We start from the raw sequence: 72089 nt of genomic DNA on the forward strand, positions 1-72089 counted from the left end.
TCCACGAGCATGCATCAACACCTCCTCCTTGGTTCAGCCCTTGACTCTAAGCCAACCCTAACCTTTCTTTCTCTGTTCTCACAACTCTCTGTAGGACTTTGTTACGTGAATAGGGTTAACCAAAACCCTTGGCAGACCTATACTTATATATTTATAGGTTTTAATTGAAACCATAATTTAAATCCTACACCAACCCTAAGTCGGCTACGTTCAAACATAAAACCTTAGAATCCATCCACTACCTAAGTCGGTTAGCGTTTTTAAATTTATACGTGCATGTACAAGAGAAATACAATTTAATAGTTAATGCAAGAAAATAACTTTAGACAATCAATTAAAGAAAAACAAATACACAATTAATTGAATTAAAATAAAATAAATCAAATAAGCAAATAAATGAAATTTAAACACCCAACTAACACATTTAAATCAAATAATTTAACAATTAATGCAAATACACACTTAATCGATTTAAAAATGCTAAATAAACAGTTAATTAAATACCAAACCTATCCTTTTAAATTTAGGGGTATTACAATTGTTCCCCTCAACGTGTTCTATCATTCCCCCTTATTAGAATTCATTTCTGACCATTTCTTGAGTTTAGGTTTGAAGTCAAGTTGTGATTTTCATGGGGCTTCCTTCGGATTCATGTAGATCGTGTTGTCCCCGACAAAATCCTTCGATTTCTGCGGATTCGGAACACTTTTCTTCCGGTGGGGATTTGGGGTTTTCATCTCAAATTGAGGTGGGGGTGTTATAATTTAAATTATGGCTATATTACATGCTTGTGATGCTTATACAATGTGATTACATGCTTGGATGTAAAATCTAGAAATTTTATTATTTATTTTTCTTGTGAAGGATTTAATTTTCCCGGTTATCCATAACTTTGTTTAATCATGTGGCATGATAGAATATTACCCCTTGATATGTAGATTGACATATATTAAATCTAGATTATTTGGATGAGTAATGAAGATTTTATTTAATATTTATCTTGAATAAAATATTAAATCATGTGGCCTTATCTAGCTTTAAATCAACATGTGATAGCATATTATATTAGGCCTTAGCATGCTCTCCAACATAGATTAATTTGAGAGTAATCGGAGAAGTTTTAAAATCTAGTAATATTTAATTAATTAGATTAATTAAATTGCTCCGAGTGTACTATTCACTCCATTGGAATTCCAACTTGATATTCGTGATGTGCATGCCCTATAGTTTCACATATATTAAATCTAGAATATTTGATTAAGTTTTGAAACCTTTTATTAAAGTTTAATACTCAAGGCCGTAACTTGCATGAAATGTACTTGTAATGTATTCTTAAATCAAGTTATGACATATTGTATAACATATATTAAATTGAGGTCATTTGGATGACTTTCAAAATCTAGAGATTTTAATTAAATGAAATAATTAAAATCCATTCAATGGTTCTATGCAGTTGATTAAGTTTCTAACCTTGTATTCATGATTGTCTTGATAAGTTCCTTCACGTGTATTACATTGAGCCTAATCGGATAAGTTTGAGACTTACACTTACTTGTTTTACTTGTATAGAACTTAGTTCACTTAGTTGTAACTTATATTCCATGGAACTTTTAGCCTTTCACATATAACTAGACCACGTGTATCTTGGTTTCATTAATGTACTTAATGAACTTGCATCATTGTCTTGGAATGATTTAATTATCCATGTATTGCTTAGTAAATAATTAAATCTTATACTTGTGGTATTTTTGCATCGATGGATTTTATGTGATATATATCCTACTTTGTAGTCTATGTAGATGCATACTATGATTTCTTGACATTTCACATGCCATGTTAGTTGAGAACTTAGGGTATGACTTGTATGTTTCCAAATTCTTGATTGTGCATGAAACGTGTTTAATGCATTACTTGTGTCTTAATGCTATCTTGACTTGCACAACTTGTTGATTTTGGAAACTTGGTGATATCAATCAAGATTGACATGGCTAGGACTTGGTTCTAGTACGGGGGAATGTCCCTCTACACTATAGTGCGTACTTGGGGAAGGAACCCATGGGTTAGTAGCCCTAAAGTGATCCCAATATTCCGGTTTTCTATAGTACGCACTAGGGGAAAGGTACCCATGGGTTAGTAGCCCTAAAATGATCTCAAGAGTACGGTTTTAATCCGGGCGATATCCAAGTTTCCACATTGGTTGATTTCACTTTTTAAATTTCAAGTTTCTATTCCTTGAAGATTTAAACTTGTCGTGTATGTGAAATGCACCAATCTTATCTCATTGCATAGATTTTATGCTTCATTCGTGATTTAAATCCCTAAATTTTAAGTGTTGTATTCCTTAAAGATTTAAGACTATTTTTGTGTTATGTGGTAGATTCTACCCATGTTTAAATACATAGATATTATGCCTTACTCCTAACTCCATGTATCTTCCTTTTCGTGTTTTATGGAATATCCTATCTTTGTTTAATTGCGTAGATATTATGCATTATCCTTGATGTCATGTGTAACTCTTTTCGTGTTATGTGAATGGTTCCAAGTTTGTCTAATAGCATAGATATTATGCCATGTTCTTAATTTCGTGTATTAACCCTTTCGTGTTAATTGGGATGCTCCAATCATGTTAATTGTATTGATAATGCAATTCATGTTAATCTATATTCAAGTATCTTTCTTATCGTGTTCTTGGATTATTCCAACCTTGATTTGTTTCATATGTGTATATATATCATGATTCTTGTTGCTTATACTCCATGATAGCTTAGGATGATCCCTGAGTCTAATCTTTCACATAGACATTAGGTAGCATGATCCCTTTTGAAATATATCATGTTAGTCCTAAAAATCTCTAAAGAAATCGAGTCGATGCATGCTCATCCCCTACGAATAAACTTGTTAGTCTTATTTATTCACCCTGAAGTTACTGGGTGTTGTGCAGGTAAAGAAGCTTTGTTGTGGGATACATAACACTCTTAGACATGCTAGAAGTCTTGAAGTATTTTTGATGACATTGAATATGCACATGTTAGCATATCATGTTTGCTTTTGTTTATTTTGACAAAGCTTGTATCTTTTGATTCCATATATGTAATGTGCACCTAAGTACACTCTTTACAATGTATTTAATATGTATGAGAAGAGGCCGAAGGCCAATGAGATGTATATTGTATCCTATGTACTTTTTAACTTCATGAAATATTATGAAAATATTGAAAAATGTCAAGTATTTGTCTCACCATGGTTGCATCGGGTATGGGAATTCCATTTTCATTCTTTCATAGGGTCTCATTAATCATGTATGAAGTGTGGCCAAGGGCCAAATGGTCATTTGAAACCATTTCCTAATTTTGGTTTTCATTTTTCCCATTTCAAGTCCATTTTTGCCTTTTTGGCAGTTGGGGGGTCGGATTTTGCATCGGTGGTATTTTTAAGTCATGGACCATTGTAGCACGTCCTAATAGGTAAGTTACACTTGCATGCACATTCGTTTCAACCTAGAAATGCATTTAGGGCCAAATGCATTTAGGGCCAAATGCATACTTGGTGCAAAGTTGCATTTTCTGAGTTTTTGACCCTTTACTGATCTAGAGGTATTTTGGGCATCTTACAGTGTATTTTTTTCATTTTCTCTAGCGATTCTGGGTAGAAAACTTGATTTCAGGAAGGGTTTCTTTTTTGTGTTTTTCCAGAAAAATTCGTTTGGCAGCCCCTTTTTGCTCTCAGTTGTGGGTAGATTCTGAAAAATTTCTTATAGCAGCTTTTTGAGTCCATCTTGACCTACGCTGTTCAAGGGACATTTTAGGGACTTTACATCATGTTTTTTTTTTGTTTCTTCTTGATGTCGGGTAGAAAACGTGATTTTAAGGGGGGTTTCTTCTTTGTGTTTTTTCAGAAAAACTCGTTTAAGGGTCCGTTCTTAGCCTCATTTCTGGAAAAAAAATCAAATGTTGCTTGCTGTAAAAACATTATTCCTGCCCAGATTTCTTACCCGGAAAATAAGTTGATTTTTTTTAAACTTTGAGCCTTCATATCTTCATCATCCGAACTCCAAATCAAATGATTTTTGAGTCTAAATTTATTAACCTTTGCTTGTCTATCCAATGGTATGTATGGTTACATTCATTTCTCTCTGAAAGGACCATTTTACCCCTCATCAAGTACCCTTGCCGCATTGATTTGAAACCCAAAAGTCTAGTTTTTTGTAACTTTGACGTTTTATATCTTCTTCATCTGGACTCCGAATCAAGAGATTCTTGAGTCTAGATTGATTAATTTTTCCTTGTCTATCTAATGGTATTCTCAGTTGCATCTGGTTTTGTCTAAAAAGACCAATTTACCCCTTATTAAGTACCATTGCCGCACTAGTTTTAAAAAACCAAAAGTTTGATTTTATGAAACTTTGGAGTTTCATATCTTCTTCAACCAGACCCTGAATCATGTGATTCTTGAGTCCATCTTGGTTAGTTTTTTGTTGTCTTTCCAGTGGTATACTCAGTGGCACCGGAATCCATACTTTTAAAACTAACTATTTTGCCCCTAGGGGCTTATTTGTCATATTTTTGATCTTTTACTTCCGCGTCAGTTTTCTTTGAGTTCCGTGACCTCATGAAAGGTCATCTTTGGGTCTTAGAGGTGTGTTGTGCCTTGGAAGACCATTTTCTTATTTCTTGCTTCCGCATCTGGATCCGTTACCGGATCAACTTTCGAGTCACCATTGACACATCGGGTTGAATAAAACCTGGGTCGTTACAATATAGGGGAGAAAAGAAGATAAATGATAACAACCACATTACTACATATCCTTTTAAATAGAAGGGATATGAGTGGAATAATATTTTTCTTTTTTTAATTGCTAAGGGCACTTTCGGGATTATGAAAATACTACTTAAATACTATCATTTCTCTCCATATCTTCTCATTTTTTGAGATATAAGAAATGAGGGATAGGGAAGGATATCCCTCCCTATCCCTCATTTTAAACTACCCAAACACACTTAAGCCCTATCATTTCTTTTCTTTTCTTTTTTCTATACATCCAAATCATCCCATCCAAATGCACTCTAAGGGAAAGTATTCATCTCAAAACTCGATCCTTAATAGCGTAAGTGATTGCATTACCTCAATTCTCAAATTGAGTACTATGAAGAACTCTACTGTTGCTTATCAAATCCTTAATGAGTGGAATCTATCTCTTTCTTGTTGTTATCCTACACCAGATAAAAGGAGGAATGCCTAGTGCAATGTCAGCCTAGGGCGAGTCCCAAGCTTATGCCCAGCGATCATCTAAGGCCATCAATTTGCGCCCAAAAATTTGTATTACTAGGATTCAAATTTGTGTACTATGAGGACCTTTTAAAATGTTATACCTCACATTAGACTAGGGTCTTAGAAAATATTGGGCCTCTCAGGCCGCCCTGTGTCAGCCATCAATGGCAAGATCACCGAAATTGCTTCATATAGCCACCACTAACAACAATTATCCGTTATTTTTTACTCTTTGTTTGGATTAGGTGTTGTATAAGTCATTCCTTGTTGGGCTTGGCCTTGTACTGTGCTTTCAATTGCTTTGGGCTTATTTCAAGCTTTGTTACCCAAACATGTTTAGATTTGTGTCCAAGGCCCTTTTTTGTAAATACCTCTTTATCAATATATTTGCTTCATTTTTTAAATAAAAAAAAAAAAAAAAAACAAACTATGAAGCATACGTTTTTTACATGCTTTAGAGCAACGCTTGCATAGAAACTTTGCGGTTTACGTTTAAATGTTAAATTATTGCAATTTTCTTCTGGGTAAACTACAATGACCTCCCCTAAGGTTTGGACTAATTGCAAATAAACCTGAGGTTTGACCTTTTTTTGCAACTTATCCCCTTGTGGTTTGTCATTTTTTACAAAGACCTCCCCACCGTACAAAATTCAATCATTTTTGTCAGAAAATTTAATTGAAGTGACTAAAATGCCCATCAACTAAGTGTAAAAGTCCTTATCACCCTTGTAATCCTATGAAATAACAAAAAAAAATGCATGTAGACCAAACTACCCTTAGGTTTGTTACACAATACTAAGTTAATACAAAGGGTCACCACCACTCCACGATAGGGGTGTACAAAAAAACTGTCAACCCAAAAAATCAAACCAGACCGGACCAAATCGGGCGGTCTGGGCCGGTTCCATAGTGGTTCGGTCTGGTCACAATTTTAAAATAATAGAACCGTGAATTTTTAGTTTGGTTCCGGATTAGGGTCCTACAGGACCGGACCGGCCAGATTGAACCGTTATATTATGTATACATATATATGTTATATTATATATATTTATATATATATATAGCTATACCTGTGTACTACTCTTAACATTGGAAGGGATTTCGGCACAACAATCAAACGGGAGCCAACATTCATCATTATCTAATTTTTTTTCTTTGCTTTTTTTTCTCCCAATGTTTTGATTTTTGGGTTCGTGCCAACATTCTTCCACTATCTCATTGTTTTTCTTTACTCACGCTGCCTTATTCACTTCTTAGTTCTCATCGCCGCGGGATCCAGTTGTTGATCAATCTCTCTCAAGCAACCTTTAAAGTTCGGTCATCGTCGCCATCGACCTTTTATCATTTCCATCGGTGACATCCTCTTTCTCACACTCTTTCCCTTTCTCTCTCAATTTCAGTTAACAGATCTCTAAGTCTCACGGCATGTTTGCGTCTCAAGCACAACCAACAACCACAACGAATCAAGTTTCTTAGTTTTCAACCACAAATTTTTCATCCTTTTTCAGTTGTAGTAAGATTCAACCTCATTTTAATTTATAGGGTTTCGCTTTTGGGTCTATTTCACCCACTTTCCCCTCCCTTTTTCTCTCTTTATTTTAGTCTTGGATTCGGGAATGTTAATGCTTTTATTGATATTTTTGTTGTATATACAATTCAAGGGAAAAAAAAAAAAAAAAAAAAAAAAAGGAAATAAAATTCAACTAGAATCGTGGAACCGAACCGAACCAAACTGTTTTTTCGCGGTTTGGGCTGGTTTGATTCCATGATTCAAACAATCTGGTTCGATTTCAGATTTTCTGTAACCGTAGGGAGCAATTTGGTTCCAAAAATCCTCAAAACCGAACCAAACCAGACCGTATGCACCCTTACTCCACGGCAGCCACTACCACCACTACCACTACCACTACTACTACCACATCTCTCTTCTCTCTCTTCCCCTTTTTTTCCATTTTCTCTCGGCCTCCTACTGCCCCACCCTGATCCATGCCTTCAACAAACCCCCTATCTGAAACTTAAATCTCAAAACCAATCGTAAATCACTTGCAATTCCTCTAGTCATTGCAAATCATTTGTAATTCTCTCCATTCTAAAGGTTGAGCTCCATAAATTACATATGTCGCTCAAATCAAACTAATCAGCAAATTAGGGTTCGGGAGGGGTGAGAAGTACGGGCCGGTAGGAAAGGGAACCGGAGTCGCCACCGAGCTGAATGACGACTATCCAAAGGAGGAATGACAGGGATTTGGGGCGACGCATGTGGCATGACCAAAGGAGGCTGCGGCACATAGTGTGGACCAAGCGGAGCATAGTGGGAATCATATGGGATGAGAAGTGGTTGTCGAAGTCAGACTGGTTGGTATGGCCCTAGTCGTGTTGACCAACAAGTTACAATGAAGTGTAGCCAAGTTTGAATTTATAAAATGCCACTACTACCTCTAACTACTAATATAGCTAGGGTGAGTAGGGATCGTCCCAAGCGATTGGGGGCAATGTTAATATGGAAACAAGGTCAGACTAGTAGGTCAAGTGATCAAAAGATGGTTTGATTGGTTAATTAAACAATAATGTAAATAAATTCAATGCAAAGCAATTAAAGTAAGTAAAGGGTAGATAACAAGAAAGAGTGATCTTGAGATTTAGAGGTCACCACTAAACATCACCATTCTAGATACTCAATATGTAATGAATGGGGGGAAATATGTGTTGCAATACAAAGAGGTATAATTGATTGAATCAACAAGTATGGATGACTAATTAAGCATATAATGTCTAGAAAACCTAATGAATAGCACAATAGATCAAACTAAGCCATTATTCCTTCCTTTAAGCTCATAATCAACACACTAACAAGTTAGAGAATTACACTACTTTCATTCATAAGCATGGAACATCAAACAACAAGCATAGATTGTCCTCACATCTAAGAAAGTAAAGCAACTACACTACATCTAAGCTAAAGACATGTAAATTAAACTAATTAAACTAAGGTAGAGGCACAATCCATCAAGAAATGAGTATGAACCATCAAACAAATCACAAGAGTATTTTATTTAAGCACTATGCCATGACAATCTCTAAATTCATAGTATCAACACACATAGACATGCATCAATAGCACAAAACCAAGAGATAAACACATGAACATCTATCCTAGCATACATAGACATATGAATAGAATGAAATGATCAATTGGAAGTATTAAACAAGACAAATCATTATAAAAACAAGATTCATATATAAATCAAATGCCAAGACAAGATTACAACACAAATCCCCTCAAAATACAAAACATCAAGATCTAGAAGGCATGCTTAGGACTAACTCTAGCCCCAAGAAGATGTTTAGCCACTCATTGAAGTAGTCAGCCAATCCTTAAGGGCCATCTCCATGGTAGGACTGATCTTCTTCTCCTTGATGGAAACCCTAAATGAATGGAAGAACTCCCAAATAGTGTGTATCTCTCTAATCTCTAACCTCCTCTCCAAGATTGTATATGATGGTATATATGATGTAAAAATGGCTCAAAATCCTTATATAAGTAGGTCAAGTGTCACACCCAATGGTCAGGTCTCGTGCACTAGGGTCCTCTCAATGATTGCACCACGAGCCATCTTTTAATGAGCTGGACTATGTTTTATTTCGGACTTGAGGAGGTTTAATCGATCGAATTCAGATGAGATCGATCGAACTATGGCCAGATCAATCGAAGTAAGGCCAAATCAATCAAACCTTGGCGGCGTCTTTTTGGAAAGAGACAAATCTGAGATATTGTTGGAATATTTTGGGGAAAAAACAAAAGTGGTAGGTGGGGATAAGATCAAGAAAGTTCGATTGATCAGAAAAAAGTTGGATCGATCAAAGATGAAAATTCTTAAGGATAAAGACAAGGGGTTTGATCCATTTTGGCAAGACTGGATCAATCATTGTGAGATCGATCAGGGATAGGTCTGATCGATCGAAACTTGCTATTTTCCACCACTTTGATTCCACTTTGATCCATTCTTCCATTTAGCTTGAGATTACTTCTTTTATGCTCTAATTTGGATGAATTGACTTATTTTAGGAATAACATGAAATCATTCTAAAACGGGAAAATAAGATAGACAAAGGTTCTAGAATACTCGAGCTTAAGGGGTTTAAATGCGCACTTTTCAGCGCTCATCACACTCCCAAACTTAAATATTGCTAGTCCCTAGCAATGAACTACAAAGTAAAGGAATGAAATGAACATCTATATAACTATAATCTAGAAAGCAATAAACGGATAACGCCACTTTCGTAGGGAACATGATTACATTTAGCGCATGCAACAAGCCTTTTAAACCCCTAGGTTACACCCAATGGACGAGTGAAGTCTTGTGAGGGTTTCCAGAAATGCCACCCACAAACATTAAGCTCATTCTCACAAAAGAGGCATCAATATTGCAAACAAGCATTGGGAGAAAACTACCTCAAGTATGTAATTTTTCAACCATTTCCAAGCAATTTCCCAAAATTTCAACATCAAACAAGCAAGAATGGTCCTCCACACATCAAGAAAATGATCATACAAATCAAAACAACTCTAGAATTCTTTTTGAGTGGACCGACATCAAATATGTTGCTATCTAAGCCAACTAAAGAAATGATCACATCTTTACCCTCAAACTAGCACACAAATCTAATACCGATCATCAAGACAAATAGTGAACCTTTTATTAAAGCTTTATTGATCTAGGTGCGCTTATTCTTTTCACTAGTTTTTTATTTTTATTTTTTATTAACCTAAGGATCAAAGATGGAAGCGTAGTGCAATGTGTTGATCTATTAAGCTTTCTCGCGATCCATGAGGTCGAGCGTTAGGTCAATGACTCCCAAACTAGATGGTTTTAGGGCATTAGGTGTTAAAACACCCCTAAGGACTTACAAGCTCAAATCAACTAGGTTACAAATCAAAACAACCTCCATCTAATAATTTTCCACTTCTCACCTTTGGGGAGAAATCCTCACTTTTTTATTACTTTTGCAACTTTTTTTTTTTTCTTTTTTTTTTTTTTGTAAATTCAATTATTAACCTAGAGTTTGGGCCCTCCACCTTTCGGCGCAAAAAATTTAGTGCTTGATGAGGCTAGAATACCGACTACTTAGTGAAAAGGGTTTGTTATCCACCTTTATCAAGAATGAAAGCTTTCAATGCACTACTAGCCCCATTGGGATATAACCAATTCAATAATCAACAAAGCATGTACCCCACAAATGAATGCTAGTGTGCGCCTTTGCTAGTGTAGAATCCTAGATTAAATCTCAAAACAATCACAAAATTAAGATGATGTGGACCACAAATGCAAGCAAGACATTAATCTTTTGAAAAATTTACTCCTAAATGACATTCACAAGGCATACAAGTAGTATTGGACTCTCAAGTCAAACAATTTTTAAATTTTAAGCAATATAGTGCTCAAAAGATCAAAATCATAGCTAGAATGGATTTCACATCTCAATTATGCATTTAAAACTCAACTTTAAGTAGAATGCAACAAAGTCACCTTACCCCCAAACCTAAACCACACATTGTCCTCAATGTGTAATGAGAACAATGGAAAAGATAGAAAGAGTATATCGTGGTGGATAGACATAAAGCCCGATAGTGATCCAATTCGAAAGACGCCTCCCCCATACTTGGAATCAACAACCTACTTGAATGACCACACTAGCAAACTCACATCAAATATCAAATGGGATAAGAATAACCAAGGCATGCAATTGAAAGCAATATAGCACAAGATGAAAGAGATATGAAATTAGGCCCAATAGAAAATAAGAAAGTAGCATGACTACACATAAGAGCATAATGGGAAAAGTTTTTATATTTTTCTTTTTATGAAAGTATGTACAATGAAACAAAATGGAAGAAAAATAAAAAAATAAAAAAGAAAATGAACATGCATGATACAAAAGATAAAAGACTCAATGTGTCGTATAGGTGCTAAGTTTAACGTCTCTAGCAAGACGGAATGATGCTTTGAAATTTTTTTTTTTATATTCTGATGGATCTGAGAATGATCGATCAAACTTCGATCGATCCAAACTATGAAATTCTATAGACAGTTTCAAACGATGCATAGAGAGAGAAAATATGCAGGAATCCAAAAAATTTCTAAGTATAGAACTTCGATCGATCCAAGGGAAACTGGATCGATCTAGGAATTTTCAAATCGATCAGGAAGACAATTCGCATGATACACAGAGAGCTAAAATGTGCAAGAATATTTTGCACGATGGAACAGAGAGATGATTGGATGCAGAGAAGATGATCGATCGATCGAACCACTTCTAAGATCGATCGAAAAGTTAAAAATATGCAAGAAATTGAACTTTTCATGAGAACATTGAATGCATCACTATACTCTTCATAAATCGGATCTACCAAAAAAGCAGCTTCCATATGTCTTTGAAAAACCTGTCCCTCAATGTAGGGTTTCAACCTTTGCCCATTCACCTTGAATGTGTTGCCATTCTTTAAACTTTGAATTTCAACCACCCCATGAGGCGTAACAGAAATGATTTCATACGGACCTTCCTATTTGGTTCGCAATTTTCTAGGAAAGAGTTTTAATCTAGAGTTGAAAGGCCAAGCTTTTTGACCAGGTTCAAAAGATTTCTTCATAATGTGTTTGTCATGAAAAGGTTTAGTTCTCTTTTTGTAGAGTTTGGCATTATCATAGGCATTGTATCTCAACTCTTCCAACTCACTCAATTGGAGTAACTGATTCTCTCCAGCATTGTTAAGGTCACGATTGAGCTTTCTAATCGCCGACATAGCTTTGTGTTCTAGCTCAACCGAAAGATGGCAAGGCTTTCCATAAACAAGTCTATAAGGAGACATGCCGATGGGAGTCTTATATGCCATTCGGTAAGCCCACAAAGTATCATTCAACTTGCATGACCAATCCTTCCGGATTGTGTTAACCGTTTTCTCAAGAATATGTTTAATTTCCCGGTTTGAAACTTCTACTTACCCACTTGTTTGAGGATGGTAAGGAGTGGCAACTTTATAAGTAACGGAGTACTTAAGAAATAATTGCCTTAAGAATTGATTGCAAAAATGCTTTCCTCCATCATTAATCATAGCTCTTGGCATACCAAAATGAGTGAATATGTTGGATTTAATTAATTGAACAACCACGGAATGGTCATTGGTTTTGGTAGCACAAGCCTCCACCCACTTAGAAACAAAATCAATGGCAAACAAAATGTATTGAAATCCATAAGACATAGGAAAGGGACCAATAAAATCAATGCCCCAAATATCAAAGATTTCAACAACAAGAATATTCATCAAGGGCATCATGTCTCTTCTCGACATTGATCCTATTTTTTGACATCTCTCACACTCCTAACAAAAATTATAGGCATCTCTATGGATGGTGGGCCAAATAGCCCACTTTGAAGCACCTTCAAAGTGGTCTTCTTTACACTAAAATGCCCACCGCATGTACGGATATAGCAAAACACAAGCACACTTGGAATTTCACTCTCCGGAATGTACATTCTCACAATTTAATCTGGACAATATCGAAACAAGACAAGATCTTCCCAATAGTAATTCCGGATGTTAGCAAAGAAACGCTTCTTTGCTTGCTTTGACCAATTAGTTGGAAGCTTCCCAATTGCAAGAAAATTCACGATGTCATCAGCCCAAGGCATTTGTCCATTAGAAACTTGGAAAAGTTGTTCATCCAGAAATGAATCATGAATTGGTGGGCTTGGGGAGGATTCTACTACCAATTTTAAGAGATGATCGGCAACCACATTTTCGGTGCCTTTCTTATCTTTGATTTCAAAATCAAATTCTTGAAGAAACAAAATCTATCTTATCAGACGAGGCTTTGTTTCCTTCTTAGTCAAAAGGTGCCTCAAAGCAGCATGATCAGAATACACAATGACTTTTAACCCTAAGAGATAGGACCGAATTTATCAAGAGCATACACTACGGCAAATAATTCTTTCTTGATTGTGGAGTAATTCAATTGAGCTCCCGAGATGGTCTTGCTTACATAGTATACGGCGCATGAAAGTTTTCCCACCCTTTACCCTAAAACTGCTCCCGTGGCATAATTAGAGGCATCACACAGGATTTCAAACGGTAATGACCAATTGGGAGGTTGCGTAATAGGAACAGATGACAATAAGTCACGCAATTTATGAAAAACATCAAGGCATGCTTGATCAAAGACAAATGGAGTTTCCTTGGCAAAAAGATTGCACAAGGGTCTAGCGATTTTGCTAAAGTCCTTGATAAAATGGCGATAGAAGCCATCATTACCTAAAAAGGAGCAAACCTCTCACACTGTAGAAAGTGGAGGTAATTCAGAAATGAGCCCAACTTTTGCTTTATCAACCTCAATTCCACTTTTTGAGATGACATGACCCAAAACAATACCTTCTTGAACCAAAAAATGGCTCTTTTCCCAACTAAGAACAAGGTTTGTTTCACGACATCTTTTAAGCACCAAATTTAGATTTTTTAGGCATGCATCAAATGAAGACCCAAAGACCAAAAAATCATCCATAAAGACCTCTAGATACTCTTCTACCATGTCTGAAAAAATTGACATCATACACCGTTGGAATGTGGCAAGGGCATTACACAAACCAAATGGCATCCGTCTATAAGCAAATGTGCCAAAAGGACAAGTAAAGGTGGTTTTCTCTTGGTCTAATGGGTTTAGGGATACTTGATTGTAACCCGAATAGCCATCAAGAAAGCAATAATATTGTTGCTCGACCAATCTCTCTAAAATTTGATCAATGAATGGCAAAAGGAAGTGATCTTTTCTAGTGGCGGCATTTAATTTGCGATAATCAATGCATACATGCCATGAAGTGGTGGTACGCTTAGAAATTGCCTCACTTTTTGAATTTTCAACCACCGTAATCCCCAATTTCTTGCGAACTACTTAAGTTGGACTCACCCATTTGCTATCAGAGATTGGATAGATGAGACCGGCATCTAAGATCTTAAAAACTTCTTTCTTAACCATTTTTTTCATGTTTAGATTTAATCTCCTTTGGGCATCTCTAAAAGGTTTTGCATCATCTTCCATAAGAATGCGATGCATGTAAATGGAAGGGTCAATTCCCTTTAGATCCGCCACACTCCATCCAATAGCTTCCTTATTTTCTTTAAGCACATTCAAAAGAGCATTCTCTTGATCTTTTTCAAGATTTGAAGAGATGATGACCAGAAGAGTCTCTTTTGGGCCTAGAAAGACGTACTTAAGATAGGGAGTAAGAGTTTTAAGCTCAAGAGTGGGTGGAGAGACTAAAGATAGGACCGGTGGAGTGCTAGAAAGTGGAGAAAGAGGTTCTTATGGAGCTTTTCAAGGTGGAAAATCCAAACTTGCAACGGATTCCATTAAGTCATTAACCTCGCTCATTGATCTTTCATTATCAAACCTGTAACTTTCATACATTTCAAGGAGACAAGATGCAAGAGGATCCTCGGATAGAAGAGAAGATCCTCGGTTAGTTTTTTTATAACCATGGAAGGAATGGACTCCTCCACAATCTCATCCAAGACATTTATGAGACAACATTCGTCTTCATCTATGAGATGTCGACTTGCATTGAATACATTAAATTTAACCATCATGTTACTAAAAGAAAGGTCCATAACCCCAGATCGACAATTGATAGTTACATTTGCGGTGGCAAAAAATGACCTTCCCAAGATGATTAGGATGTGATTAGTAGGATTAGCAACCGGTTCGGTATCAAGAACTATAAAATCAATCGGAAAATAGAACTTGTCAACCTTAATGAGAATGTCCTCAACGATGCCCCTAGGAGTTTTAATAGATTTATCGGCTAATTGAAGCACCACCGAGGTTGGCTTCAATTCATTCAATCCTAGTTGGACATACACGGAGCAAGGAATCAAATTAACACTCGCCCCTAAGTCAAGAAGAGTTCTACGAACTTCATGGTTTCTAATTACACATGAGATGGTCGAAGCACCGGGATCTTTGAACTTAGGTGGAGTGTTATGTTGAATGATGGAGCTCACTTGCTCCGTTAGGAACACTTTTTTAGGGCCTTGTCCCTTGCTCTTCCTCTTTTGCATGCAAAGATCTTTCAAAAATTTTGCATAAGGCGGAATTTGCCTAATTACATCCAAGAGAGGGAGATTTATGTTAACTTGTTTGAAGACTTCCATCATGTCATGGATTTTTCCTTCTTGCCTCCCAAAAGGCGAAGTCTCTTTTAAAGCATAAGGAAATGGAGCTTTTGGTTCATAAGACCTTGCAACTTGAGGGAATGATGGAGAGGGTTGAAAATTCCTATTTGGAATATTGTCCTCCAAGGAAGTAGGAGTAGGATTGGAAACGGGATGGGTGTCAACTTTTGATTGCACCGGTTCACTATCTTCACTTGGTTATTCAACCCTATTGTCAACTTGCCTACCACTTGTCAAAGTGGTAATTACTTGCACTTGCTCTTAGGATGGGCACCCTAATGTAGAGTTTGCTTCCACTTGATATTGGGCTTTTGGGTTCCTTTCGGGTTGGCTAGGCAATTTACCAATTTCTCTTGCATTTAATGCATTAGCTATTATCCCGATTTGAGACTCAAGCTTTGATATCAATTGAGAATGAGAATGCAACAAATTGGTGTTCATTTCCAAACTACCCAAAGCCACTAAGACCTTATCTTCAAATGTGGAGTTGCTAAAAAGTCCATGAGGATGATTAGAGCTACTTTGAGAATTATAAGCTTGAGGATGAGAGAAATGATTCATTCTTTGATGATAAGAAGATGATGAAACAAATCATTTTGAACCTTTATTTCTTTGATGAGGAGGAATTTATCGGTTTTGAAAATTTTTAGCTTGAAAAGGATTTGAATGTTCACTCTACACTGGAGCATAAGCATTTGGAAGAGGGTGAGCAAAGGCGGCATTGACTTGTTCATAGTGTTCATCAAGCACATGTTCATGGGGACAATTGGAAGTAGTGTGCAATACACTTGAACAAGTCATGCATGGCTCACAAGAATGATGAAGATGATGGTTAAGAAAAGGAGATTATTGAGTTACCGGTTTTTGACTCAATAAAAATTGATCGAGTTTTTGAGTGAGAGTTTTGACCTCGGCAACAATCTCCATTGGACTTTCAATTTGACATACTTTCAAAGTTCTTTTTTTGTTAATTGAATCATGACTCAACCGAGAAGTGTGAGGCTTATGCAATGAATTTTCACTCATTTTTTCAAAAAGGTGCCAAATATCGTCATCATGTTTTCCAAAATATGAACCTCCACGTGATGTATCAACAATGTCCTTATAAGCGTCAGATAGACTTTCATAGAAATATTGAACCACTTGCCTTTTAGGAATGCCATGGTGTGGGCATTTCCCTAGCAAATCATTCAATCTTTCCCAAGCCTCATGTTAAAGTTCTCCCTCCCCATAAGAAAATTCTCTAATGGCGGTTCTCATTGAATTGGTCAAACTCATGGGGTAAAATTTTTTTAAAAATTTATTTTGCATTTGTATCCAAGAAGTTATTGAATTTGCTCCCAAATTGTTGAACCAATATTTTGCCTTATTTTTAAGAGTGAAAGGGAAAAGAAGTAGTTTAAGAATTTCTTTCGGGACATTCATGTACTTCACGGTAGAGCATATTTCAAAAAATTCATCAAGATGTTTATATAGTTCCTCATCATCTAAACCATAGAAAAGTGGACACATTTGAATGGTTTTGGGCTTAATTTCATATTGATCGGCCCTAAAATTAGGAAGTATGATATAAGTTGGTGCATGGTATTCATAAGATTGTAATGATCTCGAAGAATCATTAGAGGAATTGGAGCTTGAACTCCGTGGGGATGTTGGTTAAAAGGGGGATGTCCCATAAAATGTGGGTCTAAATAGCCAAGATTACCCTCTAGATTTTCCATTAGAATGCCTAGGATGAAGGGTAGGGAAAGAACCACACAAAACTTCAAGTAACACACCAACAAAGCAATAAAATCAAAGACTTCGCCCCTACAACAAATCAATAATCAGCAATCCTCCACATACATTGATCCCATACTCCCATGCTTTGAACAATATGCAAAGAAAAGTAAATTGCCTCCACGCGGGCTCATGATCTATCCAAGAATTTAAGAACTTGCCACCACGCGGACCGACAATTTAACTAGAGATTGAGTTAAAAGAGCTCACAAAGGGTCCTTAAGCAACTTTAATTCATTTTTTCAATTTTCGCTTAGCTTTGTAAAAAAATTTAGATTTTAGCCTTTTCAATTCTCCTTTGCTTCACTTGCTTGCTCAATTCACCTAGCTAATCAAGAACAAACACAATAGGTAACTAAAAATAAAGTAAAGTAAAAACACGATCAAAAGAGTACTAATTCCTAATTGTTTCCAAAACACGGCGTTGCCAAATCAATCCCCGGCAACGGCGCCAAAACTTGGTGTGGCCTTAGTCGTGTCGACCAACAAGTTACAATGAAGTGTGGCCAAGTTTGAATTTATAAAATGCCACTACTACCTCTAGTTACTAATATAGCTAGGGTGAGTAGGGATCGTCCCAAAGGATTGGAGGCAATATTAATATGGAAACAAGGTCGGACTAGTAGATCAAAAGATGGTTTGATTGGTTAATTAAACTACAATGTAAATAAATTCAATGCAAAGCAATTAAAGTAAGTAAAGGGTAGAGAACAAGAGAGAGGGATCTTAGGATTTAGAGATTACCACTAAACATCACCATTCTAGATACTCAATGTGTAATAATGACCCCTTTCCTATGTGTTTAGAAAGTGAACTTTTTAATGCGAGAGGTCGCTTCGTAAGGTCAAAATATGAATGTGGTTACGGAAGCATTTCAAGTCAAATTTACATTTATAAAAACCACTACTACAACTAATGAAGTATAGCGAGTAGGGATCGTCCGCAGGAATTATAAGTGTTGGAATTTAACTTCGACTCCAGCGTATCAAAAGATTGCAAAGAAGAGTTGATTGGTTGATTACTCTAGAAAACAATTAAATTAAAATGCAAGTAAAGTAAACTAGTGAGAGATAGGGATTTAAGAGATATGAAGAGAGGTCTTAGGGTGTTGGAATCACCACTAAACTCATGTAGTTAACCACTTGCTTCCATTAATGGGAAATACATTGTTGTAATCAATATGTGGCCAAAAATATAAACACAATTTGCATGTAAAAGTGTGAACTATCTAATGTAAGAGTGAATTGTCTACCTAACCAACAAGTAAACTAAGTGTAGAACAACCCACCAAGACAAAAGCATAATCCATCAATTAATTAACAAATGGGTCTAATGAGAGTACACATCAATCTAGAGAATCATGAAATTTGCAATAATAAGCCATGTCATGTCAAATCAAGTATAGATTGTCTACCTACCTACAAGCATGAATTAAATTGTAGAATAACCCATCAAGCATAAGTATAATCCATTAAATTAATTGACAAACCCATTCAATGAAAACCCATGCTTAGCCATCACTAAATCCTTAATTAATCACACATAGACATGCAACCAACATAGAGAATCTAGTGTAGAGATCAATTCCCAAATAATCACACATAAGATAACATATAATTAAAATAGAGAATTATAAGGAATAATTAAATCAACAATCACAAGGCTAAGCACTAATCACAATAATATATATATAAATCCCCAAAAATAGAAATACAAGGGTTTAGATTACACAAGACTTAGGGCTCATCCAAGCCCTAAGTGTAGATCTAGCCAATCATGAAGGAGGTAGATGTGGTCATGAAACCCTCAAGGGCAAGCTCCAAACATAGCTTCATCTTCTTCTTCTTCTTCTTTGAAGCTCTATAGAGAGAGAGTATGTGGATCTAGAGATGGGTTCTTGAGATGTGCCTCCACTTCCCTTTTTTCTTCTAACCCTAATCTCTAACTTTCTAGAGAGAGAAAGTTACAACAATATAGAAATTACAATGTAAAAATATGGATTTCTCCATAAAAATGGTTCAATCTCCCATATATACAAGGCTTTCCCAAAAATGTAAGAACTCGGCCCTAGGATCTTCTCTTTTAAGTACTGCCCGAGCTGGGTCGAAATGAGCTTTAGATCTGCTTTTTAATAACTTTCGCGAACAGTTCGATCGATCTCACTTTTCTTCGATCGATCTGTGTTCGATCGATCTCACTTTTCTGCGATCGATCTCATTTTTTTGTGACAGATCTCACTTGGCAGTTTTCAGCATCAGCCTCCTTTTTGCTCCAGATCAGCCTCCTTTTTGCTCCAAATCAGCCTCCTTTTTGCTCCAAATTCTCACCAAGACTTAGTTTGACTCCAAAAAGGCCTTAAGAAGCCATTTTTAGCTCGTTTTAACTTTATTGACCTAAAAAATGAAATAACACGAAATTAGTCTAAAACGGAAAAATATTGTTAGTCCCTAGTAATGAACTACAAGGTAAAGGAATGAAATGAACAACTAAACAACTATGAACTAGAAAACAATAAATGGATAATGCCACTTTCGTAGGGAATATGATTGCATTTAGCACATGCAACAAGCCTTTTAAACCCCTAAGTTACCCCTAGTGGACGAGTGAAGTCTCGTGAGGGTTTCCAGAAATGATACCCACAGACATTAAGCTCATTCTCACAAAAGAGGCACCAATATTGCAAGCAGGCATTGGAAGAAAACTACCTCAAGTATGCAATTTTTCCAACCCTTTTCAAGCAATCTCCCAAAATCTCAACATCAAATAAGTAAGTATGGTCCTCCACACATTAAGAAAATGATCATGTAAATCAAAACAACTTTAGAATCCTTTTTGAGTGGACCGGCATCAAGTATGTTGCTATCTAAGCCAACTAGAGAAATGATCACATCCTTACCCTCAAACTAGCACACAAATCTAGTACCGATCATCAAGACAAAGAGTGGACCTTTTATTAAAGCTTTATTCAACTAGGTGCGCTTATTTTTTTCACTTCATTTTTTTTTTTTTAAACTATCCTAAGGATCAAAGATGGAAGCATAATGCAATGTGTTGATCTATTAAGTATTCTAGCGATCCATGAGGTCGAGGGCTAGGTCAATGACTCCCAAACCAGACGGCTTTAGGGCATTAGGTGTTCAAACACCCCTAAGGACTTACAAGCTCAAATCAACTAGGCTATAAATCAAAACAACTCCATCTAATCATTTCCCACTTCTCACCTTTTGGGAGAAGTCCTCACTTTTTTTTATTACTTTTGCAACTTTTTTTTTTTTTTTTTTTTTTTGGATAGAAAGTTCAATTATTAACTTAGAGTTTGGGCCCTCCACCTTTCGGCGCGAGAAATTCCGTGCTTGATGAGGCTAGAATCCCGGCTACTTAGTGAAAGGGTTTGTTATCCACCTTTATCAAGAATGAAAGCTTTCAATGTACTACTAGCCCAATTGGGAGATAACCAATTCAATAATCAACAAAGCATGTACCCCACAAATGAATGCTAGTGTGCGCCTGTGCTAGTGTAGAATCCTAGAGTGAATCTCAAAACAATCACAAAATCAGGATGATATGGACCACAAGTGCAAGCAAGATATCAATTTCTGGAAAACGTTACTCCTAAATGGCATTCACAAGGCATACAAAGAGTACTGAACTCTCAAGTCAAGCAATTTGTAAATTCTAGGCAATAGAGTCCTCAAAAGATCAAAATCATAGCTAACATGGATCTCAAATCTCAATCATGCATTTAAAGTTCAACTTTAAGTAGAATGCAACAAAGCCACCTTACCCCCAAAGTTAAACCGCACATTGTCCTCAATGTGTAATGAGAACAATGGAAAAGATGGAAAGAGTATACCGTGGTGTCGAAAGCATGAAGCCTGACAATGATCCAATATGAAAAGGGTCTCCCCCAAACTTGGAATCAACAACCTATTTGAATAACCACACTAGTAAACTCACATCAAATATTAAATGGGATAAGAATAATCAAATCATGCATTCTAAGGCAATATAATACAAGATGAAAGATAGATATGAGATCAAGCCCTAACTAAAGTATGAAAGTAGCATGACTACACATAAAGGCACAACGGTGAAAAGTTTTTATATTTTTCTTTTTATAAAAGCAAGTATATACAAAATGCAAGAAAACTAAAGAATAAAATGCAAATACAAAATGCAAAAAGAAAAATAAAAAAGGCAAAATGTAATGAAAGAATATGTACAATGCAAGAAATGAAAAACAAAAAGTAAAAAGGATGCAAGAACAAAAAAAATGAAAATGAATATAAAAACTCTTTTTTTTTTCTTTTTTTTTTATGACATAACAAGTATGTTTACATACACAATAAAATGCAAAGAAATAAAAATGCAATAAATGAAAATGCCATGAAATAAAGAATGCAAATTTTATTATTATTATTATTATTATTATTATTTATATATTTTTTTTTATGAAATTATATACAATGAAACAAAATGCAAGAAAAATGCACAATAATTGCTAAGGTTAACGTCTCTAGCAAGATAGAATGCCACTTTGAAATATTATTTTTTTTTTAATTATTTTTTTAGACAAAACAAGTATGTACACAAATAAAAATAAAAAGGCAAGTAAATAAAAATGCAAAAAGTAAACATGCAATGAAATAAATAATGCAAAAAGAGGATTTTTTTTTAAAAAAATTTTTCACAAGAGAAAACTAAGTAAATAAAATAAAAGAAAATAACAACAATGAAAGAAAATGAAAAATAAAATAAAATAAAAATAGAAAAAAAAAAAGTCAAAGGGCAAAGCTGTAATCGATCTAAGGATGATCGAGTGAAACTCGATCGATCCAAGATGTGAAAACCTGTAGACAACTTCGAATGATACACAGAGATCTGAAATATGCAGAGATTCAAAAAATTTCTAAGTATAGAATTGAGATCGATCGAAGGGATAACTGGATCGATCAAGAAATAATTAGATCGATCTGGAAGAAAGTTTGCACGATACACAGAGACCTGAATTCTGCTAAGAATTGACTGCAAAGAGGTTCAATCGATCGAATAGACACTTGTGATCAATCGAACTGGCACCAAATGCCTAATTTTGAGATGACAGTGCAGAAAATCATATGCTAGGCCCCAATGATAGTAACAAGAATAGAGATTGAAAAATGGATGTAAGAATTTACACAAGAACAAAAAATAAATAAATAAATAAGGGAGGAATAGAGTTTTGAAACTCTACGAATACTAGTGTTTAACGTCTCTAACAAGACGTTGGTTCAACTCAGTAGTCGAAAGTATCAAAAACCATATATGAGACATCCTCAGTGACCCCTCTTGTCAATTTTCCCAAGTGGATCCTCTCTCACAACAATGTAAATACCTCCCAAAAGAATAACTTGAAAAGAAATTATGAAAGATGCAATTTGTTTCCTTTCATCCACGGTCTTGAAAATAAAATCAATAATGGGCGGCCTTACACTTGGCAAGGCAAAGTCTTTCAAGGACTCAATTGAATTAATAGGAATTACACTCTCTTCATCCCCTTTCTCTTCCTCAAAAATTACTATCTCCTCACTTTCCAAGTTAGCTAAAGAGTCTATTAGAGAGTTCACTTCATTTTTGGAGCTTTCAAGGTTAAAATCACAATTTTTATACATTCCAAAAAGGCATGTCTCAAGAGGGTCTTTAGAGATAATAAAAGGAAGGCCCTCTTCAACAAGTTCCTCCTCCTTTTCTCCTTCTTCTATAGTGATCAACGTCTCCTCACTCTCTAGAGAAGCAATGGTCGGGATAAAATCATGATCAAAACAAGGAAAGTCCTCATTAATCATGTTATGCTCTATTAGATTAGCCACTAACTCACTTGCCACTTCCTCCTCTATACAAGATAGAGTGCTAGGCATTAGCTCACTTGCTACTTCTTCCTCTTCACTCTCATCATCCTCATCTATATACATTAAAGTTCTTGCCATTTTTTCATTTGCCTCTTCCTCCTCCTCTTAACGAGAAAGAGTACTTGCAATTTGTTCAACTTGAGCTTTTAACTTGGCTAACATTTGAGAATGAGGATTAATAAGTGGAGTTTGTGAAATATGCACATCAAGTAAAGCTAACACTTTATCTTCAAATCCGGGTGAATAAGGTGATGGAGGTGGTTCTTCATAAAAAGGTGAGGAAGGGTAATAGTCACAAGGAGGATAATGAGAATAGTCAAGTCAATAACAAGATGATGCATGTTGAAATGAATTGGACTCAACCTCATAAGGATCAAAATATGGTGGAGGGACATAAGGTGAGGGGAAGTGATATTCCCCCAAACTTGGATCAAACAATGGCTCCATCCACATTCAAAATCCAAATGCAACAAATAATGGCCTCCACATGGGTCGATGCTTGGACAAAAATTTAAGCAATAAAATTAGCCTCAACAAGGCCTATCACAAGCATGCAAAGAAGTGAAACAATTAAACTATGAGATTTTCAAGAAATGCTCACAAATGTCTTTAACCAACTTCAAATTTTAATGTTAGCTTTAAACTCCAATGATTACTTGAAGTTCCAAAGTTTGCCTTCCTTGTAGTTAAGTACCTAATTGAACAAACAATATCAAGAATGAGAAAAGAATATACAATGGAAGATAAAATAAAAATTGAAGCAATCGAATGAACACTATTGTCTAGTCTAATTCCAACAAAACCGTTAATCCCCGGCAATGGTGCCAAAATTTGACAAATCCCTTCCTGTGTGTTTAGAAAGTGAACTTTTTAATGCGAGAGGTCGCTTCGCAAGGTCAAAATATGAATGTAGTTTCGGAAGCCTTTCTAGTCAAATTTACATTTATAAAAACCACTACTACAACTAATGAAGTATAGTGAGTAGGGATGATCCGCAGGGATTATACGTGTTGGAATTTAACTTCGACTCTAGCGTATTAAAAGATTGCAAAGAAGAATTGGATTTGTTGATTACTTTAGAAAACAATTAAATTAAAATGCAAGTAAAATAAACTAGTGAGAGATAGGGATTTAAGAGATATGAAGAGAGGTCTTAGGGTGTTGGAATCACCACTAAGCTCATGTAATTAACCACTTGCTTTCCATTAATGGGGAATACATTGTTGCAATCAAGATGTGGCCAAAAACATAAACACAATTTGCATGTAAAAGTGTGAACTATCTAATGCAAGAGTGAATTGTCTACCTAACCAATAAGTAAACTAAGTGTAGAACAACCCACCAAGACAAAAGTATAATCCATCAATTAATTAACAAATGGGTCTAATGAGAGCACACATCAATATAGAGAATCATGGTATTTGCAATAATAAGCCATGGAATATCAAATCAAGTATAGATTGTCTACCTACCTACAAGCATGAATTAAATTGTAGAACAACCCATCAAGTATAAGTATAATCCATCAAATTAATTGACAAATACATTCAATGAAAACCCATACTTAGCCATTACTAAATCCTTAATTAATCACACATAGACATGCAACCAACATAGAGAATCTAGTGTAGAGATTAATTCTCAAATAATCACACATAAGACAACATGTAATTAAAATAGAGAATCATAAGGAAGAATTAAATCAACAATCACAAGGCTAAACACTAATCACAACAATATATATATAAATCCCCAAAAATAGAAATACAAGGGTTTAGATTACACAAGACTTAGGGTTTATCCAAGCCCTAAGTGTAGATCTAGCCAATTATGGAGGAAGTGGATGTGGTCATGAAACCCTCAAGGGCAAGCTCCAAATATGGCTCCATCTTCTTCTTCTTCTTCTTTGAAGCTCTAGAGAGAGAGACTATGTGGATCTAGAGATGGGTTCTTGAGATGTGCCTCCACTTCCCTCTTTTCTTCTAACCCTAATCTCTAACTTTCTAGAGAGAGAAAGCTACAACAATATAGAAATTACAATGTAAAAATATGGATCTCTCCACAAAAATGGTTCAATCTCCCATATATACAAGGCTTTGAGAGCCCAAAATGTGAAAACTCGGCCCTAGGATCTTCTCTTTCAAGCACAGCCTGAGTTGGGTCGAAATGAGCTTTAGATCTGCTTTTTAATAACTTTCGCGAACAGTTCGATCGATCTCACTTTTCTTCGATCGATCTGGGTGCGATCGATCTCACTTTTCTTCGATCAATCTAGGTTCGATCGAACTCACTTTTCTGCTATCGATCTCACTTTTCTGCGATAGATCTCACTTGGCAATTTTCAGCATCAACCTCCTTTTTTGCTCCAAATCAGCCTCCTTTTTGCTCCAGATTCTCACCAAGACTTAGTTTGACTCCAAAAAAGCCTTAAGAAGCCATTTTTAGCTCGTTTTAACTTTATTGACCTAAAAAAGGAAATAACACGAAATTAGTCTAAAACGAAAAAATAAGATAGATACAAGTCCTAGAACACTCAAGTTTAAGGGGTTTAAAAGTGCACTTTTCAGCGCTCATCATGTAATGAATGAGGGGAAATATGTGTTGCAATACAAATAGGTGTGATTGATTGAATCAACAAGCATGGATGACTAATTAAGCATATAATGTCTAGACAACCTAGTGAATAGTATAATATATCAAACTAAACCATTTTTCCTTCCTTTAAGCTCACAATCAACACACTAACAAGTTAGAGAATTATACTACTTGTATTCATAAGCATAGAACATCAAACAACAAGTATGAATTGTCCTCAAATTTAAGAAAGTAAAGCAACTACACTACATCTAAGCTAAGGACATATAAATTAAACTAATTAAGCTAAAGTAGAGGCACAATCCATCAAGAAATGAGTATGAACCATCAAACAAATCACAAGAATATTTTATTTAAGCACTATGCCTTGACAATCTCTAGATTCATAGCGTCAACACATAAAGACATGCATCAATAGCACAAAACCAAGAGATAAACACATGAACATCTATTCTAGCATACATAGACATATGAATAGAATGAAATGATCAATTGGAAGTATTAAACAAGACAAATCATTATAAAAACAAGATTCATATATAAATCAAATATCAAGACAAGATTATAACACAAATTCCCTCAAAATACAAAACATCAAGATCGAGAAGGCATGCTTAGGGCTAACTCTAGCCCAAGAAGATGTTTAGCCACTCATTGATGTAGTCATCTAACCCTCAAGGGCCATCTCCATGGTAGGATTGATCTTCTTCTCCTTGATGGAAACCCTAGATGAATATAAGAACTCCCAAATGGTGTGTATCTCTCTAATCTCTAACCTCCTCTCCAAGATTGTATATGATGATATATATAATGTAAAAATGGCTCAAAATCCTTATATAGGTAGCTCAAGTGTCGCACCCAATGGTCAGGTCTCATGCACTAAGGTCCTCTTAATGATTGCACCACGAGCCATCTTTTAATGAGCTAGACTCTGTTTTATTTCGGACTTGAGGAGGTTCAATCGATCGAATTTAGATGAGATCGATCAAACTATGGCCAGATCAATCGAAGTAAGGCCAGATCAATCAAACCTTGGTGGCGCCTTTTTGGAAAGAGACAAATCTGAGATATTTTTGGGATATTTTGGGAAAAAGACAAAAGAGATAGGTGGGGATAAGATCAAGGAAGTTCGATCAATCTGAAGAAAGTTAGATCGATCGAAGATGGAAATTCTTAAGAATAAGGACAAGGAGTTTGATCCATCTTGGCAAGGTTGGATCGATCACTGTGAGATCGATCTAAAATATGTCTAATCGATCGAAACATACTATTTTCCACCACTTTGCTCCATTCTTCTATTTAGCTTGAGATTGCTTCTTTTATACTCTAATTTGGCTGAATTGACTTATTTTAGGGATAAGCGCTTTAAAAGGGCAATAACATGAAATTAGTCTAAAACAGAAAAATATGTTAGATAGAGGTCCTAGAATACTCGAGCTTAAGGGGTTTAAATGTACATTTTTCAACACTCATCACTGGTACTCCAAATCCACTAGGAAATGGGGATAATTGGTAGTCTAGTAGTCCACAATTAGCCTTCAAATGCTCTGATCGGACAATTGTTATCCATAATCAATCTTCAAATGCTCTTATCATAATCCACCAATAACATCATATTGCGGAGTGGCGATGATGGGGGTGGTGGTTGGTGATGGTGGTGGGAGGATGTGGTGTGGTTCTGACTTTGGTGGAGAGGAAAGAGAGGAGAAAGTGAAAAAAAAGTCAGTGATGACTTAGGGTTTACACCAGTTGCATAAAATTTCATATTACTATAAATGTCATATTTAGAAGTCTTATAAACCATTTAAAAACATTTTAATAAGAGCCAAAGCCAAGACCAGCCAATCCAACCCAATTTATTATATTATTTTCTCAACTTTTTAACAAAAATAAAAATTTTGTTCAACCCATCAATCCCCAAGCCCATTTGCTATAAACTTTTTTAAACCCAAAACTTTTAGGCCCAGTTTGGTTGGAAGGTAAAGAAAGAAAAAGAAAATAAAGGTAACGGAGTGAAATGAAATAGTATGTTTGGTATAGTCTTTTTTTTTTTTTTAAATAAAAAAATATAAATATAAATATAAAAAAAAAAAAAAAAAAAAGAAAGAAAGAAACAGAAGGGTCCAGAAGGATACAAATTAGGCATGAAGTATTGACTTATAGTTTCCTTTCATTTCTTTCCCTAAACATGATTACTATTATTTCCTTCCTTTTCCTTTTTTTAATGAACCAAACAAAATGAATAGTTAACAATGCCCTCTCCTTTTCTTTCTTTTCTTTTCTCTCCTAATTAATGTAATTATTTCTTTTCTTTTTCAGTAAACCAAACATAACTTAATTATTTTCTCTCTCGTTTGCACAACCCTAACTACCACACCCGATAAATTGTCTATGGCAGTCACCATTCAGTGAGCTATACATTTATTATGGATGAGAAGTACGTCCTGTTTGAAAAGAAAAAAATTAATAATAAAAAATAAATAAAATAAAATTTACAGGTCCAACAAATGAAATAAGTATGCTATGGGAGCAACAAATAGTCTTAGATTTCGATTATGAGAAAATTTAATTCAAAGTTTAAATTAATTTTTTTTTCAATTTCAAAACACCGGTAATATCAAACGCAACATAAGAATTATGCTATATAAGTCAGCCATTTCGATTAATATGGTGGGCCGAATGCATCTCCTGTGTGTGTTGCATTCAAGTGGTGCTCTATTGTGTTGTTTAAATGTGAAATGGGTGGGCTTCTCTTTTCTTTTATCCATTATAAGCTTATGGCGATGGCCCAAATTGTTATGCTTTTTGGGCCCATTTCAGCTACAGATCAGTTGAAATTTACGAACCAAAACCCAATACTACTTTCCAAACTCTCTGGTCCAATGAAAGGAAGTAAGAAATTCGTGTAAAATCTGTCATGTCTCCACATGAGTATTACCAAAAACATGTTTATTATTTGTGAAATATCCAAAAAAAAAATTATGGGTAAATGATTTATTTTTGCGTGAGTTGCTATAATATTTTCCAAGAGTATAATATTTTTGCGTGAGTTTGAAGTAAATTTTCTTTAATTCAAATTTCAAAGCGTCAATTTAGTACTCTTCGGTTTGGTAGGAAGGAATGAAATAAGATAAAAGTGAGAAAAAAATGGATAGATAGATGAGACATTCCTAAAGAAAGGATATTGTCCTTCCCTCATTTTGTTTGGTTAGATGGAAGAGAATGGTAAGAGGAAAGGGAAGATAGAAATTGTTAATATTAGATTTATTTTATAATTATGAAAGGTACTATTATAATTTAAATTTTCAATCACAATCTTGCTTCTCTTCCTCCCTATCTTTAGTTCATATTTGAATGGATTACTCATTCATCCTTTTTTTTTACGGGCAAAGTGAGAAAAAATACCCCTAATGTTTAAATTTTGGACAAATATCACCTCTAACATTTTTTTTATATATATACAAAGTTTGAAAAAATGATCAAAGAATGGCTTAAAGTCACTTTTTCATTACGAATTTACATTTTTAAGATATAAAATTTCGAAAATATTTTTTCTCTTTCGATAATTCCCTTATGTATAATATATATATATACACACACACACACACTGGACCGACCTGACTCAACCCGAAAAAGATACTTACAATCCGGCGACTTGGTTGATCGGTTGAAGAAGAGCAACGGTCTACATGCAGCGACCAGGCCACTGCAAGGTCCAGCAACCTCACCGGAAAGAGAGGAAGTCGACAACGACTTGGTCTGGTCACTCCCAGCGACGACTGACTTTATCACTGGCAGCATGCTTGCTACTGGCGATGATGAAGAGGAAGGAAAAAAAGTAAAGGGACACTTTAGTCATTTCAGTTATAGAGGGACATGTTTAGTTTTTTTAACATTTAAGTCATTGTTTTGCACAAAATTGAATGTTAAGAATTTTTTAGAATATATAGGGAGTTATACACTCTATATACATACCATATGGTTACATACCATACGGTTGTTTTTCGATCGCAACCCTATTTCTATATACGTACCATATTCATTCTCTTCTTCTCTCATCTTTACCAAATAAAATAAGTTTGTTTCTTCCTTTCTATTTTTCACTCCTCTTCCCTCCTTTCTTCCTACTAAGTCGGTATTTAAAGCTAAAAGATACGTTTGAAAAATTCACAGAAACATCTATCCAAAATCCCAAATATAAAACCACACCAAAATTTCGGAGAAGAGGACCACATCCCCACATGAGGACAAGAAGATATGGGGACCCAAAAGATATTGGGCCCTTATAAGGGAAACAATTGGACGGAGAATTGGTGGACTGCTTCTGTTCAAACAGAATCATAATGGCCCACACAAGAAAATAAGCCCCAACCCAACTACCCACTTTAAATGTCAATATCTCCAGCTTCATTTTTCATACGTCTAAATGAACCACAAATAACACTATTACCCAGTCAAAGCAAATATGTAACAGAATTCTATCTTATTCGGTAATCCCTCAAGCTCTGGATCATTTTTTTCGAAATTGAGAAGACGATTATCTGAATAAACAAATTCATATTTAATAATAATAGTATAAAATCAATTATACTATTTATCTTGGTAAGAAAGTCAAACACTCATGTGATCTTTTGGAGACTTGAAAAGTTATATGTTCACTACTTGTCCTACCATTATTTATGTCAGTACAAATGCAACACTAGCTACTTTAAGAACGCAATATTAATTACTTCGAGAATTCGAACACTTTTAACTTCTAAATAATAAGTATTGCATGTATTCTCAAAGCGAAAATATTGCATGACTATTACATATGTAAAAAAGGAATCCGATGCTATAAATATATGATTAATACTCATTTGATCACTATTGCCATGATCTTAGTTGTATTATATGGTTTGGGCTGGTTTAACTTGAGATTGATCAAGTTTGATTAATATGTGGTGAAGTTTATTATCAATGTCGGTATTGCATAAGTGGGGCTACTTAAAGGGTGGAGAAAAAACAAACTCAACTTTTGTAACTATTTTAGGGTTCGAGTGTTAATTAATTTATTTGTTAGTGTAGTCACTTTTGAATTCTCAAATGGTTTGTAAATTGTGCATATCTATTTTTACACTTATTATTTATTTTATTTTTTTAAGTAAGATTATATTTCAGTAATTCGGTTTTTTAGTAGAAATGGTTGATTCTTTTAAAAAAGACCCATATTAATTAATAACTAGTCCGTTCATCTCCGTGTTAATTAATTTAGTAATTTTACAATGATATACATTCGGTTTTAATTTCAATTTCGATTTCGTTACATCATATTTGCATCTTGTCCTTAGTAATAATTTTAACAAATTATTATTATTATTTTTTTAAAAAGTTGAAGTAACTAACTACAATTCAAACCTAAACCTTTAACCACAAATAGCACATATTCTACCACTGAATTATCACACCACATTCAACAAATTAAATTCTTAAACATACACATGTAGTGCTTATAGCCTCATGTTACACTAAAGATTAGATACAATGAACATGGCACATACATACATAGGATTGCAATTTGCAGAGAAAAACAAAAATCAGACCAAACATAAATTCATTTGTTATGAAAACAAGTCCACTGTTATAGGAAAAAAAAACACGTTTAATTGCTGCTCACTCGTTTTGGGTCAACCTAATAGAAACGTACTCTTGAATGCCAACCCATTGACATCACCTCAATTTGATTGACCATTTTTTAAATGAAGAAAAAATAAATGAATTTCTAGAAGGTTTGGTTGCATAATTAAGTATTGATTGAGACGTATGGAATTTTGTTTTGTTTTGTTTTCGCAAATCATTCACTCAACAGTTTTGCTTTTATGACAATATATAATAATATAATAAATTCGAAGTTGAACTCTCTTTTGCAAGTTGTAATCCACTTGTTGATTTATGTCCAAGTTTATAAACAAATATTATATATATATATATATAAAAGGCAAAGGAATGAAAACTGTGGAGACATTCTTTTATTCATCCATGCCCATTTTGGGGTAAAAGAATAGTGTCGATTTCCCAATGGCCCCTTTGCTCCATTTTCATATTCACACAAATTTAGCACGAGAATCACGACATTCTTGTATTTGTGTGTGTGCGCGCGCATGAATGAGATGCAAGATTGAATTTGAAGATTCACAAATTCATCATTGTTACGAAGACTCTTAACACTGAATTTTTTATGTAAAATAATTAACGTCACGCAATTCATGTTAAATAATATTGAATGTTAAATTTATTTTCTATTTCGCTTAGTATTCGGGCCACTCCCTGTCAATGTCATGTATGTTATTAGGCATACATAAGTATTTCTTTTATAAATATTGGTGCTTTCATCTTAAAAATCAAAAACAAGTTTTCTATCATCTCTCTCTCTTTGAGTGACAAAACTTTTTAGTAACAAAATTTCATTGACCAAACCAAATAAATGAAAGATCGCGATGTTGCGCCTAATACAATTCTACGGAAAGAGACCTTTTATAATATGTGATATCTAAATCTAAATTATTTACAAAATAATATTGTGATTCTTTTCATATTGAAATTGGACTATATTATACACTCTTATCTTTTCTAATAGGAGTTATTTAAAAAGTTGTAATTAGAAATTTCACCTATTGTTTAAGAAGTTGGAATCATAAATAATAGAAGTATTAAAATAGACAACAATTAAATAAGATTTGGAATCTCAATTTTAGTATCTTAAACCCATCTTCAACAGTTTATCAAAGTATCAATATGTAATTTTTTTTTTTCTCCAACAGTTGTTAAGATACACAAATATGTAAAATTGTTATGTATTTTTCTCCGTCTTTCTCATTCCACTAACGAATTAATCCTATTATTAAATAGGTTTGTACAAGTTATGTGGGGACACGTGGTTGGTTGTTATTGGCAAGTATATTTTTACACTTGAGAGCATCTCCAGCAGTTTCTTAAATAAAATATCTTTTTATGTAAAATATATACTGCTACGTATGATATGTAATTTTTTTTTTTATCTCCACTAGTCCGTTAAGATACACTATCACGTGATCAATGTGTAAAATTATTGTATATGTAACTTCTGGTACGATACGTAATTGGTTGTCATTGGGAACACATTTTTACACAAAAGGTATAAAACAACTGCTTGATTTAAGAATAAATAATCTAAAATTTTTGTGTAAATCTATCGTAACACATCATATTTATAAATAAATAAATAAATAAATATATATATATATATATACACACACACACACACATAACGGTTGGAGATACTACGAGTAGTCTAAATTTTTTTGTGTAAATCTATTATCACAAATCAGATTTATACAAAAAAAAAAAAAATATATATATATATATATATATATACACAACCGCGGGAGATGCAAGTCCCACAAAAATTGGTAAAATTTAGTGAAATTTATAAGATTGCAATTTTAGTTACCCAAATTTCTTTTGTTTTAATGAAATATAAGATTGCAATTCTAAGTAATCACTATTTAGAATAAAATGGTAAAACAAATATGTTTTGTATAATTAAATTTTACATTTCTAAAGTTAAAAATATAATTTTGTTTCAAAAATTCAATTTGTTTTTTATTTTTTTTTATTTTTCAACTTTAAATCCTAAAACAATTTTATTCGAAAATTAATCCAAAAATAATTTGATTCTAAAGAGAGCGTAAAATATTTTTCCCATCACTTGTTAAACAAGCCAAAGTCAAAGTTTGATAGATGAAATTTGCTAAAGTACCCAAATGAAAAAGGGCTCTTGAGTTCTACGAGCAGCAATAGTAGACTCAAACGTCTTGAATTTGATTTTAAAAAAGAAACAAAAAAAAAAATTATAAGTTAGTTGAGAGTTAAAAGAAATTAAAGTGAATTGATTTTTTTAATTTTTTTAATGAAAAATAATAATAAAATCGATAGGAAATTTGTATTGTACTATTAAAAAAAATACACAATATCAGTGCATCGAACACAAGGAAACAGACACATGATAATTATTTGTATTATACATGCACGAACGTAGGTATAACTACGATGTGTACGGTGCACTGAGCATGCATCGTAATCATTGAAGTTATATTCACACAAAAAAATGTACCGCCACGATATGCCTACACACCGAGCATATCGGATATTTTCTCATAGAGTACTATTGATGCATGTAAGTTGTAACGCAGGATCATGGAAGTGCCACCCACCCACACACTGTCGCTATTCCATTACAAATAACTGCCAACTACTACAAAAAGAAAAGAAAATGATTTTATTGGAACTCGTGAAAGTAGTGGGTTGTAGCTGGCAAATGGTGACGTGGCCTCAGATTTTTTTATATACAAGCTGCAGTTAGGCCCGTTAAGGTTCTCCAACGTCATCCACAAACGGAGGACAAAACGGCGGGCCCACCTAACAAAACGTACCTCTACGTGGCCTAACCGAGGGCATGAGTAAAGCTGTACCCCTTGTCGGAAGTTTGGTCATCACCTCATATCAATTGTGTCTCAACGTGGCAGTTATCTGGTCCCACTCAATTCATGTACTGCCAATCTTTTTAACTGAAAAACGAAAAAACAATTAATCGGGATTTTTCTAGGCAATGTACCGAACAAATAATTCAAGAGAGAGAGAGAGAGAGAGAGAGAGAGGAGGGTATATTTTAGGTTTTGTTTGGTCCAATTTATAATTAACAGATCTCAAAATTTTAGAAATAAAAAAATATTAGAAAATAGTTTTATGAAAATATATGAATTTGTTTAATTTGTAATTATGAAAATAATTTTTTTGTTGTCAAAAAATAAAAAATTGTATAAAAAATTCTAATTGACTCAATTTTCTAAAAATTGTTTTGTAAAAACACAATTATAAAAATGTTTGTTTTTAGAAAAATAATCTTTTATAGTTCTCTGAAAACTGTTCTATATTTTTTGAATTTCTGAAAATTATTTTTAAAGTTACAAACCAAATATGCCCTATCTTTCTAAAAAGTAATTTTTGAAAAACTGCTACCAATTATTATTATTGATAATATTATTATTATTGATATTGTTTATTATTATTATTATTATTGATATTGTTTATTATTATTAGGCAAAATTGTAAAAAAAAACTCCTGAACTATTGGTTAGTTGCAATATGGTCCCTGAAGGATATTATAAGTATTGTACATTTATGATATTTTACAATATATATATAAATTAATAAGTGGAGGTATTTTGATAATTTTGATCCTCTGAACGCCGAAAAATGTGATTTGGTGACCTGGAGGGTTCTTTTTGCTACGTTGGTATAGATGAGGGTTCGATTTGTAACTCCAAATAGTTCAGTTGATATTTTTCACTTTTGGCGATAATTCAAATTTTTTTTGCACTTTTACCTATATAAAATGCATAAAGTTGTTTGCTTCCGTTTTTTTTTTTTTTTTTAAGTTAAGGGTGTTTGCTTCCGTTGAATTAAATGAAATCAATTGATTTCTGATTTTAGAATGGATTGGTGACCGTAGAATCAACAATGATTTGTGCATTTGAACCTAGATACTTCTGACATTTTATGTAATAAATCACATCTTTTGAATTTCGACACACTTAAATAACACTTCAGAAAATTTTAAAATAAATACTTTGAACTGCCACACCCTAGCTTCCAATTGTCCAATGTCACGAGTAAGATAAAGTGCATCCCACTAGAAATCTATAAACCACGTCTATTTTTTTACCCCACTCAAGAGAAACACCGAAAGTTGAATTTAAGGGCTTTTCCACCTCTAGATGCATCTAATGTAATCCAGCATTGGACTCTACTGAATGGGGCTGAAAAGTTTGACTGTTCATGTTTTCGGTGCAAATATATGGCATTTTTTTTTTTTTTTTTTGGTTGCATATTTCACATGTTTAATAATTGAAATTAACACCAAAATTAGATTTTATTAAGCAGTACAATACAAGTATTACAAGTGAAACTTATCTCACGTTCGATCCGGATGTGAATTGTAATGGGTACATATAAGTTGAGTGTTAACTCTACTCAATAATATAAACTTTTGGGTTGAATCGCAAAACATTCGATCTGTTACGATTAATATTAGAGTCAGATTCAGTTCTTGATTTAGTGTCACGCCAAACTCTCCGTTCGAATGAATCCGATTGTGTTTTTTTAGATAAACAAGGTGGCCTGATCGCAAAAAAATATTACAAATTTAAATATAAAAGAATATTACAAATAAGACTTGTCCTTAATCGAACCACGAAGCACTCGACTTGTTACAACATGCCACGCATCGTGGCTTGAGAGAAAAGGGAGACTGGACCACAAAGGGATGGGCTTTCACTCGTGCGGTGGAGTTGGGTCACGTGATGACTCCCCATAAAACGTGCCGGTACATGCAAAGTACAAAGTTAGGTGAGGGATCCGTTGAGGTTAGCACGTGAGAGACGTATGCATTGGCAGGTAGTGGCAAAGTTTTCCAAGCACAGCTGTCTTCTGTCCTTTGCCAAACACCTGCACCTTCCTAACTTTTCTTTTCCCTCCCTGCCTTTTTCTGTTGCTTTCCTCTCCTTTTCTTTTCCGTCTCCTTCTGTTTCCACTCCCAAACACATCGCCATGTAATACCGCGTGCGTTTCTTTTGTACTACCTACATGATACATCTGCTGCTATATTCAATGGCTTTAGATATAGAAGGTTTTTGTCTATTTCAAATCCTCGATGTCGGTATATACACACCACACACAGATCTTCAAAGGGTGTTTTTATTATGCTGTCCTTCCCTTTGAATTTGAATTCCCTTGCTTTAAATTACAATCAATTTTTGTCTTTTTGTTTTGTCTTTTATTTTATTTTATTTTATTTTTTGTGTATTCTTATCTTTCTAAGATTTCAACTTTATGGTTCAGAATTTGGTTGTGTTCTAAAATACATTTTTTTTTTTTTTTTACAAGACAAGAAGGGTTAAAAGTTAGATTAGTAAGTGCAAAGAGTCGAAATCGGGCACTCCCAAAATTCATCGGAGGCACTAACTACTGGGCAGAAAAACACTCTTAAATGTGTTGAATTAAAGTTTATTTACTTTTTTTAAAAAAAATTTACTCGTTATGTCATTGCTACTTTATTATTAGGACAAATTACATTAAACCCTTAACTTTTATTGTTTTGTAGTAAATTTCTTTTTTATTTATATATATATATACTTTCTCCGTAGTTGTAAATCTTTGGTTTTATAACTTTTTAAGAGACATGCAATTAATGCATTGTCCCCTTTTTAAATTACTAAATTGCCCTTTAAACTTTAAATATATATAACACCAAGTTATAAGATTTTTGAAAAATTAGAAGGGTAATTATGAAAAGATAACATTTATTTTGTTTGATTTTTTCAAAATAGACATTTAATTTGGAACACTCTAAAATGAAAAAATGGACTATTACTATAGGATAGAGGGAGTATTTTATTTTATTTTATTATTTTTTTTAAAAAAAAAAACCCTCCAACTATATATATAATAGTATATATGTAATGCAATTCTCCCAACTATATATATAATATTATATTATATTATTTATATATAATAAGTTGAATGGCATGAAACTTTCTTGACTTGGTAAGAATATTTTAGTAAAAATAACCATTGATTAGTTAGAGAGAAATTTTAAAAAGAAAATAATTTAAAAAATGAATTTATAGTATAAAAAAATAAATAAAATACCAATCAAATAAGTTTTATGCGATTCACCCACGGTGTACAGAGGAAGAGAGAGAGGAGGAAAGAGATGGCGAAATAAAACTCATTAATTACTACCTATTAGATTAGTTACAATTAATAAAGTGAGATTTTTCTTCAAATGGAGAATTGTACTACTATGCGTAACAGGGCTAACAGCCTTTTAAAAAGTGAGTTGTACGATGACAAAAATGAGTTTGAGATCAACTAGGCTATAGATGATGTGAATCTTAACTTTTTTTTATTTTATTTTTTATTGAATTGGATGTTTAATTGAGGCATATATCAAACATATTGTGAAATTATATTAAAATATTGTTGGATGTTTAATTGAGGCGATTGGTAAAGTTAATTATATGCTTTATGCTGATTAATGTTTTAGTATTTCCAATAAATTCAATTCATAAAATGAAGGAAGATAGAGAATAAAAAAACAAAAGAAAATAATAAATAAATAGAGAAAAAATATAACATCATATTATGAACATTATATAAAGTATACCACGTAATCGTCAATTTATATTGTTGGCTTAATAAGCTAAATTGTGTATCATGACTCAAAATTAATTTCATAATAATTTTATTGGATTGATTTAAAAAGGGGACAAGTATAGAAAAAACCCCTAAAGTATACTCTCCGTAGCACTTTTACCCCCTATTTGAAGAAGTGTGCAAAAAACACACATAATCTTTTCACATTGTGCAAAAATACCTTTCAATAAAAAATGTGATATGAATTAGTACTGTAATACCCGTTTTGCCCTTTTACTCTTCTGAAAATGTCCAAATGGGTGTATTTGCGACTAATCTCATAGTATAGGGGTGTTATGTGCACATTACATTTTTTTTTTTTTTTTTTTTTTTGAAACTTTTTTTCTCTATATATATCTCTAAACTATTTTTTTTGAAACTTTGTAAAATAAGGATTTGAATTTTTTTAGATTTTAGTTTATTGTTTTCTACTAAAATTCCTTTTTTCTTTATCTTGTTTTCGGTGTACGGAGCAATTTGTTTTCTTTAGTTTACACTTTATTTTCGTTTTTTATTTTCTATTTTTATCTTTACTTTTCTTTTATACTTTTATTTATTTATTTTTTCTATTTAATTTTATCTTTACTTGTTGGCGTCTTCCAATAGTTTCCTTTTAAGTCATTTTACAAAATTATTTATTTATATATATTTTATAAAATGGTTCAGTAAGGGTAATTTAGTCAACTTAGGATTTAAGTTTGTCAGAGAGACTTATCTGCACCAAATTGAAACTTTAAGGGTGTTTTTTACACGTAAGGGGTGTCCTCCAATAATGTCCTTTTTGGTCATTTTACAAAATTATTTAATTTTATGTATTATTTAAAATGGTTCAGTAAGGGTTATTAAGTAAACTTAGGGTTTAAATGGTTCAGTAAGGGTTATTAAGTAAACTTGTACCAAATTGAAACTTTAGGGGTGTTTCTTGCACGTAAGGGGTGTGATATATATTGTAAGCATATTTTAGGGGTGTTTTGTAATGTCCCGAATTTTTCTAAATATTTTTGAATTTTTATTTTATTTATTAGTTGGCCCTAAAGGCTGTTTTGGTCATTTTTCGAGCCGAGGGTTTTAGAAATATATTTTTAATTGTTTTAAATCAATTAGGAGTGACAGTGTCATTTTTAAAAATTTTCGAAGTCGAGACAATTTCCGGGCTCGAGAACTTCTCCCGATTTTGCTATTTTTATTGAAGGGCATAATAGACTTTTCTCATGCATATACATATATGTGTGTCTATATATTAGAGGAGATATTTTGTAAGTTATAGAAGGTATTGAAGTGGAAAAGTGCGGGTAAGATTGTAACTTGACCTAAAGTTAGTAAACTACTAAAGTTGGACACTTGGCAAATGGAGGGCCATACACACCATTTGAACTTGGCTAACCCACCCCTTTCTTTCCCCACTTTGGGTAGCTCTCTCTCTCTATATCTATACACACACATGGCTACATGTTTCATCTTCAAATTTGAGAGGTTTAAGGTAAGATTTTGATGATGAGCAAAGAGAGAGTTCTGTTCCACATGTCAAGAGCTTTATTTTGAGACGCTTGATGCTAGGGCTTAAGAAATTTCGAGATTAGGGCTTGGCTAAGGGCTTGCTTGGCTAGATGAGGTTGAGGTAGGAATTTTTAATACCTCAAACTTTGCCTTCTATTGAGTAGATTCTATTGATTCTTCATTTGTCCCATAGAGAATGCATGTATTGTGAATAAGATAATGGTTGATGATGATGGGATGAAAGCATGCTAAGTGTGGTAATTGAATGTACCTTATGTACTAAGTATGAATCATTGTGTTCTAAATTGCAAAAATGTTAATTTCCAAGTGCTATCATGATTGTGATGATGTGATTATATGATGAGCATGCTTGTATCTTTGTTGTGGAAAATGCCATGTTGTAGTGGATTTATATAAATTGCCATGCTTGTGGTTATATTATAGAAAGTGTCATGTTGTGCTTATTTTCTAGAGAATGCCATGTTTGTCCCATTGTTGTCACATGAGTGAAAGGGAAGTTAAATTGATGAAATTGATTAGTATGCATAGCATGGCAGAAGGTTGAATGAGAAAGGGGTTGAAAAAAAACTTTTATAAAATAAACCGGATTTCGCGAGTCTGGTGCTAATTCGACTTAGAGGGAGTGTGTGCCGATTTAGGATGTGAAAAGTTAATTACTAGGCCCCAAATGGTGCCGGATTTGGAATCATGAATAGTTAATCAATCTCGCCTCAGTAAAGTCAGTCAGAGATTTTCGGTGTGAGTGAGGGTCAATAAAGACCAAGTTCGGGGATGGTTGTGCGTTGCATTGTTTTTTACGTGTACATTTATGATATGTTGTATAGATGTCGTTGATGAGATTGACATTGTGATGTGAATATGATAGAATCCCAATGCATGATCCCGGTTATCTTTTATCCCCATTATGTGTTATATGGCTCAAGGGAGTCTAAAGTTGGCGCCTTAGGAATCTTCTACTGAGCCTCCGTGTTCACCCATTCCTTTAAAAAATTTTAGATTATGACGAAGCTGTAGTTGATGATGGATCCTCACAAGCATAATTAGGGTATAACATCTTTGTTAATTTTGAAACAAATGTATAGTTGATGTAAATTCTTGTAAAATATTGTAAATTCGACTGTAAGAGTCTAAGTTTGTAACTTGTACTTAATTTTACCACTTATAATGTATATTGAAGCGTAAGGAAAAAAATTTATGAATTTGAATGCAAAGGAAACATATTTGATTTCATAAATGTTAAGTTTATGTGTTAAGGTCATTATACCAATCTATGTATGATTAATGTTGTTTTGGGATGTTTTGAACTACCTTGGAGTGTGAAATGGACCAATGTTCCATATAGGAACCAAACCATAGTTTAGTAGGGGAATTTGGCCATTTTTGTGCTCGAGCACAGGGCCCTTGTCCAAGAATCATGTTTTGCAGCGTGGCTAATGCTCGAGCACAAGGGGCTTATGCTCGAGCATTGAGGTCTTTGAACTCTAGCACAACCTTTTGTGCTTGAGCATTGTGGTGATTTTTGAAGGGCAGCTCTCGGAATTTTTCATTGCAGGTCCTAGAGTTTGAGTACAAACTTTTGTGCTCAAGCACAAGGTTGAGCTTGAGCATAAATGGTTGTGCTCGAGCACAAAGTGGTTTGACCCTATTACCTATGTTAATTCAAACTTTAAATGCCCATAACTTTTTCGTTTTAAACCCGAATAGGGTCATTCTTGAGCCTAACTTGCATGTTTTTGGGCCATATTTCTATTGGTATTGGTTCCATTCCATAATTTTGACATGAAATGATGATTTTACCCTTATTAACCCTAGGGCCCAAGAGAGCCTGAATTCAAGGTTTTCACCCTTTCATGGTCCGGTTTGGTTAGAAAACATTTGGTATGCCATCATTATGACCCCTAACACATAATAAGGTGCATAATGACTATTTTTTCCCTTGTGTGTTCCCGGGTCGGGTTGGAACCCCGTTAGGGATCTGAACCCCTGGGTTTAGGTCGTTACAGATTTGGTATCTAAGCTTTAGGTTCAAATACCTTTCGAACGACGGATAGTGGCTTACCTAGATGGGGTAGAAGGTTGACTTGCAATGACTGCATGTTTTGTGTTTACGTGTTTATTGTTTTAAGAAACATGCTTACTTGTTACTTACTTATGTGCTTACGGCTTTGAAAGATATACTTGCTTGCTAAGTGTTCACATGTTTACGTATTTAAATGTTAAAATATGTGTTACATGGCCATGTAAATGAAATGCGCATATAATTATTAGCATGTATATAAAATGCTTAAGTGTGAAAGGTCTATGTGATTAAAGAAGGAAGGTTTGATAGACTATGTGACTGGTTGTTAAACTAATTATTAAAATGAAAGCATGTTTCCGTGGTGATATGACTAGTATGATGTATATGGTAGTGGCAAGTGGTACGCACAACTCGTGCAATTATATTTTAAATGATAATGTGACGGATAGTCGGGCATGGTTTATGCAAGTATGTTTTTATATATGAAAGGATGATGACTAGAAAGAAGGTAAAATGTTAAAATAAAGCAGCTTTAATTTCCTCTTCAACTCCCTCTGCTATCAAAAGTTTATTGTCCTCCTCTGAAACAAGAACGGGAATGTGACTGATAAAACTTGCAAAATCAGAGCACCCATTAGAGGAGTACAATTCCTTAAATTAATAATCAACTTAGCTAGTAATTGAATTGTTATCGTCACACCATGACCCATTAGAATTTTTGAACCCCACAATTGCATTTGTTTTATGGTGCTATTGTGTTTTAGAATAGAAATAACGAGTATTTCTATCACATTCCCTTAACCAAATTTCCCTCGCCTTTTGCTTCTAATACAATTCTTCACGCTTCCACAAATTGTGAATTATATCTTCAATAACTTTGACCTTGAAGCCATCAAAGTTCACGTCCTCCTTTAAAGACTTTAATTCTATTTATATTTCCTTAATAAGCCTCTTGGAGTTTCTGGTTTTAGATCGGCTCCAATTTTCTAGGCTATTTTACAGTTAGAAATATTACTTTTCAACTTAAACATCAAAGTCCTTTCATCTTTACATTGCCAACCTTGATCAATTATAGCACTACATTCAGTATCTTCCACCCAGTGAGCGTCAAAAATGAAATTCGTTCTTTTTTTGTGCTTCAATATCTAATGAATGGTAGCTTCGTCATAGTTACCTACCCATGCAAGATCTCCCAAGACCGTATCAAGTCTCTATCTAATGTTGGCCTCCCTTGACTTATTGTTCATCCGGGTGAAAGGATAACCCTGAATCCTAATTCCATTAATTGACACTCATCAATGAATTTGCTGAAAGCTTTGAGGGACCATCGAGATTGGTATCTGCCACCACCTTCTCACCTTTATTTCCGATGTCATTAAAATCTCCCACAATGAGACGCATATTATCTTCAATTGATAGGGCATACTTAATGAACTCCCAATGAGCTATATGGCAAGAGTTGTTCAAGGATGCGTAATTTTTTTTTTCTTAGTTGGTATTTACACACATATGCTTGTACTAAGGCTTGAACCCTTGGCCTCCCTTTAGGAAGTAAATGCTTGATACCGTTAGGCCACTAGCCCGTTGGTGAGGATGCATAAATTCCATCCAAAACCCTACTAAGATTTTTAACGTCATCAACTATTGAAGCTAAAATGCAGAAAGTTTAAGCCTTTCAATAATCACCTTTATTTTTATCTTTTCACATGAGCACTATATCACTTGCTATTTCCACCAGATCAATATAGAAAAAAGTCATAGCCTACATGTCTTCTAACTTGATCGAGAAACCCAAATTGATTTTTTATCTTCATCAAAAAATGAATATGTGGGGAATATGCTTACTCAAACCTTTTAAGCTGTCAAATCGTCAGGGAGTTCTCCAAACTAACAATTCCAAGAGATAATTCTCATTTGGAAACTTGGGATGATTTAGGGCTGGTTTCGTCCACTTATGAGAAATCAACAATTTAATCTTCAAACATGTTGTTCGTAAATCCATCCAACTTACAACAATGTCTAGTTTAAACTTTTGATATGTAAAAAAAAAAAAAATTTAAAATTGATATTACAAATATATAGTAAATTATAAAATATTACCAATTAATTAATCTCTTTTATGTTTTACGGTTGGAAGGAGGATGATGGGAGATACTTTCATTGTTTGGTTGGAAGGAAAAAAATGGATGAATGATGGGAGATGCTTTCATTGTTTGGTTGGTAGAAAAAAATGGAGGAACACAAAGGATGGATGAGATGGGATCGTCCTATTTTTATTCCTACAAAAATGAACAGAAGAGTTGAGGAAAAGAAAGAATGATTGTTGTATAAATATCAAATAACATATTTAACCTTCAATTATCTACTAAATTAGATTATTGTAGTGCCATAATGATAAAAATTAATAATATATGTTCAAGGTAAATTCTATTCATCCCTCCTACTGAACCAAGGAAAGGCTCATATCATTCCCTTCCCTTGCACTGAATAGAACAAAAGAATGCATAAGCACTCTCCCTTTCCTAGGGAAGGCAAATTATACTTTTAGGAGAAGTCAAAGTAATAAAGGCCAAATGCTCTATTCATGTGTAATTTGCCTAAATTTTAGGGGAGGTAAGTGTAATTTACCCTAAAAGCAAAACATGTGGACTTTTAAAAAGAAATTTTAATTTTTTTTTTTTTTTTGAGTCATTAATATAAGGGTGAGCCCATTTTCAATTTTTTTTGCCAAAAGCTCCCCTTAACCATCCAAGAGGGTGTGACTTAGCAAACATACGTTAGCTGAAAGGAAACTAAAATAAAAATTAACTTAAATACCCATTAGGCCTATTTAAAAATCTACTTTGTAGGCACGTCTTGATTTTTTTTATTTATTAAATAACCTAAACGATATCATTCATAGAAATTAACACTTCTATTATTATTATTTTTAATATATTAAAATTTTACTAGATTGTCAAGTTCACATTAGTCACATGGAAGGAATAGTTTTTATTTTATTTTATTTTTTGTATAGAAAAAAACTATTTTGAAATATATAAAAAAAGAAGAAAAACATTTAGGCATAAATAATATAAAAAAGGAAAAAATTTAGGCATTATTTCTCGTGGTGTTCCTTTAACAAATTTGTATAAAATGAAAATTAATAAAAACTAAAGATATGAATGCACAATATAATTCTAAAATATATATATATATATATATATAAATTTCAAGGAAAACTCAAATTTATATAGGTTTGAAAGTTGGATGGAAATGCAAATATAGTATAAATAATACTTAATGATACATATTATATATATCATTATATTATGATACATATTATATATAATATTATAATGGTATATATAATAATATATATGATGTCTAAGTCACACAATCCTTCTCAACGAGTGTCGCTCCCACGCTCCGCGCGCGCTTGTTATTTATGACTTAAATCTGCCGCTTTCACGTTCCGCTATCGCTCCCACTCCCATTTTATGTGACTTAGTATGATGTGTAAAAAAAAATAGTTGTGTATGAAGAAAAGTATGTACTACTATAATAGTGGAGGATACGTGGTTAAAAGTGATAATAGAATAGATATATATATGGAAATTTATTAAAATAGGTATAGGGATATTTTTATTTCAAAAATATATGAGAAAACCCAATGTCTAAATAATCATTTCAGTTAACTTCTGTCAGTTACATCACTCAGGCTCACATAGTTGATGAATTTTTTTTTTGCAAAATAATAAAAAATGAAAATTTAGTGCAAAATACATATGGAAATGGGTTTAATGCAATTCACCCTTAATATAAATAAAAATTTATAACAAAATAAACTAAAAACATAAACTTATAACGTAATTATTGTTGCTTAAATTTATATATCAAGTACACATCAAAATGAAAATTAAACCGACTATTAACAACAAAATAATATTAAATTCATGGAAAATCAAGTTAAGAAACGCACCGCAGCTAGGAAAACACCAAAAAATTCAGTAGAATGATGCAGAGAAGGGGGGGGGGTGGGGGTGGGTTTTGGCAGTTCCTAAAGTGGGGACAGGGGTTGTGCATGGGGCGTGACCGGCACGTGGAGGTGCGTAGAATGCCGTTACGAGTTGCCGTTTAGGGTCAGTTTACAGCCTGGACTGACACAATACTAGTACCCATCTTACCCCGATTCTGCTACGCCTCTTTTGTCCTCTTCCCCACCTCAGCATCTACCCCACCCCCTTCTTTATTATTATATCTATATATATATATATATATATATATGCTCTCCAGCCTGGCTCAGTCAAACTCCATGCGCTCCTTCAACCATCACAAGTCCCAAGTCACACACAACCATACACACACAGTCACACACTGACTCTTCTATTTTTTCAAATATCTCACGATAAATATATCGTACACTAATAACTTCCAAAACGGTCGGCTATTCCTTGCGATGGTTATAGTTAAATAAAGAGATTTGGTTTTGAATTCGATTTCGCAACTTCGCTTTTTTTTTTTACCAAAAAAAAAAAAATTCGAAAAAAACCCCGAGAATTTCGAAAGTGTGATTTATGTAGGTGTACAGTAGGTGACTCCTCCAGCCGACGCGTGTCCTTTGACAGCTGTATGCTAGTAACTGCCTTGCCTAGAAGCAGCGTCCTCTCGCAACGGCTCATAACCGGTCACTCCCACCGCCTCTTCCGGTCATCCCTATCCCCTCTCTCTCTATATTATATATATACATGTATATATATAGAGAGAGAGCTTCTCCACTCGTGTCGTCCCTCTCTCAAAGCGAGGCTAAGCCTCCTCCGCCACAACCACCAATACCAGTCCACCGTTCCAAAACTGTAAATTTTGTTTATTTGATTAGGTTTTAGTGTTTTTTTTCTTTTCTTTCTGTATCTATGGCGACAGTGTCGAGGAAGGAAATGGATCGTATCAAGGGTCCGTGGAGTCCAGAAGAAGACGAACTGTTGCAGACGCTGGTTGAGAAGCATGGACCCAGGAACTGGTCGCTCATCAGCAAATCGATTCCGGGTCGATCGGGGAAGTCGTGCCGTCTGCGGTGGTGCAACCAGCTGTCGCCGCAGGTGGAGCACCGCGCGTTCTCGCCGGAGGAGGATGAGACCATCATCAGAGCGCATGCCAAGTTCGGGAACAAGTGGGCCACCATCGCTCGTCTTCTCAATGGTCGGACCGATAACGCCATTAAGAACCACTGGAATTCGACTCTCAAAAGGAAATGCTCGTCCATGTCCGATGACTTCCCGTTCATCGACGAACATGAACAACCGTCTCTGAAGAGATCGGCGAGCCTCGGCCCGGGCACGAACGTTTCCGGTATGTATATCAATAACCCGAACAGCCCGTCCGGATCCGATTTGAGTGATTCGAGCCTCTCCGGCATTCCTTCGTCGCATGTTTTCAGACCCGTGCCAAGAGCTGTCGGGGTAGCACCACCGATGCCGCAGATCGAGAAGTCGTCGTCGTCGACCACCGACCCGGCTACCTCTCTGAGCCTGTCCCTGCCCGGATCCGATTCGTGTGAGGTCTCGAATCAAGGATTCGGATCCCATCAAGTCACGCAGCCTACCCAGTTGGCTCCTCCACCGCCACCACCATCACCGCCTGTGATCGTACACCAGTTGGCCCCGCCACCGTCAGCGACACTGATGGTGGCTCACAGCGGTCAAAACTTCGAATTTGGAGCTCCGACGGCTGAGAAACAGTTCTTCAGTCAAGAATTCTTGTGTGTGATGCAAGAGATGGTCCGAAAGGAAGTGAGGAACTACATGTCTGAGATTGAACAGAATGGGCTTCGTTTGCATGCTGAAGCAATCAGGAACGCAGTGGTGAAGCGAATTGGGATTAGCAAGATCGAGTAGTTTTCGAGTCTGAAGAGACTCTGATGAAATAGTTGGGGACTTAGTGATCGGAGTTCAAATGAAGGGTCAAGAAACGATCTTCGTTTTTTTCACAATTCCCTTCTCCTTTTTTATACAAAAATAATTCTGGTTAGTGTACAGGTGAGGGGGGAGAGAGATGAGTTGAAGTTATGAGAAAAAAAAATTCTATCTTGAATAGAAAATGCAAGAACGAGAAGAGAAAACTAATAATGAAATTTCTGTTTTCTGTGGAAAAATGAAGTTTTAGAGTACAAATTTAGAATTTAATTTTTATATTTTCGTACTGCTAATTTAACCTTTCTAATTTTAAAACAAGAATACCTTCAAGTCAAACATTTCTGGATACAAATTGGCAGGGACTTAATGAGGTACTTCTCAGAAAAAAAACAAAAAAAAAACCTGATGTACTGTTCTAACTCATTATGAGTGGAGGTTGTGTGAGTTGTGTTTTTTTGTAAAAAATTAAAAATAGTTCAAAATTTTTAAAAGCTTATGGCTTGTTTTGGGTTTGATCCTTGGAACCCAGTTGTGCTGGGCCTGCTAAGACTTGCAAGTTAATCATTTTGGGTTGGGGGTGGAATATGGTACATCCGAAAGTACTTCTTTAATATATATATAGAGCTCGGAAAATTTTAAAAAATTATTATTTTTTGTACTTCTTCATCTCTTATCTTCTATTATAACTAATTTTTTTTTTATTTATTTGAATAGCCCGGATATCCTTAGACTTCGCCCCCATCTCTTATCTTTCATTACAACCAGTTTTTTTATTTATTTGAATAATCCAAATATCCTAGACTTCGCCCCATATTACAACTAATCTTCTTCCTCTTTTAATTGACACATTTTTAGTTGTTGATGTATATGACCAAACCACCAACCTGAGTTGTTTTGTTTGGAAAAAATTAAAAATAGTTCAAAAATTTTAAAAGCTTATGGCTGGTTTTGGGCTTGAATGATCCTTGGAACCCAGGTGTGCTAGGAATTGCAATTCTTTTGGGTAGGGGTGGACGGTTCACCTCACTGGCTCCCTAATAAAGTACTACTGAGAGTACTTCAAGGAAAATTTTCAAAATTTATTTTTTTTCGAACTTCTTTATCTCTTTACCTTCCATCACAATTATTATTATTATTATTATTTTAAAAATAATTGGTAAGAATTGCAAGTTAACCTTTTGGGTAGGGGACCTCACTGGCTCCCTAATAAGGTACTTCAAGGAAAATTTTCAAAATTTATTTTTTGTCAACTCCTGTATCTCTTTACTTTCAATCACAGCTAATCTCTCTCTTTTAACCCACACATTCCTAGGCAAGGGCGGATTTAATATATTCTGAAATGGGCTAATACTACTATATATATATATATATATATATTTTGGGCTGGGCTAAAATTAACTATAGTAAGTTTTATTTTATTATTTTTTTGGGGGGCTCAAGCCTACCACAACCTCCTCTTGCATCAGCCCTTGTTTCTAGGTGTCATGTATATAGCCAAACTACTTATATACTCTCTAAAATTTTCACCAATGGGTATTACCACACTATACTTAATTTTTATCTCACATTTTCATCGGTGATTCTCTCTCTTAATTACTCCACATATCAATCTTAACATTCTCATTTTCCTCATATGAAGATGTTGTTCCTCATATGAAGATGTTGATCTGTTTTCTTTTTTAAGGCCCAACACTATTTTTGTGTGTTATTATTATTATTTATTTATCATATAAAATCATACTAGTTTGTCTTCATTTTGTCCAACTCACTCCAATCCTATTAGTTATATCCTTATATATTTTTCCATCCTTTTGTATTATCGATCCTACATAGCAAAAGTGGTTGTATCGAGTAATTTCTTGGTGGCATTTCTTCATATTTCTAGTTTTATTGCTAAGTTCTCTTTACAGGTATCTAAGAGCACAATATCATCGGCAAACATCATGCACCATGGTATCTCGTTTTTGAATGTATTTGTTATGGGAAAATTAGATTTTAGTGACTAAATTTAAACAAAATTTATTAAGTGACCATAAAGCTAAGAAAATATGAATAGTAATCAAATAAAAAAGTTAAATGCCAATAAGGGACCATTATTAATTTATTCCTTAAATACCCTTCTAAAAAATAAAAGAACTGAATTGTTTGTCATTTCTTTTCTTCCCCCACAAACTAACTCTGGTACCACTTTGTTGGAAATGAATGGTCTATACACACACAAACACTCAGTAATTTGGAAGAGAAGTCGATGGAGGAACACTTGGAAATATTTTTATTCCATTTTAGTAAAACATATAGAGTACGTAAGCTTATATAAACTATACAACATACATGTAACAATCACATGTAAATGTAAATTAACTCCTACTAACATAACATTTAGTTGGCACAACTCTCACTAACATGACCATTAATAGTTGTAAGTCTCATGCCTCCCTCTAACACCGATTAAAAACTCTCATTAGCAAATTAACACACCAAATAAAAACACTCATTAACTTCAAAGACATTAAAACAAATAATCAAGTTTATTTTCTAACAACCTTGAATTGGTTTTCTCTGCCCTTTGATTGCAGTGTATTCATGTAGACGACAATCAAAAACTTAAAAATGTAATTCAAATCAACACTGTTCAAACATAAAGGGGGCATAAATTATGATAGCAGTGAGATTGCTCCATTGTAACTTCGAAATTATGAGTTCGAAACATGCATGTAGAAGTATGTAAAACTGCATCAATCTTACCATTAGCGTTAAAGGCTCTCTATGTGCTTCGGCCAGAACTTTGTTGGAGTTAGATTGGAGAATTGAGTCACGCTGTGAGTGCAGGTTGTAATTATTAGCTTTGAATTGAATAGACTAGTCACACCGCAGGAGTAGGATCAACCTACACTGTGAATTAGTTCTACCCCTTTTGTGATTAAACATCTCAGCCCTTTGTGATTTATTTCACAAAGAGTAATGCTCCTAAAAGGCTCTTCTCATGAGAAGAGCAATGCTCTCAAATTTAAAATAACTTTTTTTTTTTTTTTTTTTGCCTAAAAAGATGTTTTACAAGCCATGAGAAAGAAAAACCAAAAAGTGGCCATGACCATCCATCACTGTTTGGATGATGGAATGCTACAAAAGGTTGCTAATGCAGCAAATGCAAAACAACTATCAGAGATTCTTCAAAATTCATTCCAATGAGTTGATAAAGTGAAGAAGGTTCAACTCCAAACTTTACGAGGTGAATATGAAGCATTGCATATGAAGGAATTTGAATCAATTTCAGATTATTTTTTGAGGGTCCTTGCTATTGCAAATCAACTAAGGAGATATGGTGAAGCCACCATTACTGATACAAGGGTTATTGAAAAGATCTTTCGGTCATTGGATTCCAAATTCAACTACATTGTTGTAGCCATAGAAGAATCGAAGGATTTGATTCCATGACTGTTAATTAACTCATGGGTTTGTTGCAAGTTTATAAAGAAAGGGTGGTGAAGAAACAAGAGGCTTTGGAGCAAGTGTTACAAACAAAGCTTTCATTGAACGAAAGAGACGAAAAGTATAGAGGAAATAAAAGGGGCCGAAGATGTGGAAATGCATGTGGCCGAGGAAGAAAGAGACCGATAAAGAGGAGAAAGAAGCAATCACCACACAATCAACAAATGAAGAAAATAACCAGGACTCGCAACAAACAAGAGGTCGTGGTAGAGGCGACAACTCAAGGTCATATGGAAGGTGGTATAATAAGTCTCAAATTTAATGTTACAATTGTCAAAAGTATGATCATTATGCTTCGGAATGTAGAAATGTTGCTAACGTTGTTAAAGAAAAGGCTAATTACGTTGATGAAGAAGTGGAACCTACTTTTTTGTTGGCAGACAAAGGTAAAAGGGGTGAAGAAGACATGTGGTATTTTGATACCAATGCTAGCAACCATACAGGTGGTAACAAAGAAAAATTCGTTGATCTTGATGAATTAGTAAATGGGAAGGTGACATTTGGAGACTTGTCACAAATTTTGGTAAGAGGGAAAGGTAAAATGTTGATTCGTTTGAGGAATGGGTACCATCAATTTATTTATAATGTTTATTATATGCCTAATATGAAAAATAATATTTTGAGTTTATGACAACTCTTAGAAAAAGGCTACAATATTTTCATGAAGGATTGTAGTCTTTCGATAAGAGACCTATTGGGAAGTTTGATTGCCAAAGTTCCATTGACAAAGAATTGAATGATTTTGCTAAATATTCAAGCTGATGAGACTAAATGTTTGAGGGCTTGTTTTATGATTTAACTTGGCTTTGACACTTGAGACTTCGGCATTTGAATTTTGGAGGACTAAAGTTATTGGCCAAAAAGAAGATGGTGAAATGATTGCCTTTCATTAGTAATCTAAATCAATTATGTGAAGGATGTCTCGTTAGAAAGCAATTAAGGAAGAGTTTTCCTAAGGAAGCTACGACGAGAGCTACGAAGCCATTGCAACTTGTGCACTTGGATACCTAAACAAGCCTAAGTCAGCTAAGTCACAGTACTAAAACAAATGCCTAAGCTCACTAAAATAAAAGCCCAAACCAAATAAGCCCAAGCCTAATAGGCAGAACTGGTAGTCTGGTGTGAGAGTCGTGAGACCATTCGATGTGCGAGTGTGGCGGCAGATTTACACTGAAAGCCTGAAGCTGAAGACTACAAGGGCGTTTCTGGTCATTGCTCAGGAATCAGGACCTCAGGTATTTCATATCCACTATCCAGTTCCCAAATTTCACACAACTTTCAATAATTTTAATTATTTACATGAATATATACATACACTGATATATATCATAGTTGCCTGATATCAATGAATTATGAGGTGAAAATTTGTGAAATAATGCCCTATATATATTTTAAAACTCATAGATAAATGGTTAGAAAAAATTTTGTTCCAAAATTATTTTAATTTCTTTTTATTAGGCTTCGTTTTTATTAGTTACCCAAAATCCAAAATAATAGTGAACTATGTATTATATAGGAAACATAAATTCCCAGATTTTGATTTGCAATTTAAATTTATTTTAAATTCAAACAGGATTAGTATTTAAATTCAAATAGGATTAGTATATTATATAGGAAACATAGGATTGGGAATTTAGGATTAGGAAAACAGGCAGAAAGTTAGTTCTTCTTATACAACTATACAAGAGTTCTTATAAGTGTTTAATTGCACTGAATGTTGCATAATGTAGATTCAATTTTTTTATTAATGATTTTCTATGCCTTAATAAGTCAGGTGTCTAAAGAAACATTGTTAATTAACTAAAATTGAATTAAACAACAGTTGGTTTTGGTTGATATGTTTTGATTTAGGTATTTTTAATCTAACTCATTCTTTAATTTTATTAGGTTAAAACTAATTGTGTATGTCTATTCTCTCATTCTATCAAAAGAAAGTGAAAAGTGAAAAGTATGTCTATTCTCTCATTCTATCAAAAGAGAAGCCAAATAAGTGACGATGATCAATCGAAAAAGGATATACCTAGTGGTAGTGCATCTAACATTGGCGATGATCAATCGAAAAATGATATACCTAGTGATTTTGATTTGCATCTTCCTGCTCCACCTCAAGTTGTTGAACCCAAACAACTTCACTCCGCTTCTATTGAAAGAGATCCCAGGTTACATATTCAAATACATGAATACCCGGTGAATCAAAGAGATGGGGTTAGATGAGCTTATATCAATTTGAGGCTTTATCAACCTAAACTTTCCAATTATCCTAACTCTTGGAATGGAAAGCAGATTTGGCGATTTAAGTATGAATGGTTTAAATAATTTCCTTGGCTAGAGTATTCTCCTTCAAAAGATAAAGCATATTGTTTTCCATGCTTTCTCTTTGAAGAGAGAAATAATATGGCGGCGAGTCGTTCTTCACTTATTGATGGTGAATTTAACAGTTGGAAGAGAGTTAATGATAGAGATAATTGTGTATTCTTGAAACACATGGGACTTCAATCTTCACCACATACAAAATGTGCCATGCTTTATGGGAATTTTAAAAAATCGGCACAACATATTGATAAAATGTTGAATGCCCAATTAAGAGAAGAGGTTTTGAAGAATCGAATGCGGCTTTAGGCAACTATTGAAACCGTTCGCTTGCTAGCACTGCAAAGAATTGGTTTTAGAGGTCATGATGAAAGTTCAAGTTCATTAAATTAAGGGGATTTTATTGAATTGTTAAAGTGCTCAAGTGTTATCTTAGACAATGCTTCACAAAATGCCCAATACATTGCTTCATCGATTCAAAAAGAGATTCTTCATATTCTTACAAACATAGTGAGAAAAATGATTTGTGATGAAGTTGCGGGAGGCAAATATTGTATTCTTGTTGATGAAGCACAAGATGAGTTTAAAACGAAGCAAATGGCTCTGGTTTTAAGATATGTCAAGCATGACAGTTTGCTAATGGACATTTTTTTGGCTTGTGGGAGTTAAAAACACATCAGTAGTTACACTTAAGGATGTAATATCTGATATTCTTGTTTGGTTTGATCTTTCAATTCAAAATGTGAGAGGTTAAGGGTATGATGGTGCTAGTAATATGTGCGGTGAATGGAATGGACTACAATGATTATTTCTTAAAGATTGCCCATTTGCTTATTATGTCCATTGTTTTGCTCATCGATTACAACTAACATTAGTTGCAGTAGCAAAAGATGAGCCGAATATTTGACAATTCTTCTCTTACCTGACTTGTATTGTCAATCTTATTGCTTCCTCTCCCAAGCGTCTTGCTGAATTAAAATCTTTTCAAAGGGATGAGATTGCACGTATGTTAAGCACAGGTGAATGTGAATCTGGTAAAAAGGCTATCAGATTGACACCTTGCATTGAGCTAGAGCTACTTGTTGGAGCTCACATTATGATTTTGTGAAGGACTTGATTGATATGTATACTGCATCCTGCATAGTTGTTGAAAGTCTTAGAAAGGGTGGACAAAGTCAATAGATACGTGGGCAAGCTTTAGGTGTTTACAAGGCAATGAGAAGCTTTAAATTCATATTTATCTTACACCTAATGGATAGCATTATGGGATTCACTGACACACTTTGCCAGGCCTTGCAATGCAAATCTCAAGACATTCTAAATGCTTTGAAATTAGTCTCAACAACTAAAACTCTCCTTAAAATATTCAAACAAGATAATTGGGATATTTTCCTTGCCAATGTGGTGTCATTTTGCAATCGACATAACATTGATATACTTGATTTGTGTTCTTATTATGTAGAGGATATGGGTCATCATTGTCAGCAACAAGATCATATTACAGTTGAGCCCCATTATCACTTTGATATTTTTAACTCTGCAATAGATTTACATCTGATGGAGTTGGAACATAGATTCAACAATAAAGTAGTGGAACTTCTTACTCTTAGCTTAGCTTTGGATCCTAGTGATTCTTTTAAATCTTTTAACGTGGAAAAGATATGTAATCTTGCTGAGAAATTCTATCATTAGGACTTCACTGGTCAAGATGTTAAAACATTGAAGTTTCAGTTGATGCATTATCAACTTGATGTACCTAGTGATCCCGAGTTTCAGAATATTTCTTCTTTTACTGATTTATGTCGGGAACTAGTTGTAAGTAGGAAGATTAACTAGTACCCTTTGGTTTACACATTGATCCGTTTTGTGTTGACTATTCCTATTTCTACAACAACTACAGAGATAACATTTTTAGGCATGAGACGTGTTAAAATAGCAATACCTAGCAGGATTGGAGATGAGTTTCTTGCTGACTGCATGACCATCAATCTTGAATGGCAACTTGTTCGGAAAATTGACTTGGAGTCTATTATCGACGAATTCGAGTCTTTAAAGACTCGTCGAACACAACTTAAATAAATATTTTGTAATCTTTGAATTCATATATTTATCTATATTATGTTATAAAACTTTTTTTTTTCCTTAAGAAATTTGTTATTAAATTTATGTTGAATATTAGCCCACCCCATTGACAATTCCTGAATCTGCCTTTGCAAGTGGTTATGATATAAAGGCTCTTCGATTTGATATAGGTGGTGAATTTACATCAAATTATTTCAAAAAAATTTGTGAAGAAAATAGAATTCACCATCCTTTAACAGTTTCAAGATCGCTCCAACAAAATAGAGTTGCTGAAAAGAAGAACAAAACCATTCTCAATATGGCTCGAAGTAAGACACTACAAGAAGCATGGAGTGAAAGAAAGCCAAGTGTCTCTCATTTGTGGGTTTTTGGGAGCATTGCCCATGTGAATGTGTCGGATGAAAGGAGGACCAAGTTAGACAACAAAAATGAAAAATTGGTGTTCATTGGATTTAAGATCCAAAGGCTACAAATTGTATAATCCAAACAATGGGAAGTGTAATGACCCAAATTCGGTGGATTTGAGTCATTAACGGGTGGTACAACTCAACTGGGTCCTTACCTGAATCTGAGGACTCATTAAGGGGAAAATAGTTATTAAATATTATTCTGTTGATTAATTACCTTAATATGGTCACGTGGATCACTAAAAACATAGATAACATGAATTAAGGTTAAGTCTAGGGTCGAGGGTGCAAGTCCCAAAACTATACCAGGCATGGGCACTACGATCAATCGCAGGGCACTGTGCGATTGCTCGCACAATGTTTTACTCGCACCCGCATACGCGCAAGAGTTGCGCACGCGCGCGAGGGCTTGGTATGTTGTGATTGCTCACAAAATCCCAACTTTCTGTTGAATAGTAAAACGGGCCTCGAACTAAATTGCAATGTAGTGCGACGCTTGCAGGAATCTGAAAATTATTCATTGCCCTTCTTAAATGTGATATCCATTTTCAAACCAAACTTTGGTCAATTGGTTATGCAAAACCTTTCCCAACTCAAACAAGGGTAAATGAAGTACGCTATTATGCATCCATATGCTAGAATATGTGCAAAATAATTCATTTCCATTTGTATTTATGATGGCTCATTACATTTCCACATTCAAAATAATAATGTCATTGCATACATGCCCAAGGTATTATTGTCATTCAAAGGAAAAGGGTTACATGATTAAGACTACTATAACAAAATGGTAGAATCTTTACATCAAAATACAAGGTAGTTAACTATCATGATATATTCATCCTTTTACTCTAGTCTTGATACAAAGGATGGTCAAAGATAACAACATCAAAACTAAGGTTGTAGGGGTATATCATCAATCACCTCATTCCCGTGTCCTGAAAATATTAAATATAGGGGTGAGCGCACTTACTCAGTAGATAATGCCTAAATAGTATTGTAACAACCCGAACCCGGGGATCCGAATCGCTAACCGGGTCCTTATACGAATCCGTGGACACACTAAGGGTAAAATAATCATTTTACATTAAGTAGGGATAATTTGACTCTAATCTGGTCATATAAGGTTTATAAAATCCATCCTGATAATTCCATAACATTTTAAGAGGTTTTAAGGACATTAATCATGGTTTGTCCAAAAGTACCCCTGCTCGGTTCAAGAGAAATCCCGACACTGTATCACTAAAACACACATATCTCTAAGTATGATTAGAATCTAAATATAAAGTTGATAGCATTGGAAAGCTAACGAAAAATTGATTAACTTGGCCTCGAGAATGACCCCGTTTGAATTTAAAATGAATAAGTTATGGCTGTTCGAAGTCTGGCCAATCCAAGCAATTTTAAAAACTCAAAAAAATTCCAAGTCTGAAAAAATCCAATTGATCAGATTTGAAGTCCAATCGATAGGACCGAGAGCAGGTTTTTGTAGGAGTCTAAAAAAAAAAATATAAGTATGGGAATCCGATCAATTGGATTGATGTTCGATTGATCGGACTGAGAGCATAATGTTGCAGGTTTTTGGTTTTAAGGCCTTGAATGCATCCGGGCTCATTTATGAGCCTAAACCTATGTTAAACCTGTCCCAACTCACGATAAATATACTATAACCATCCAATAATCTTAAACATCAATATAAACATTAAAATAGTTCATTTCCCATTCAATTCAACCCAAAATGGCAACATGATGAATCATACATTAAGTGAGTTCGAATTACATTATTTTGAGTCCATAAACATAAGAATGGCCTAAGGTGCAATAGATTACAAAATGATACAGTTTAATTTCAAGTTTTACAAAACACACACCTTAATATAAAATGACAAAAAGGGAATCCTTTCTAATCCCGTCTATGCTTGTGGAGGAACGTCATCTGCCACTTCTTTCCCGTGACCTGAAAAATGGTTATAATTAGGGTGAGCACAACAGCTCACTAGGGTATACCTAAGGCATGACTCTTAAATTCCCGTGAATAAGCATATATAGAAAAGGGAAAGCAAGACAAAAGGGTAATGCTTTTACGGGGGAAATAACGAAATTGACAAAACATGGCATTAACAACTATATATATATATATACACACACACACACACACACATCAACACACTCATTTCCACACACACACAAGTCCATCACGAAACTAATAATGCAATCAATGCTTATGCCATGAATCCACCCCGAACCAATCCCATAATCTCATCCTACACACAATCGCTCATTTCCGACCAATCCATCTCGCTACATAAAACCACACTAGAGGCCTCTAACTCCAAATGGCACAAGTCTACCGCTTGTCCACCATTTGGAACACTGGCTAGCTATTCTTGGCGTGAGACCACCGCTCAAACAACCATTTGGGGCATAGCTACTGAAATCTTGGAAATAAGTTTACTACTTGTCTTCCGTCCATCACAAACCTTTCTTAACCCAAATTTCATCCATCTCACATCACCCTTTTGACTTACACATTCTCTACCCAAATGTATAGGCTAAAAATACTTCAATGGATACTCGCTTTCCAACTTAGAAATGACTAACTCCTAGCTAACATTATGAAATGAATATGCCATGCATTAACGTCAAAACCACATTATACAAACACGTTTCCACAATACAAAATTCAACAAGTTGCTTCACATAATCAATTTTCCAAAATATCAGACATGCTTATAATCAAGAAGACTTTATTCAAATCATACTAGACATGACATTTACCATTTTCTCAAGAATTATTGTTTAACACTTGATAAGTGCTCAAATGTTGCACATTTTAGCACCTAAGTTAGGATATTTTAGTCCATTTATCTATCTTACTTTCTCGTTTTGGTTCTAATTCTTGTTTTTGTTTATTTCAGGTCAATAAGGTTCAAATGGGCTAAAAATAGCCTATTAAGCCATTTTTGGAGTCAAGAAGAAATTCAAGAAAAAGTTTAAAAAATTGCCCTGGAGCAGTGTCAATCGATCGCGGGCCACGCGATCCATCGTAGCCACCTCATCATTCGCTCCAAGTGGCGATCGATCGTAGACATTGGCGATCCTTCGCAGTGCCACGTCAGCGCCAGCTAAGAGGATAAGGTTATCAGTTGTCAAGCTAAGCATGCCACGTCATCCATATTCGATCGCCGAGGTTGGTGATCTATCGAAGAGCCTTGGCGATCGATCGCCATCCTACTGGCAGTGAGCTGTTTAATTCCCGAGCTCGCCTGAATTCTATCTACCAAAGGGGCTGCGAGATTAGACTAATTATAAGGCCATTTTCTAACTTGTTCACCACACAGAAGAGCTTGTATTTAAATGAAATTGAACCATTTTGTATAGGTTAGCTAGTTTTTACAATTAAATCATTTTTAGACATAGAAATTCTCTCTCTTGAATTAGGGGTTCTTGAGTAAGAAAAGAGGAAGATCACCATCATCCTTAGCATTTCTACCAAGAAGACCAGAGGAAGAAGATGGAGCTAAGCTTGAAGATAACCCTTGAGGGTTGTAAGATCACATCCATGAGTGGCTGAATCATCCTCTTAGGGTTTAGATGAATCCTAGGCTTGCTCTCTAAGCTCTTGATCTTTGTCATTTTGGGGGAATTCTTGTTGTAATGAATGTTATAGCCTTGTAATATATGGATCTTGGTTTTTCACATGATTATATCTATGGTTCAATTCTTTCAAACAATTCTTTAGATTGGTTGTATGTCTATGTGTAATTTCTTAAAAATTAAAGATGACTATGCATGGATTTCACTAGATGCATTTGTTGACCAATTTGATGGATTATTCTTATCCTTGATGGATTGCACTACATTCTTAATTTAATTGCTTTAAATTCATTGTCTAAGTGTAATTGCCTTTTAATTCCTAGTTAGGTAGTCAATCATGCTTGAATTTGATAATCCATGGCTTATTATTGCAAATTGCATTACTCTCTAGATTGATGTGTGCTACAATTGTGAGTTAAGTTGATGGTATATGCTTGAATTTGATGAATTATACTACACATGTTAATCATGGTTGTAGTTAAGTAGGTAATTTATGTTTGTTTTTGATATCCACACTCCTTATCACAATTAGTTGCACACACTTGGGTTATAACATGATCTTTCCCCCTAATTTGACAAGCACTTGTGGTTTAGAGACAAGCTTAGTTATGAATCCTATGCCCTAGGACCTCTCTCCTATTCTCTACACCCTAATCTTTTAGTTTAAATTGCTTTGCATGATTTTAAATTCAAATTGTAGTTTAAAACAAACTAAACCAACTCTCTTTACAATCTCACTAGTACTAGAGTTCGATTCAATTCCAATGCGTGTTCAATCTCTTGGGAGGATTCCTACTCCTATGCTACATTAGTAATAGTAGTAGTGGCTTTATAAATTTAAATTTGACTAAAAAGGCTTCTTATACCACACTCGCAATTTAACCTTGTGAAGCGACCTCTCACATGTTTCTCTCACTTGATTGAGGGCATTGTCAAATTTTGGCACCGTTGCCGGGGATTGACAGATTAATTGGAATTGAATTAAGCATTAGTGCTTCTTTGATTGTTTGTCTTACATTTCATTTTTATTTTTCCTACTTGTTACTCTTATCAATTAGGTACTTGAATACAAGAATAGCAAGCTTGGGATTCCGACGTTGTTCTTGGGACCTGTGTGAGCTATTCTTGAAACTCTTGTAGCTTAATTGTTCATTGCTTATTGCTAGAGAAGTAGTCCTTGTCGAGGTTAATTGCATTATTTAATTTCTCGTCCAAGCATGAGCCCTTGTCGTGGCTATTACTTTAATGTTTAAAGCATGGGTCCTTGTCATGGCCACTTATTTTAAATGTTGAAAGCATATGAGTATGTGAACATTGTATGTGGCGGTTTATTGATTAATTATTGATTTTGTTGTGGAGGAGAAGTTGTTGATTTTTGTTAGTGTGTTGACTAATTCTTGTGCAATTCTTTCCACTCTTCATCATCACCACTCTAATGGAAAACCAAAATGTGAATCTAGGGTATCTAGACCACAATTTGAACCAACATCCTCCTCTCGGTCCAAATCCTCCAATGGCCATTTGTGACCATTATACTGTTAATGTGTATGATGCTCCGACATGTATCCAATTGCCAACTTTTAGAGCCGATCACTATGAGATTAAGCCCTCTACCATTCAAATGTGTCCCATTTTTCATGGGTTAAGCAATGAAGAACTCTACAAGCATTTGGATGAGTTTCTAGAGGTATGTTCCACCGTGAATTACCCGGACATGCCGGAGGAAGTCTTAAGATTAAAGCTTTTCCCATTCACCCTTAAAGACAAAGCCAAGTATTGGTTCGCCAACTTAAGGCCTAATACCATCACTTCTTCGGCGGAGATGCAACTAGAGTTCTTAAGAAAGTATTACCCCGCCTCTTGAACCAATGCTATGCGAAACTTAATTTATGAATTTTCTCACGGGGATGGAGAACCCTACATAGAGCGTGGGAGAGATTGAATGATTTGCTAAGGAAGTGCCCACATCATGGCATTCCAAAATGATAATTGGTTTAATACTTCTATGAGAGCTTATCCGATACCCATAAAGGTATAGTGGATGCTTCGTGTGGAGGTTCATACTTTGGAAAACATGAAAATGACATTTGGCACCTCTTTGAGAATATGAGCAAAAATTAAATGCATAAATCTCAATCCTCTCGGATAAGAGGTAATTCTAGTGTGGGAGGGAGAAAGAACTCGAATGTGTGTTAAGTAGAGAGTCCAATGGAGATTGTTGCCGAGGTTAAAACTCTTACATAAAGGCTTGACCAATTCTTGTTGAGCAAAAAACTGGTAATTCAATCACTCTACTCTTCGCGTCCTCAAAATGATATGGGTATGAGTTGTTCTAGTTACAATCACAATATTTCCAATTATCCCCAAGGACAATCCTTTCCAAGTGAACAACAAGAACAAGTTAATGCTACATTTGCTCATCCTTATTTCTATGCTTATATTCTGGGATGGAGAGAGACTTCAAACTTTTCTTGGAAAAATCAAGGAGACGGTGTAAACCCTCCTCACAATCCGAATTTCCAAGGAAGGTATGTGTCTTCTCATTTTTAAAATTCTTAAGGGTACCACTTTTGTTTCAATTCCAATCAAAATGTGAATCACTATTCTCATCCTCAATCTTCCAACGCCAAGTTTACTCTCATCAATCTTAAGCTCATTCTAGGAATTCCACTTTTGAAGATAAGGTTTTGGTGGTTTAGAAGCAAATAATAAATTGTTACACTCTCATTCTCAATCAATCTCAAAGCTTAAATCCCATATCGGGAAAATAACCAATTCCATGAATGTAAGAGAGAAGGGTAAGCTTCTAAGTCAACCCGAGAGGAACAAGTCCTACATCGGGATTTCCTCCCCATAAGCAAGTGCAAGCTATAACCAAATTGAGAAGTGGGAGGCGAGTGGACAATAAGGTAGAGAAACCAAGTGAAGTTAGTGAACCGGTTCAACCAAGTGGTTGTCCCCGTCCCATTTCCGATCCTATTCCTACTTCCTTATATGTAAGTGGTTCCACAAAGAACTCTCCTTCATCATCATTATCTCCCCAAGTAGAAAAGTCATCTGAGCCAAAAGCTCCATTTCCTTATGCTTTGAGAGAGACTTCACCATTTAGGAGACAAGAGGGAAAAATCCATGACATGATGGAAGTTTTCAAGCAAGTTAAAATCAAGATTCCTCTCTTAGATGTTATTAGACAAATTCCACCATATGCAAAGTTCTTGATGGACTTGTGCACACAAAAGAGGAAGAACAAGGGACAAAGCCCTAAAAAAGTGCTTCTCACGGAGCAAGTGAGCTCCATCCTTCTCCATAACACTTTTCCTAAATTTAAGGACCCTGGTGCTCCAACCATTTCTTATGTTATTAGGAACCATGAGGTTCGTAGGGCTCTTTTTGATTTAAGAGCAAGTGTTAATCTCATCCCTTACTCCGTGTATGTGCAATTAGGATTGAGTGACTTGAAACCAACTTCGGTGGTACTCCAATTGGCTGATAGGTCCATCAAGAAGCCTAAGGGAATGATTGGGGATATCCTCATCAAGGTTGATAAGTTCTACTTCCCGGTTGATTTTATAGTACTAGATACCGAACTGGTTTCCAATCCAATCATCTTAGGAAGGCTATTATTTGCCACCGCAAATACAACTATCAATTGTAGGTCCAGCATCATGGAAATCTTTTTTGGCACTATGATGGTTAAGCTTAATGTGTTCAATGCAAGTCGACATCCTATCGATGAAGATGAGTGTTACCTTGTTGATGTTTTGGATGAAGTTGTAGAAGAGTCTACTCCTTTAATGCTCTCAAAGAACCCTCTTAAGGAGAACCTTTCCTCTATCATTTCCAAGGATCCTCTTGAGGCATGTCTCTTAGAAATGTATGAAAATTATGGTTTTGACAATGAAGGATCCATAAGCGAAGTGAATGCTTTGATGGACTCTGTCGTTACTCTATACTTCTCACCATGGAAGAGTCCAAAAGAACCTCTTCCTCCACTCTTTAGCACTCCTCCGGTACCGTCCCTCATCTCTCCACCTACTCTTGAGCTTAAACAACTCCTTTATAATCTTAAATATGCCTTCTTAGGCCCAAAAAAGACTTTTCTGGTCATAATTGCTTCAAATCTTGAAAAAAACCAAGAGAATGATTTTTGTGAAAGTGCTTAAAGAAAATAAGGAAGCCATTGGGTGGAGTGTAGCCGACCTAAAGGGAATTGACCCTTCCATATGTATGCATCGCATTCATATGGAGGATGATGAGAAACCCTTTAGAGATGCTCAAAGGAGATTGAACCCAAACATGATGGAAGTTGTCAAAAAGGAGGTAGTGAAGTTATTAGATGCTGGAATCATTTACCCTATCTCCGATAGCAAGTGGGTTAGTCTGACACAAGTAGTTCCCAAAAAGTCAAGAATTACGGTTGTAGAGAATGCTAAAGGTGATCTCATTTCCAAACGTACCACTACTTCATAGTGTGTATGCATCGATTACCGTAAATTAAATTCCGCCGCTAGGAATGATCATTTTCCCTTACCCTTTATTGATTAAATCTTAGAAAGATTGGCCGGACAAAAGTATTATTACTTCCTTGATGGCTACTCGAGGTACAATCAAGTGGCCCTAGATCCACTTGACCAAGAGAAAACCACCTTTACTTGTCCCTTTGGCACATTTGCTTATCGACGGATGCCATTTGGTTTGTGCAATGCCCCTGCCACATTCCGAAGGTGTATAATGTCAATATTCTCGGATATGGTGGAAAAATATTTAGAAGTCCTCATGGATGACGTCTTGATTTTTGGGTTATCATTCGATTCGTGCCTCCAAAATCTCTCACTTGTGCTTAAAAGGTGTCGTGAGACAAACCTTGTTCTTAGTTGGGAAAAAAGCCATTTTATGATTCAAGAGGAGAAAGTGTTAGGACATGTCATATCTCAAAGGGGTATTGAAGTTGATAAAACAAAGTTGAGCACATTTCTGAATTACCTCCACCTTCTATGGTGAGAGAGATCTGCTCTTTCTTAAGTCATGCCAGCTTCTATCGCCGCTTATCAAAGACTTTAGCAAAATTGCTAGACCCTTGTGCAATCTTCTCACCAAGGAAATACCATTTGTCTTGACCAAACATGCCTAGATGCTTTTCACCAACTTCACACTCTTCTATCTTCTGCCTCTATCATGTAACCTCCAAATTGGTCATTACCATTTGAGATTATGTGTGATGCTTCTAACTATGTAATGGGTGCCGTCTTGGGACAAAGGGTGGGTAATCTTCCATGTGCCATATACTATGTAAGTAAAACTTTCTCGGGAGCTCAACTAAATTACTCCACTACTGAGAAAGAGTTATTTGCCGTAGTGTATGCCCTTGATAAATTTTGGTCATATCTCTTGGGATCAAAGGTGATTATGTTTTCCGATCATGCTGCTCTATGACATCTCTTATTAAAAAGGAAACCAAACTGCGTTTAATAAGACGGATTTTACTCCTCCAAGAATTTGACTTTGAAATCAAGGACAAGAAAGGCTCCAACAATGTCATAGCCGACCACCTCTCAAGGTTGATGGTTGAATCTTCCCCAAGTCTTACAATTCGTGATTCTTTCCCGGATGAGCAACTTTTTCACATTTCTAATGGGAAGTTGCCTAGGTTTGCAGATATTGTGAATTACCTTGCAATTGAAAAACTTCCCACCAATTGGTCAAGACAAGAAAAAGACAAATTCTTTGCTAATATACGGAAGTACTATTGGGAAGATTCCATTTTGTTTCATTACTACCCAGATCAAATAATAAGGAGAAGTGTTCTGGAAAGTGAGGTTTTGAGTGTTCTTGTATTTTGCCACACACTTACATGTGATGGGCATTTTAGTACAAAGAATACTGTCTTGAAGGTTCTTCAAAGTGGCCTCTTTTGGCCCACTATCCATCAGGATGCCTACAACTTTTGCAAGGAGTGTGTCAGGTGCCAAAAAATGGGATTAGTGTCAAAGAGAGATATGATGCCTTTAACTCCAGTTTTTGTTGTGGAAATTTTTTATGTTTGGGGCATAGATTTCATGGGACCATTCCCAATGTCTTATGGCTTCCAATATATCCTCCTTGCCATCGATAATATTTCTAAGTGGGTTGAGGCTTGTGCTACTAGAACAAATGACCATTTCGTGGTGGTTCAATTCATTAAATCAGATATCTTTACTCGTTTTGGAATGCCAAGGGCAATTATTAATGATAAGGAAAACATTTTTCCAATCAATTCTTGAAGCTACTCTTTTTGAAGTACTCCGTCACTCACAAGGTTGCCACTGCCTACCACCCTCAAACAAGTGGGCAAGTTGAGGTTTCATATCGGAAAATTAAGCAAATTCTTGAAAAAATGGTGAACACGACTCGGAAGGATTGCTTAAGAAAATTAAATGATGCTTTGTGGGCTTACCGGACGGCTTATAAGACTCCAATAAGCATGTCTACTTATAGACTTGTTTGTGGGAAGCCTTACCATCTTTCGGTTGAGCTAGAACATAAGGTTTTGTGGGCAGTAAAAAAACATAATCTTGATCTTGATAAGGCTGGTGAGAACCGTTTACTCCAATTGAATGAGTTAGTGGAGTTGAGATATAATGCCTATGACAATGTTAAACTCTACAAAGAAAGGACCAAAGCTTTTCATGATAAACACATTGTGAAGAAGTCCTTTGAGCCTGGGCAAGAAGCATGGTTCTTCAACTCTAGGCTTAAATTCTTTCTCGGGAAACTTCGCACTAAATGGGAAGGCCCTTGTGTGATTATCTCCATTTTTCCTTATGGGGCAATTGAAATAAAGAACTTGAAAGATGAGAATTTTTTTAAAAAGTGAATGGGCAAAGATTGAAGCCTTACATTGAAGGATAAGTTTTTCAAATAGATGTGGAAGTCGCCCTTTTGGTGGATCCCGTCTATCTTGATGATTGAGAGCATTTCAACGTCGACTAGAGACATTAAACCTAGTTTCATAGAGTTTTCAAACTCTACTCCTCCCCCATTTATTTTTACTTTTCATTGTTGCGTCACCTAGATAAGTTTCATGTTGCATCATTACATATTTCCAGGTGTTTAAGGCTATTGAACATCTTTGCCTTTGAAAGGATTTCAAAAACTCAGCATTTTATGCCCAGACAGCATGTTCTACGATCGATCACAGACTTCAGCGATCGATTGTAGAACCTTGGTGATCGATCACCGTTTGCAGAACCCACATTTTGCCTAAAAACAGGCTCTCGGTATCTATCCTTTGTGGAACTCCATGATCGATCGCTGACCCTGGCGATCGATCGCCCATGTGTGTCAAAACTTTTGGCTCGCAGAGAATCATTCATGAATCATCACGATCGATCGTCAAAATCATCAAAAATTTCCAACTTTCAGAGTATTAATCGTGAGTAGCCACGATTGATCACCAAATGTGACAAGTACTCAAATATTGCACATTTTAGAACCTAAGCTAGGGTATTTTAGTCCATTCATATATCTTACTTTCCCGTTTTAATTCTAATTCTTGTTTTTGTTTATTTCAGGACAATAAGGTTCAAATGGGCTAAAAACAGCCTATTAAGCCATTTTTAGAGTCATGAAGAAATTTCAGAAAAAGTTCAAAAAATTGCCCTGGAGCAATGGCGATCGATCACAGATTCAGCCATAATCAATCGCAGACATTGGCGATCCATTGCAGTGCCACATTAGCGCCAGCTAAGAGGATAAGGTTGCTAGTTGTCAAGATAAGCATGCCATGTCATCCACGATCGATCGCCGAGGTTGGTGATCCATTGAAAAGCCTTGGCGATTGATCGCCATTGTGTTGACAGTGAGCTGTTTAATTCCCGAGCTCACCCGAATTCTACTTACTAAAGGGGCTGCGAGATTAGACCAATTAGAATGCCATTTTCTGACTTGTTCACCACATAAAGGAGCTTGTATTTAAATAAAATTGAACCATGTTGTATAGGTTAGCTAGTTTTAGAATTAAATCAATCTTTAGACATAGTTTTTATCTCTAGAGATTAGGATTCTTGAGCAAGAAAAGAGACAAGAAAAGAGGAAAAAGATGGAGCTTAACTTGAAGATAACCCTTGAAGGTTGCATTTCTACATCCATGAGTGGATAAATCATCCTCTTGGAGCTTGGAAAAGCCCTAGGCTAGTCCTCTAAACCCTGGACCTTTGACATTTTTGGGGATTCTATATTATAATAAATGTTTTGACCTTGTGGATGTATAGAGTTTGACTTTGTCTATTATTTGTATGGATCAATTCTTTCTATTAATTCTCTAATTTATTTACATGTTTATGTGATTAAATTGAGAGTTATGTCTCTACACTAGTTTCTCTAGATTTGATGCATGTCTATGTGTGATTAAATTGAGCATCTAGTGATGGTTATGCATGGTTAATATTATTGGATACTCTTGTGAATTGATTTGATGGACTATGCTCATGCTTGATGGATTATTCTACACCCTTAGTTAATTAGTTTAATTTCCTTGTCTTAGTGTAATTGTAGTGTAATTGCATTTCAATTCCTAGATTAGGTAGATAATCCATGCTTGTGTTTGATAATCCATGCTTTTTGTTGCAAGATGTATATTTTTCTAGATTAATGTGTGCTACAATTATGGGTTTATTGAATTGTTTATGCTTTAACTTGATGAGTTGTACTACATTCTAGCTTAAGAAGAAAATTCATGCTTGTTTTTGTCACCCATGCTTATTGTTTCAATTGGTAGCACGCACACACACACACACACTTTGGTTATAACATTGAATTCCCCTAAATTGTTAAAGGCTAGATGTTTAGAGGAAGAGCTTAGTGGTGATTCCTATGCCCTAATACCTCTCTACTATTCTTTATACCCTACTATATTTAGATTGCTTTCTATTGCATTGTTAATTTAGTTAATCATAACCTAAGTAAACAAAACTAAACCACTCTTTTGATTATTCAACCTACTAATCCAACTTTTATTCCAAATACCCTTACAATCTCTTGGGACGATCCCTTCGTACTTCATACTATATAGTATAAGTGTTTAGTAATTTTATAAATTTCTAAATGTGGTGGCCACTTGATGCACTTCTAAATTGACAACATTTTGTGTAGTACCGAGATCGAGCACCATGTTTTTGGAACCAACATTCTAAATAAGCATTGAAAGAAAACTACCTTAAGTATGCCATTTTTCAACCATCTCTAAGCAATCTCCCAAAATTTCAACAAGCAAGCAAATATGGTCCTCCACACATCAAGCAAGATGATCACGAAAATTGAAACAACTCTAGCATCCTTTTTGAGTGAACCGGCATCAAATATGTTGCTATCTTAGCAAATCAATGAAATTGGCACAACCGATCTCAAGCTAGCACACAAATCTAGTATCAATCATCAAGACAAAGAATGGACCTCTTTATTTCAATTTATTTCCTATATGTTTTTTTTTTTTTAAAGGATCAAAGACAAGAGTATGGTGCAATGTAGTGATCTTTTAAGCTTTCTAGAAGATCCATTTAATGAGCATTAGGTCAATGACTCCCAAATCGGACGGCTTCAGGGCATTAGGTGTAAAGACACTCCTAAAGACTTATAAACTCAAATCAACTATGCTACAAATCAAAACAACTTTCATATAATCATTTCCTTATTTCTAGCTTTGGTGAGAAGCGCTCATTTTTCTTTGCTTTTGCTTTTCTTTTCTTTTCAATTTTTTTAAAAAAATATTATGTGGGCCTTTACTTTTCAATGCGAGAACTCAATGCTTAATGAGGCTAGAATCCCGGTTACTCGGTAAAATGTTTGTTATTATCATGCAAGGCCATCTTATCAAGAATGAGAGCTTTCAAAGCCTACTAACTTGAAGACACCAAAAATGATCTGGGCTTGGTACGATTCATATTTCTAAGAACGGGTCGGGTATGGATAACTAGGATGGAGCAAGTCCTCGCTGAATGGGCCCAGGTCCAGGAAGTCATTACGGAAGCCCATATTATGATGAAAGAAGTTGAGCCCAAACAAAAGGGATGAAGATGGGTTCGGCCAAGGAGTGGATATAACCGTCTAAGTGGTTGTAACCGTCTATAAATAGATGGAAATGAGAGGGAAAAGAGGTTAAAAAATTATTGGGAGTGTAAAGTTTCTCTCTCTACAATTGAGAAAAATTCTTTGTACTTTCAATTGGTGCCGTCTGTGGGAAGAACGAAGAAGATTGATTGGAGTTGGTCCAGATTGATTCGATTCAAAGCACTTTGCAAAGAAGATGCTTGATCTTTGAAAGCTGAATCAAGGTTAATGGAAATGCGATCTGTTTTGATGAATCTTGGTTTCAGTTGATTTCGAGAGGTTGGCGTCCGATCTACGCAGATCTGATCTGTGCTTGATCCGGCGAGCTGCGCAGTTGCGACTTGTTGAGATTGCTGAATTCGGCAAGCTTGTAGCTCGAGTAATTTGAATCCGGCCAGTAACGAACATAATTCAACAATTTTGAGACCATATCTAATGTGTGTGCATTAGCAAAGCTCCGATCTGGTCAAGAAATCAGCGATTAATGACTTTGCTCCGATCAGGAATGATGATCGGAGAGGAGAGCTCAAATCCTTTGGAGGATGGCCAGTAGACAAAGCTCGATAAGTTGATGAACATGATCGAAGCCTTGAGAAAAGAAAACGCAAAGTTGCACGCTGTAATGGAGCGTCGTGAGACTCCTACAATTCCGAGGCCACCTCCGGAAGGAGAGGGAGTCTTATCGTCCGATCCTGTTCGTCAAGGTGATCCAGAAGGTGTTAATCATGTAGATCCATTTCGTGATGAAGTTCTGGTAGACAATCTACCTCCAAATGTCCGTCAAGTAGAGGATCGAGAAGGATCTATTCATTTGGAGCCACATCGCAAACGGATCATGCGAGAGGAAGCGCCGGCGTGCGATCATAGGGTTGCATCACCGTGGCAAAGTGAGTTTGCGGAGGATAGATCTTTGATCCACCCTATCGACCTTCAATGGCAACATTTGACTATCACAGTTCAGAAAGGAAATCTGCCGATCAGGGAGTTCTGTCATGGTTTTCAAGGGAGAACGAAGCATTGCGCTCATCAACAAGGATGGTTGCATTTCCATTCACTGATGAAATTCTGAACGCGTCGAATTCAAAGAAGTTTTCTATGCCGATCTTCATTCTGTTTGATAAAACAACTGACCTGGTCGACTACATCTACCACATTCAGTTGAAAATGGGTTTGAATACTAACAATAATCCTTTGATGTGCAAGTGCTTCCTTACAAGTTTGGCTGGACCAGCCCTCAATTGGTTTAAGAATCTGGCTCAAGGCTCAATCGCTAGTTTCCAGGATTTGTGTGACAAGTTCATAAGCCAGTACTATGGGAATAAACGCCCGGCTAAGGATGTATCAAGCCTTTTCACAATGAAGCAGCACGAAGATGAACGACTCCAAGCTTTCCTCACCCGGTTCAACCTTGTTAAAAGCATGGTAATAGAATGTCATCCATCCACAACGGTCCAAACATTTAAACTTGCAATGAACCGAGGGACACCGTTCCACACAAGCTTGGTGGTCAATACACTGAAGATCATGGACAAGCTGAACAAGAGAGCTGACGGTTTTGTCCGCCTTGAAGAAGAAGAGGCAGCTAATTAAAGGAAGACGTCAATTATTTCGACAAAGGAGAAGTCCAACGCCAAGATCCGGTAAAAACAAGCTCAGCCGCAATGTCAGACCTCCTGGAAGGCAGAGAAAAGGACCAGGGAGGAGGATTTGGTTACTCCACTAAGACAAAGATAAGTTTCACCCTCCTTTACCAATCTGACAACCTCTTAAACAGAGGGATCAGACTAAACATTGTGCTTTCCATAGTGATTTTGGACATCAGACTAATGAATACAGGAACCTAAGGAGACAAGTGGAGATGCTGATCGCAAAGGGGGAATTTACAGGATATGTTCAAGGTCCAGTGCAAGAGCAGAACCGATCGGCTGAACAGATCAAGAGAAATCAGAGGCTGAACCACCATAGCACTCAGCCTGTTCGGATTATAAATGTAATTCATAGCCGACCTGAACAGACAACGGGGTCAGAAGAGTTGCTTAGAACGCGATTACGCCAGGCCTAGTTGAAGAGAAAGATTGGCAGTGTACATACTTTGCATCAGTAGAACGCGTCAGCACAGATAAAGTTTGATAGAACAGACCTGCTACGCATTCAGGTTCCTCATGAAGATCCACTGGTCATCAGTCTAACAGTTGCAGAATGCCTGGTACGAAGAGTTCTAATTGATCCAGGAAGCAGTGCAAACGTCATGCCCAGAGTAACGTTCGATCGAACCCGAGAAACTTAAACCCACAGGAAATCCGTTGTTAGGATTTGATAAGAAGCGGGTGAAGCCCATTGGAATGGTGGAATTGATAGTACAAGCTGCTGAGAGAGTTTTGACTGAGAGTTTTATGGTCATAGAAATTCATCCATCCTACAACCTCTTGATGGGAAGAGGGTGGATTCACAGAGTTCAGGGTGTCCCATCAACCCTACATCAAGTGATGCGATGCTTGGGTCCAAATGGGACCAAGGTGATTGACATTCATGGGGACTAGGTTGCAGCTAAAGAATGTTATTCAGTGACTTTAAAATCTGCTGGAGAGGGGAAAAATCCCATCTGTTATTGTGATACCCCCGGATTTTCGGATGCGGGTTGCCAGGCCCACGCCCGATTGCTCGAGG

General features: G+C 35.3%; 3 protein-coding genes and 1 pseudogene across 3 annotated transcripts in view; 3 read left to right on the plus strand and 1 right to left on the minus strand.

The window, feature by feature from the left end:
* Window positions 1-46268: 46268 nt before the first annotated feature.
* LOC132278697 (transcription factor MYB44-like) lies at window positions 46269-47728 on the plus strand. Its single transcript, XM_059780547.1, has one exon. It carries the CDS (start codon window positions 46456-46458, stop codon window positions 47434-47436), a length of 981 nt encoding a protein of 326 aa, XP_059636530.1. The 5' UTR covers window positions 46269-46455; the 3' UTR covers window positions 47437-47728.
* A 3303-nt stretch (window positions 47729-51031) lies between these two features.
* LOC132277601 (uncharacterized) lies at window positions 51032-55816 on the plus strand. Its single transcript, XM_059779440.1, has 6 exons — window positions 51032-51168; window positions 51250-51466; window positions 52107-52178; window positions 52921-53148; window positions 54946-55068; window positions 55433-55816. Exons 1-6 carry the CDS (start codon window positions 51032-51034, stop codon window positions 55814-55816), a joined length of 1161 nt encoding a protein of 386 aa, XP_059635423.1.
* A 5401-nt stretch (window positions 55817-61217) lies between these two features.
* Window positions 61218-61315, minus strand: LOC132280285 (small nucleolar RNA R71; annotated as a pseudogene).
* An 8729-nt stretch (window positions 61316-70044) lies between these two features.
* LOC132277602 (uncharacterized) overlaps window positions 70045-72089 on the plus strand; it is a 6926-nt gene continuing 4881 nt past the window's right edge. Inside the window, exons 1-4 of the mRNA XM_059779441.1 lie at window positions 70045-70309; window positions 70384-71000; window positions 71197-71412; window positions 71578-71679. Of these exons, the coding sequence (XP_059635424.1) occupies window positions 70045-70309; window positions 70384-71000; window positions 71197-71412; window positions 71578-71679 (1200 nt within the window). The remainder of the gene's footprint in view (window positions 70310-70383; window positions 71001-71196; window positions 71413-71577; window positions 71680-72089) is intronic.

The sequence above is a fragment of the Cornus florida genome, unplaced genomic scaffold (genome assembly GCF_030987335.1).
Source record: "Cornus florida cultivar Cherokee Brave unplaced genomic scaffold, ASM3098733v1 CherokeeBrave_3.0.0_Hap2_Chr10, whole genome shotgun sequence".
NCBI lineage: Eukaryota > Viridiplantae > Streptophyta > Magnoliopsida > Cornales > Cornaceae > Cornus > Cornus florida.

Coding starts and splice junctions, on each gene's coding strand:
- LOC132278697 (XM_059780547.1), top strand. CDS start 46,456: ATGGCGACAGTGTCGAGGAAGGAAATGGATCGTATCAAGGGTCCGTGG.
- LOC132277601 (XM_059779440.1), top strand. CDS start 51,032: ATGTGGAAATGCATGTGGCCGAGGAAGAAAGAGACCGATAAAGAGGAG. Junction 52,179..52,920: donor CTCAGGAATCAGGACCTCAG/GTATTTCATATC, acceptor TTCTATCAAAAG/AGAAGCCAAATAAGTGACGA. Junction 53,149..54,945: donor CGGTGAATCAAAGAGATGGG/GTTAGATGAGCT, acceptor TTCTATCATTAG/GACTTCACTGGTCAAGATGT.